The sequence below is a fragment of the Simochromis diagramma genome, unplaced genomic scaffold, assembly GCF_900408965.1.
Source record: "Simochromis diagramma unplaced genomic scaffold, fSimDia1.1 OVJJ01000487.1, whole genome shotgun sequence".
Classification (NCBI taxonomy): domain Eukaryota; kingdom Metazoa; phylum Chordata; class Actinopteri; order Cichliformes; family Cichlidae; genus Simochromis; species Simochromis diagramma.
In genome coordinates, this window is record NW_024387305.1 from 6,375,631 (window position 1) to 6,447,719 (window position 72,089).

A 72,089-nucleotide genomic window follows, 5' to 3' on the forward strand; every position below is an offset into this window, starting at 1 on the left:
GAGAATCTGTGAGCAGGGCTTTGTGCATTCCAGTTTTGGTGTATTTAAAGCCTGCTTCAACACTGTCCTAAATCCAGGGGGGCAAATGCTGATGATCACAAGGATGTATAAATGGCTGCAGGTCTGTTTAGCTGTGGTTTCACAGTACAATAAATCCATCAGCACTGTAGAAGACCCAATCGTTGTGTCTTTAATACTGTCTGTCTTTCAGAGCTATATTTATAAAATGATAGTTTTAGAGTTGCAGAGAGCCTTAGCCAGTGAGTTTCAGTTTTGTAAATGTTTCATCATATAAGCTTCCCTTACCCAACCCCACTGAAAAACATCTATGAATTTCTGTAGATAAAGAAGCGTCTTATCCGAGTAGAAGCCCTTATAACTCACATTCAGACCCAATTTATTGTCTGGTAATGACAATAAGAGCACAGAAGCCAGGAAGGCAACAGGGTGCAGGTCCCAAATGGCGAAGCCTTGCCAGAGATAATAACAGCAGCAGAAGTAATATATTCATGCATGCATAGAGTGTCACCCCCAGCCAAAAGCACATTGGCAGAGCTCTTCAGCTGAATCACCACTCACTGCAACAGTCTCCCTGAGAGCCAGTCAACCAGAGCAGAAAGGGGTGGGGGGTTAAATACCCTGTTAAACATCAATCACTTTTTTATATTGGTAAGGTAAACACCCATTTTGTGACTCTCAATTTAACAAGAATGCAGAAGTTATTCAGGACACATCAAAAGCTTTTATGTTATGATCTAAAAAAGCAGATGTGTTGGCCTGATTAGGAAAGCTTTCGTTCAACTAAAATATAAAGTGTAAACATAATGTGTCTACACTTTTTAAGAAGGTTAATATTTAAAGGAATAAACATTTAGGCTCACATATATTCAGACTCTTTTTTTCTGTTGTCAATCACATATATATTAAATATATGCTTAGGAAAGAAAATCCTCTTCACAAAAGGTATTAAAGTTAAGAACATCATCAATTAAGTTTTAATGTAAGCAATCAAAAGGCCCTCTGATGAATGTAAACAGAGGGTTTACAATGAGGGGCAAACCACGGGTTGAACCCCAAAAAACTGGAACTTTGCTGGAAAATCTAAAAAAAGCACGGCCAGTTATGTAAAAAGGTTTTGGATAGACAAAACCAAGATTCACCTGTACCGAAATGATAAGAAGACACTGAAAGGAACAACTCATGAAGCATCATCTGTCACAGTGGAGGAAAAGTGCCACATGACACTGGTATGCCAGTGGAACTGGCAACCACACTTCTTATACTCAATAAGTATAAGAAGTACTTATTGACGATGTGACTGTTAATAGAAGTAGCTGGATGAATTCTTAAGTGTACTGGGCTATATTTCAAACAAATGGAAATGCGAAACCTATCGGATGGCAGCTCACAGCATTTCAAGTGAATCTTGATTCTTTGTCATATAATTAGCTGTAGTTGTGTGTGAGATGTTTGAAACAATTAACTAAATGCACTTGGAGGAAAACATCTTTGACTTTTCGAGATATTCTATTCATATCTTTGATCATTAGACAAGGACAGTATTTTTTAATATGAACACTTTATATTTAATATTTCAGATGTTTTGAGTTAGAAAAGTACTGAATTTATAATATATTTTAAATACTTTTGAAATTAAACTTAATGATATGGATGAAACCTTATTCCTATGATATATGTATGCATGCTTCCTCATTGGTGACTTTTAACTGAAGCTGAAGCTTTTCCATATTCAAAAAGTAAATGTTGTTTATCTGTATTGACAGCGATAGAGGTAACTAATCTAGCATGGATGTCTCCACATAATTTGCTTTCTTTGAAATTCACAATACTTTGCCTAGGTACAGTAGTCTACCAGTTTGATCTCATTCCCAGGCTGTCAAATACTGTTGTTTGTCAAAGCCACCCTGCTTCTCACAATTATGCACAAATGTCCTTTTGCTTCAGTGCTGCAATGCAAAAGTGAGAGTGGTCTTACCTTTAACTTGAAATTCTGGAGATTTGCAACAAACCACTTGACATCACATTTAAGGAAATAAATAATTATTGTAGACTTGACGTTTAAATAAAGTAGAAATCACGTGAAACTGCAAATATCTGTTTCAGCTTTTAAAGAAGAAAAGCATTCAATGACTGGAGAAAATTACTTTAATTACCATTCACACTGACATAAAGTTAATATTTCTTTTCATTAGGTACTGATAATGCTTCATTGTATATCTCCCCCGAACAGATTTAGCTTCTTTAATTACAAACACATAGTGAAACTTGTACCTTACAAAACTACTGCATTCCTCTCTGGCCTTCTTTAGAAAACTATGGGGAATCTGCAGTTAGAGTTTTAACAGGGGCTAAAAGAGGAAAGTGCATCCCACCTGCCCTCGCGTCTACCTCCCGTACACACCAGCATTGATTTTAAGCTTTTCTTGCTTGTCTATACAGCAGTCAGTGTCCTTGCTCCACAATACATATTAGACCTGCTTAAAAGCGATAAGCCATCCCGACCTCTCGGGTTATCTAGCATTGGTCTTCTGGCTGTACCTAAGGCCTTTTGAAAATCTTGTGGACCTACCTCATATTTCTTATGCTCTTGATAGAAAAGCCTTGAGAAGTTAACTTATTTTAAAGGAGAATTCATGTTTTTTTTTTCCCCACCAGTGAAGATGAATATTAGGAAGGAGATAAAGAAAGGGCCATTTGGAAATTGATATCAGAAATGATATCTGTAGAAAAAAAAACTGTTGAAATAACTGTAGGAAAAAATCTGTAGAAGAAGTGTAACTTGAATCCTACTCATTGATCTGTGATAATGGCACATGCTTCTAACACAGTGTCCTTTGTTCCCATCTTCAACTGAGCCATGCAACTGAAGTGTGTGCATGTGTGTGGATTAGCTCCATATGTACACTCTTGGAGCCTTAGAACCTTACAACATGCCCTATTTGATCTGTGCTTGTAGAGATACAGTATGTGTGTATATGGATGGTGAAATTCCCATTCCAAAAGAACTCCAAAGGCGGTCACGCTTTCGGAGGCTTGCATCAGTGTTGCGTTGCAACATCAAGCCCTCTGCGCTTTCCCTGGGAAAACAATAGCTTATCTACTCCCCCTCTTGTCCGCATCTGACAACATCAGCATTCAAGGCCTCTTTAGCACCCAGACAGCGAAGAGCTACTTAGCAGCACAAGCCCATAGGATTAACTGCTGATCTACTCATTCACTTTAAGCACTGCAAACAGCAGACTTGATGATAGCAGGGGTTTAAAAGTTGGAGGTGAGGCACTTATCACCAGATGAGCCACTTGATATCTCATCTTTCACTTTGTAAACTTTCACTGCAGTGAAGGTGATAAAACCGGGACACAATGGCTGCTGGATGGCTCTAGTGGCCTCTCCATAGGAAGGAAAGATATCCTCAGAGTGTACGGACACCACAGAATGGCATGCAAATTAATTCAAGCATCTTTTGTCTTTTGGAGGCCCTAAAGGCACAATGTCTGGTAGCCGTATGGGGTGGTGCTGTGAGGGCATTGAGGTGCACTGGAGCATTTTATTCACCAGAATAGGAGGAGGAGGACTTTATTTTGATTTATTTTGGCTTAAATGAGAGGAAATTATTCAGAGGTGTATGAACTTATAAACACCATTGGAGGCTATTGAATTTTATTGCACAGTTTACTATTATTGTTTAAGATTCATTGGGCTTTAGGCGTGAGCAGTAGCCTCGATTTACGGCCCAAGTATTGACTAGAGTGAGAGTTCTTTGTCATGAGAATTCAGATGATTCTTATTTGAATGGTTGCTTTTCAAAACCCTGATAACATAGAGAGATAAAACCGCAACTTATTTGTGGGGTGGTCAAGCAAAAGACTTTCCATGGTCTTTATTAAACAAACTGACCTTTTTCAACAGCATTTTGCAAGTTACATCTTGAAAGATGAATTCAGTTTATTTCAGCTTGGGGTATATCTCATTAATGTGGTTATTGCAACTCTAAGTGTCATGCTAACTTTCCACTCTTCACCCCCACTGTGGATTTTTGTGGAAACATGGAGTTGCATAATGGCTGCACAGTATTCTTCAGAGTTAAGCAGCTTGAGCCTTGTGTGTGTGTGTTGTTTTTTTTTTTTTTTTTTAGACTATTGTGTGTTTACCTCTGATTGAGAATAAGAGACACATTTAAAATGATTTTTGTAAAATTAATATTTTTGGTAGCCTCATTGTAACAATGACAATCCAATGAAAAGCCAGAAGTGTCACCATTGAGCAGTAAACATTTGCCGTTTTGCACTCAAGTGTTACTGGTGTTCTACTCTGGTTAACTGGAGTGAGGTTTGTTGTGGGATTCTGGACAATTCTTATATGGGTAACAAAGAAAGATAAAACTTGTAAATTGATTTGTGGGATGGTCAAGAGAAAGACAACTTTGCTTCAATGGTTTTTATTAAATAAACTACATTTTATTCTTTCAATGCAGCACTGGGTAAAAAAAAAAAAACATCTCAGAAGCTCAGCCTTCACTCAGAGAAACTTAAATCTAAACACCTCTCTTTCATTTCATGTCACAAAAGTATTTATTTTCTGTTCTTTCTTGTTGGCATGTGAGAAAAAAAAAGAGATTTTTTTTTTGAAGGAGATCTTTTCAAATAAAACTCTATCAAATCATCCAGCTGGTTTCAACTGCGCTGTGGAATTCAGTGTTACTGGAAAACAATGACTATCTGCAACATATTCAGTGTTACAGTGTTCATGTCTCTGTGATGCATTCCATGCAGGAAGTCTCATGACCCTTCTACTATAACACACTCTCGCTCTCTCAGCCACCCTCTTAACTATTCTTACAGACTCACAAAAGCACCAAATCATCGTCAACGCCACCTCTCCACAATATGTCCTGGGGAGAAATAAACACATAGTTTAGAGTTTTTTCATCTGCCAAAAAGATGCATGGCTGCTGTTTTTAGAAACTGGCCATTTTCTCAAAGCATAACTAGGGAAAAGAAAAGAAAGAATAATAACTGCAGAAGACAATCACTTCCTACCCAGAAGTGGGAAGAAAAACTCCACTCATTTTTCTTGTATTATTGAATCATTTCTTGCCCCCGAGAAGTAACTATGATACAGAGAGGAGGGAAAAGAATTAACCAGTGTTGTGGAAGCATTTTAGATTACCAAATGTTAATTCCGAGAGCTTAGTCTCAAACTTTCTGTCTGCCCGAGTGTATTTTTTGAACAAATTAGGTTCAATATTTCATGTGGCATGAATACATTTAGATTTCATCTAAAGATACTGTAGATTTACAGTATGTGTCATGTAGACGATTAATCTGAAATATTTTAAAAAGTGCTCCCAGTGAAGGTAGTGCTAATTAGCACCAACACTACCCATACAGCTCTCTCTACGAGTTCAGAAACCTGTCTAGTATTCTTTTTGCTGAGTGGTTCATTGCATTAATCGAACCACTCCTGCAGCGCTGTGTTTGTGGATAAGGAACACTTCCCTCAGTGGAACAAATTAGCTCTATTAGCTGTATGATAAAAGGGAGAATCTCCATTTCCCCATGTGAAGTCAAGCAGCTAAATACAGTTCCTCGTGATGCTTGATGGGGTTGGGAAGATTCTGTTGACCACTGTGCTAGGACTGATTTATTTCGCAACAGTTAATGCTTTCGTAAAATGTATTTATTTGTTTATTTACTGTTCAGCAGTGTGGGATTTTGCATCTATTTAAAGATCTGCAGGAAGTAGAATACCCTACAGTTCACCCTCATGCGGAGGTCTCATGGGACTTAGAGTTCATGGGAACCAGAAAGGAGTTTTCTGACTCCAGTGACTTTTTGTATGTCTTCACATCCGCCACTGCACTCACTCTCAAAACTAATCATCCCCCATTCCCCATCTTCCCAAACTATAACCACTTCCCTCCATTTTTTGTTTTTATCCTTATCCACAATCTTGCTTCTGCCACCTCACTTCCTTCACCCTGTTCCAGCTCTCTTTATGAACTTCTCAGCTACATTGCACGGACTTAACAACCTTTGCGATGCTCTTTCTAGCCCGTTGTCTTTTCATTCTCTTGCTTCCATTCTCCTGAATCAGCTTAATTGCTGTGCTCCTCTCCATCTGCATGTCTGACGCTTTATCTCCCGTTTGTATCATGTTCTCAAACGATCGGCTATTATCATTCTCCACCTGAATCAGCTACACCACATTCATATACATTTAAAATGGCACTCATGCACACACACACACACACACACACACACACACACACACACACACACACACACACACACACACCTAACTCAGCACATGTGAGACCCCTCGATCCCTGAAAACCTTTGACCCTCTCTTCCTGTTCATCTGGGCCCTATTAAAATAAGCACTGATTAGAAAGCTAACAGGAGCCAAGATTACCCTGTAATGAAGGGGTTCTGCTTCTCATTGCTTCTCTCGTCTTTTGTCTCAGCTCTGTTCTCTCTCACTGAATCAAATGAAATAACTAGGACAATCAAGATGGCTGATTGGAGTGAAGGATATTGGAAATGTGTCTGTGGTTTCACAAATTGCTGACCTAATACACGGGAGTGGATCCGCACTTGTTTTGTAGGTCAGTACTGCAGCAAAAGTCGATAAGAGTGCGTGTGCCTCTAAATTAGCTATGCATTACATTAAGCTTGACCTTAAAACAAAGTGAGTGTACTTTCTGTGCTGTTTGAGCTTGAAGAGCACTGATTGGATTTTTTTTCTTGCAAATTGATATAATCAGTTGAAAATTGCTGTCAGGGTGCTGTTGCGGTGAGAAGATTGCTACTTGGATTTTATGTTATTGTTGTACCATTCCCTGCACCTTTCTCACAGAGCATTCTGCCAACACAGCTGCTACCCAGTTGTTCACTGCTGTTCTAACTGGCAAGAATGTCTTCATTCATGTATAACCCCTACCAGTCAGGAGAGCCTCAGTGTGTAACTATATGTGTGTTTGGGTTGTGTATGTGACTCCAAGTGTCTTGTTCTTAACTTCCATGAGCATGCATGCACATAAAGCACAGATGCCCTGTTCTTGTTCTGTTTCCCATGTAAGCATGTCTTGGCTATCCATGCTATAACACTGGACCTTACCCAAACACAAAGCTCTGTGCAGAAAAACCCGACAGCTGCACTCAATTACATTAACTACCATGGGCTGAAAACACACACTCGCTCCAGCCACTGGCTCCAGCCATAATCAACGACTTATTTAATAAGCCCAAAAAATGCAGCTCTCTTCTTTCTCTGTTGTACTCAACCATCCAGCTACCCTCACTGTATATACACAGTAATCTTTAATGCTCACATATATGCTTTATTTTTACTAAGCACATTTGTTTCTGGTTCAGCTTCCTGCTGGGGTCAAAGCTCAACTCTTCGGAGGTAACTGAGTGTTGTTGTAGGACATGGGGGGGAGGGTTCCTGGGAAATCTCAAGCATTCTCATGAATAGCTCCACAGAGGAAGTGTCACAAATTTCTCACACAGATATTCAGGGGAGTTAACATCTAATCTGCTGGGAGATGAGAAACCAAGAGTTTGCAGAGAGGGAGGTCTGGCGAGCTTATTCATCACAGCTTTGCGAATGAATTGAAGCACTGATATCTGATGTTTTAACAAGTATCCCCTCTAAGGTATACATAGGAAATTTCAGCCAGGATAATCTTGAGGCATTAACTTGCTAAAGGGGAATGTTAAATTAAAAAAAAAAAAAAAGTACTTGATGCAAAAAGCTGGATAAAGTCTGTATGACTGCTTGGGTTTGGTTGTGTATCTTAACCATAACTACCATGACTACCCTGAAATTGTTGTTGTAAATTCATTACTCAGGACAATATTGCATTTTGTTATTCTTAGGTTGTTTTCTTGTTTTAATGGGTCAAAGTACCTAACATAGGTAAGATTAAATTACACTTTACACATACAAAGTTGCTTGAATGCTAAGTCTTGAAGACTGCCTCCTCTATTTTGTCTTTTATTTGGGGCTCTCATCTTCAGGCATTTATTGATGGCAACACATCTTTAATCAAGAATTAAAAATAATAGTAATTTTTAAAAAGATTTTAGTATTTCTAATTATGTTTTAGTTTCTGAAAAGGAGAAACTACATATAAAATTGTGTCTAATTCCTAATGCAGTATTTTTGTTAAATCCTTTGAATTAAAGCTGAAAATCTGCACCTCAGTCACACCTTGATCATCTGATTGATTTTTTTTTTATCTGCTCCGATTGACTGTTGCCTAGATGTGGTGGGTTCACCACTCCTAGGAGTGTGTGGTGGGTCACATCTCCCATGTGTGAAGCTGAGCCAGGTTCAGTTTTTTCCAGTTGCAGTTTCTCATGTGGTATCTTGGGAAAATCAATTGTCCACCGTGATATAGTTTCTGGCGTCCCTCTGGCATGCACCTGCTGCATACTTGTTTCCAGCATGTTCAACTGAGAGGAAAGCCAGAGGCAGACCTAAGAAGACGAGATACAACATATCTCAGCTCACTTGGGGATGCCTAGGTCTCCTCCCAGAATAGCTGAAGGAGGTGGCTTGGGAGGGTGAGATCTGAGCATATTTGCTTGAGACAGCTGCCCCAGCAACACAGACATGACATAAATGCGGATAATGGGACGGCGAATGGGTGGTTGGATGGATTATTTTCTCAGATTCTTCCTAAAAGTCAAACAATAAATGAAAATGAAAATGAATTCCAGTCCATGAGCTTTTAACATGTATTATATTTGTTTGTATTCACTCTGTGTTTAGACCTCTTCTTTTATGATTCCTTATGCACTCCAAGCTGTATCCACTATCCTCCGAGATGGAAATCATGTGTGCTGAACAAGAACTGCACAGATGAACTAGGTTCATGCATGTAGGTAGAGCTATGAAAAACCAGGAAACAGCAGAAGGCAACGGCCATCAATTCATTATCTCATAATTATTCTAAACCTGGTGTGCGAAAAAATATAAAAATGCAAACATGAAACTCTATATGTGATCTTAACATAATAACATCTAAAAGATTGATTGGCCAGTAGCTGGTCATGTTCGATGTTTATAGTTTATAGCTCTTAGAACACTTTTTTTTCATGTACGGGTCTCAAGTGAAGTTATCCTCAGCTGTTTTTGCCAATATTAGCAGGTAACATGGCTGGTAGAAAGGGGCCACCCTCACAGTGCATAGCTCAGTATTGTTTGCAAGACTAATGTTCTGGCATTTTGCTGTCATGAATAGTTCACGGTACATTGATCAGGTAATGAAAGACAAGACTCAGGAGTGTTATCCTCAATATAAGTCCCTTGGTACGATCACATGAGGACTTTGCAGCACATTTTTGTATATAAAATGAAAATATTATCAAATTGGCTCAACGTTCTGAAGCAAAAATAAGATCTAAAAGGTTATCTTTTATTATATGTAAAGAAGAAGTTCTGTAGTTGCTATAAGTGAACAGGAAAGAAAAGTAAATGCTTTCAACACAAAGAATGTGAAACATTATTAAAAACTTCATGTAAAATCATAAATAGCAAAAATGATATAATGATGAATTCAGTCTAGTACAAGGAAGTATACTTAAGTTATCATTTCATTCCAAAAATCCTTTCATTCTAGTAAGAACAAATCAATGTCAAAGAGCATAATTATCTTGTCTTATCAGACAAATAACGTGGCTTGCTGTGGTGTAATTATACTGTCAAATTTGTGCTCAGTTGTTGTGAGAGAAATGTTAGTATTTTATTTTTTATAATTTAGCACTAATAGGAGGGTATCTGTGTCGGTGCCATGTGCGCATTCAGCTTGTGGATACACCTTGCCAACAAATCTTGCAAGTGTTAGATCATAACTTTCCGAACTGTCATCCAAATCACTTCTGGCTGAAAAAATCAGGAACAACAACAATCTGGCAACTGCCATATCAGGACCCAAATCAAAGCCTCGATTCACAAAAAATTCACAAACTAATCAGTGACGCTGCTGTGGGTCTACATTTCATATGAAGTACAAGATTATGCATAGGTGGCAATCAGTCTACATTGCTTGTTTACAGTTTATTAGTTAAAATTAAGGTTTCTCAAAACATTTTTAATACTGTACAGGAATATCTATCAGATGATAACAAAGACATTGGCCTAATCCCAGACTGTTCCCCACACTCTCCCATCCCTGACGAGCATAACTCCATGTGGAGACATGCTGAAGGGTTTTTTAATTAAGAGGTAGCACAAATACACACATCTAAGCATTAGAATGCTCTGACTTTTTTCTAACTGAAATAGAAACTGCAGGTGACTATATTAACACCTTGTACGTCACTTTTGTTGCTTTAGTTATAGATAGATTATGTTGCTTTGGAAATCGTTATTGTTGTCAGTTCTTGAATTGAATCTCTCTTGATCTCTTGATCAATGGTGTTTCTGAAAAGCACTCGGAAATGACATTTTATTCAAAAAATACTGTTTTATTTTCTTTAAGACAGAGTTTATTAAATCCTTTAAGAAATCATCATTCACATTTTGGACTATACGTATGTTCTGTAACCTTGACTTGCCTTAAATTAAAAGTGAGGGAATTAAAACTTAAGTTTGACTTAAGATCTGCCACTCCTCTCACTTACCCACATGGGAGCCAATTACTAATCACCATTCCCTTTAACAATCCAATTAGCTGCACTTGTAGTGTGCTGCTTCCAGCTCCGGATTATGGATGCCAAAATTCACCAACCACTATCATACCAGCAGCAGCATTAAGACTCTATCTAGACTCATTATGTTCAGAGTGATGATAGTTATTGTGCTGTCAGTGAAACCAGCTCGAATCTGCAACATCTTTAAACTAATAATGTTTTTGTTCTTTTGTTTTTTACTTCTAGCTTTAAAGCAGTCTCTACGGTTTGAATGATGTTTTGCTGCGTCCCTTATAAATCTATAATAGGTAATTTACACATTTCTCCTTCACAATCCAAGTTAGATTATTCATATAGTTTGTATATTTATGTTATACTACTTGACTTTAATTAAGCAGCTGCATGGTATGGTCACTAATGTTAAGTTCATTGATAATTTATCATCAGATGACTGCTACTGTGAATAAGTGCTAAAAAGTTAAACTGTATTAAAAATAACTTGATCACATTGTGTATCATCATAATGTTCTAGCTAGGGATGTGCTAATGCAATATTTGGATCGACTGTTATTCTGATACCAACTCAAAAAGCTTGCACATGACATCATGCGCACCTCATTCAAGAACTGTCCGCCATATTCACTATAATTCAGGATTATTACATGTCCAAAATAGCTAACAAGTGAATGTCACGTGGTAATTGGTCATGTGTCTGCAAAACCTCTTTATCAGATGGCAATGACAGTGAGCCAGTTTATAGTCCAATCCATGCGACAGCAGCACCTAGTGCCAAAGCTAAGATAGCATGGAGGAAGCTAACAGCAAAAGGACAGCAGCTTGGGGATATTTTTACGCTACTATACTACATGTTTGCAAAAGGTTTTACTTAACTGCAGACTGTGGTCAAAGCGAACTTTCTCTCGTTCTGCTCTAGTTCACTTCCTAGCTTTTTTACTTTTATGCTTATCATAGTTAGTCAGAGACCTTATCTTATGAAGTTAGGGTGCTTTTATCATACTAATGGTAACATATTGTGCGATTGTCAGTCAGAGTAAATATTAAGTTTAATTTCAACTGTCTCTTATTAGTAGCACACCTGGTGTGTGTGTGTGTGTGTGTGTGTGTGTGTGTGTGTGTGTGTGTGCGTGTATACCGGTTTTTCATATGTTGGTGGGGACCAAAATCTGAAATTTACTGTACTTGTGGGGACCAACAGCTGTCATGGGGACCAAAATCCAGGTCCCCACGAGTTTGAAGACATTTTTCAGACTCAAAATGTGGTTAGGGTAAAGGTTAGGGTTAGGCATTCATTTTTGATGGTTAGGGTAAGTGGCTAGGGAAAGCATGTCAATGAGATGTCCCCACTAGGATAGCAACACCCATCGTGTGTGTGTGTGTGTGTGTGAGTGGGGTTGGGAGGCAGGTTCCATACATGACAACTATTTGCTGCCTAGCGACTCTCACTTAATAAGACCAGTGCAAATAAATTACATGAATAAACCAATTCATTGTATTTTTTCTTGGCCTATTTTCACTTATTATTTATCTAATAAATGCCAAAAAAATCAGCAAATGTGCTCTGATTAATTTCACAAATTTAGGAAAGCTGGGCTTAAGCTTAGCTTGTTGTTTTGTCATATATAAAAGAATGTTTTTTTCCTCACAGTGAGAGATACAGTTTTTGAACTTAACATTCGTATTATTTCTTGTTATCGGCACTTACCCACATCCAAGGCATCAGATCAGAACTGGAAAAAGCTTGACTGAGGAATTCCTAGTCATAACATTGCTTTACTCTACATGATAGTATTCAATATTTTCCCTTTCCTGTTGAGTTATACGAACCGGAAGAGCAAAAATGTAATGACACCAAGGAAAGCTACCCTTTGATTGACTGTAATCATGGATTACTCTGAATTGTTGAAAACATTTGGAATTATGTAAGTACACAAGTCAACAAAATATATAACAATGTTGTCCATAACATCTTATAACAGCAGCAATAATAATAAGTGAAAAAAAATGTTTTCTATTGTTACCTTCTCTCTCTGCTATACATAAAGTTAATTTCCCTGAACATCACTTCAAAGCATTTATTACTGCAGGTTCCTTGGAGAGCATGTCAGTGTATTCAAGTTAAACAGCCACATGCTTATTATGAAAGCAAATCCCAGTGTTTGCTTAAAAAGACAGAGGGAAGAGAGAGACATTGTTAACGATGTGGAAGACGATAAATAAGTGCTGGCTATGGCTCCTTGTCTGACACTTTAACTGGAGACATCAATTATTTATCCAAGTAAAGAGGGTCAGGGTGTGTGTGTGAATGAGAAGAGAAGAGTGTGTTAATGAAAGCGAGACTGTATGGTGCTCAACTGTACTTTTGAGCATAATAAGAATATGTGTGCTTGTCCAGTGTCCATGAATGTCCTCTAACCTAGCTGTATGACAAATCTATGAAGGAGTTCACCCTCATTCAAATCTAGATATCCATGTGCTTTAAAAAGTTTCACTGCCCCTTTTTCCAGGACGTCTCAGGGAATTCTTTAATGTAAAGGGAAATGGAAATACGCTCTGACTGCTCAAGATAAGACTTTTAATTTGCTACTGTAAATTGAAGCTATTTGTCTTCAAACCCCAACTTCTGTTTCAGCCTGCCCATATCTCAGACAGAAATATATCGTTCAAATTAAGCCAAATGTAGAAGCATGTGGTGGCATGTCTTTTGCTGCTTCACAAGGCATGAAAGTGAATTTGGCTGAGGTCAGTACAGTCACAGAGCAAGGTTAAAGAATCGAATAAAAATATTTTCTTTTCCATTGCATGTTTTGATTTTTGTTTTTGTTTGGACATCATCATGTTGGTCCCTGAAAAGAAGCAGAAAAACAGTTCATCGTTCTGCACTCGTCTTCACCATGTCTGATTCTCTCCTCTCCTTCCCTGCATTTCCGTACAGCTCACTCTCATCCATCAGCTTTGTCACCTCTTTCCGTTTCACTAATTTCATCTCATTACATTTCTTTCTCCCTTTTTTGTTCTCCCATTATCCCTCCCACACATTCCCACAACTGCAGTACAACCTCTAAGTGCCGGTCACAGTCACACAAACCACAAACTGTTGATTCCTGGAATATTTTTGTCCAGAGGCCAGACCATTACTGACCAGTGACCATACATAGCATACTATAATTCAGAGTTTATTTCTATTTTATAAGCTCATGCAGTTGGATGATAGTTGTGCTCATTGCATCTCAAATGGTGGGAAAGTACCTAAGATTAAATCTGATGGCTAAGTCAAAGGAGCTTGCAAAGAAAAGCGTCTGGACTTCTTTAAGTTGCTTGCTGATGGCTAAGACACACAGACATAATGCACACAGTTCTTATTGAGCAAAAATTGGTGGTCTATAGTATCCGGGCATCTTAATGGTCTCCATATGTGCCTTGGCTACCACACGCAGTCAAAGCAGCACACAGACTCATGTTTGAGGAATCAGTGAAGTCTAGAATCTCCTCACAAAGAATCAAAAATAAACTCAACTTCAACATGGCCTCTTTATATCCTGCCATAGTTCTCATGTTTGTTTCCTTTACATAAAGAACAAGTGCCCTGCTTCGCAGAAGAATGAGGGAAAATTGTTTAAACAAAGGCAAATTTATGGCGCCATGCAGGCTGCTGTGCCATTTCATCGAGGGGGAGTGGTCAGAATGTAATACCGGTGTATGAATGTCCCATTGATCAGGGCGTTGCTGCTCATTTCTCACTTGGAGAAGACAGAGCGACAGAGTGTAGCAAGGCAGTGAGTATGAATAGCCAAATAAATGTCAAACTGAGGGAGTGTTAATCGTTTATGAGTGTGTGTGTGTGTGTGTGTGTGTGTGTGTGTGTTTGTAGCCAAGTACATGCCAGCGTTTAGGATGTTAATTGATTTTCACGAAGTTTTATTATGCACTGGTAGTCAAAGTCAGCGAGTGGTATAAATTTTTGTTTAGTTTACTTTTTTCTTACCATGTATCCATAATTTAACTGTTCAGTAATAGAAGCTGTTCACTCAGCTCATTGGAGGCTCAGTGGAAGACAACATGCAGTGTAAACCAAGGATGCTGTGAGTTGACAGTGCTAACCACTTCACTACAGTGCTGCCATTATGAACAGAATAGTTGTGACAGATTAATGTTGTTGGTGCCCTTCCTGTCAGTGCCCTGTCAAAGATCTTGCCCTTAGGTGCCACAGTTGACAGGAAGGTGCCCTTTCCCCTGTTGTCTATGAATGCAATAAGTCCCTAAAATCTGAAAAACAAAAACACAATTAGTTTGTTACTGCCTTTTAAAATGGCCTGAATGAAAGTTTGAAAAATATACCTACTTTCTGGCAAAATACCGTGAAAGATTTGTATGATTTTGGTGAGTTGTTCATGTTTAATGCCAAAACAGAGGCTGCATATCTCTGTCGAAGCAGAAAAATCCTTTAGCACCAAGAGCCAATAGATATGGGCAGACTGAGACAAAATGTTACATTACTTGGTGTTTCTAAATGCTTGGCTGTGTCTGTGTGTTAGCCCTATGACAGACTGGTAACCAGGATGTAGCCTGCCTCTCATTCTATGACACCTGGCATAGGCTACAGCATCCACTGGATCCAGTTGGAAAAATTAAGGATTTCTAACTAGCCCTACCTGAGGTAAAATTTTCATGCAAGTCTATCAATACATTTTTCAACAATCCTGCAAACAATTTGACAATTTGAGACAATCAAATAAACAATCACATGGATATTTATATTATTTAATGGATATCAGTGAGTTCATCAGGCTATTAAAACTTTGGAGTTTCCAGAGATTCTGGGGTCCCTAAGCAGGTCATATTAGTATCAACATAAGTAGTGCATTGGTTAAGTATATGTACTAATGCAGAGGGTGTTTCTTTAAAAAAAAATCTGGCCTTGGTATTTGGCACGCAGCAGGCCACCGTGTTGCCCATTCAAATATATACAGCAATGTGTAAAACATGAACAGATTAATTCTGCTGTCTTCTTTGTTTCCAAAATCTCATATTTGAATCATTAAGTGTTAAGCCCTTATCATTAACACTTATCATTTCATCTATTACCTGAATGTCCCACAATATAATTTGCTGTATTAGAAATTCACTGGTCTATGGAAAAATTTAAATTTTGGTCAGGTTTTCGTAACAGCATACTGTTTTGTTTTGTTTGTTTTTTTTCATGAAGAAAGTAAGAGAGTTCAGAATGTAACTCTGCATGCCTCCATTATAATGTAAAAAGGTAGCAGGTTTTTGGTGTCCCAATACACTGTGCTGTATTCATATTTCTCTTTCACTCAGAGTTGGGAATATGATTTTATTTCTCCTGAACTTGCGTGACGTCTGTCAAACATGCTGATAAATAAGTGACTGTTAAGGTAGCCTTTGTAAAAGCCTGCTTTTTAGCTGATGAAATTGCTAGACAAGCACTGCATTTGCAGAATAACACTTCTGTAACCGTACTGAATTCTCCTCAGTTATGCAAGAAAAAAGTGTAATGACAAAAAAAAAAAATGATTGGGAGAAAATGCTGAACAAAGCTGAAACGTCTCAAGAAAAGGAGGAGAGCTTGGGAATAGATGAAAGGAATATTTTTTTTCAGAAGCTTTATAACACACCAGATGATGAACCTTGAATGCACTCTCCAGAGTTGACATCAGCTCTCCACCCATTGTCTGGTCCAACAGAGCTCAGTCCTACCTCTCACACAAAGCCCATCTCCACCCTTCACTGACAAGCCATTCAGTGGGGAAAACGCAACGTTGATGGGCTCTGACTAGAAGCATTTTGTAGTCTGTCCGCTGTTCAATGGGCCCTCGCTCTCCCAGACTCATGGCAAGACTTTGTAATGGAAATGTGTGATGGGCAAAACAGCACAAAAACACTGTTCCCTGCCCTCATGTGTCGCAATGATTTTATGGTCTGAGTGAAGACAAGAGATTGAGTGTGTGTGTTAGGGGATAGCCGTGTCACTGTGTGTGTGAGATATTTTATGACTGGGGCTGCACCATGGGCCCATGGGTCAGAGTTCCATTTGACTGAGCAGCCCACGAATTGTTCCTGCTGCAGGCTGGTTAGCTGAGCCCTGGCCATAGGGAGCTAAGACCATTCAGCACTGTGTGTGCCTGGTTTGGATGTGTGTGTGTGTGTGTGTGCGCATTTCAGGTCCAAGTGTGTAAAAATGAAGCACATTTAAGCAGTCCACAGATAGGGCAATTGGGAGTTACTGCCATTGATTTGAATGGGAGTAGTTGCATTTGTGCCTCCCTTTAGAAGCTTAAAGGATTAATAAAGCAGCAAAGACTAGTCCAGTGTCATTTCTTATATGCCTCTGAGATGAACATGGAGGAGGGAGGGCGGAAAACAGAGTGAGATGGATGATGGAGAAAGGAAATTGTTATGAGAAAGTCTGTGGAATGGGCAAAAGATGAGGAGCAGAGCATGCATAGAGGAAGAGCTTTAGAGAATCTGGATATAATTAAGAGATGAAAGTTGTTGTTTTTGTTTTTTTTTTCAAATTGACATAGCTTCCATTAACAACGTCACTTCTGCTTCAGTTGAAATATTTATTTTTCTGACCTGAGAATCTTGGCATTAAATGAAATTAATATTACACGTGCAGGTATTAGTTGATACAATCTCTCTTGAAAGCGAACAAGAATGAATAGCTACCCAAATGAAGAATCTTGCAATGAAACCCTTTAGATTAACTCCATGTGGCAAATGTAATTCACTATAATTTCCCTCATGCAAGCACATGCCCCTGAGGCCAATACAGTACAAGCAATAGAAAACATTAAGGAAAATGCAGTTGGGGTATGTGACGGGAGAAAAAAAGGAAAGAATGAGACAGACATTTAAAAGAAAAGACAGTAGCTGAGAGAGAACAGATGAGGAATATCACTGTGAAATGCACTACTCCAAGACTATGCTCCATAAAAGAAAATGCATACAGCATCATTCTTCTGCTATACAGGAAACAGAAAATGAAAAGGGCAAATCTGAGTTCGTGCACCTTGGTAAGACTAGCCACTGGCGACAGTCTATCTCCAAGTCAGTGCTGCTGAAAAGGGCATGGTGAAAATACTCCAGCTCTCAGCATAAAAGAAGCTGACACACATTCCGATCCATTGGTTTTAGTAAGTGTGCGGGCAAATGTCTTGTGAAAAGGATTTGCTTAAAATTTTGAAATTTTGAGAGATGAAGATGCTGAGGAGCACTGTGATATCTTGCAATAAGTATAAAGAAGTGTAGTATTTTTTTATTAACTCAGACAGATTAGTCAGCCACCTCACATATCTGGCTGTTCTTTATTCATTTCAGGTGACATGCTCTTTAGAAAAGTATGATTTAACCACCGCTAATCCTATTCACTTCTTATTTGCCTAATTCCACACCCCTATATTTAGTTTTAAGTCAAAACACCCACGTGATGAATGATGAATAAGATTGTCTGCTAACAAAAGCCTTAATAGTTAGGCAATGACGCACATAAAGAACTTCTGAAATTCTTGAGAGAAATATAGTTGAAATATAATTGGAAAGCAACTTTAAGTCTTTATGTTTATTTAATGTACTTTGTTAGAACCAACTATTCAAAAGTTCATTTAACTCGGAATTTTAATGAAGCCTGGCCACTTAATGTCTGGGGATTTTTCTTATTCTCCCATAAAATGGTACATTTTTTCCATTAAAAATTGTTCATTGTTACTGAAATGTATTTGGTTCTCAGTGCTTCACTAGCCTCATAATCAGACTGAATTGCCATTTCATTTTATGTCATGCATTTAGCCTAATGCTGTGGTGATGTTATTTGTCTTCTTGAAAGAGAGCGGTATAGATTGGTTTCTGAGAAACACAATTGTTGAGAAGAACATATACTGCAGAAGAACAAAAAAAGCTAAGAGGACTGGGAGCCTTTCTTTGTTTCATAGTCTATACCTAAGTTTCAAAGAAGTGGAAGGTGAAGGTCTGTACTCAAACAGGTTTCAGTCAAAATGCTCACCCTGGTAATGCATGTTTATGGCTGTTAAAGAAACTGTGCAGACATTTTTCAGGGTGTGATTAATGCTGATGTGATCAGCCTGACAAGCGCTGGACTTGCTGACAGCTGATAGAGGTGCAGAGTGATGGTTTTGGATGGAAAATGCATCATTTTATTACATGTTTCATTTTTCAGAGAAAAAAAAAATCAAACAGGTGCACATAGCCTATTTCTTGTTATTTAACATATGCCTCTGTGCCTTTGTAACACATCTGGCATATATCATTGCATCTGTTGTTGGTGTATCTCGTGAACATTTGACACTCTTTTTACACTCTGTCTTAATCCAAGAAAGGTATTTTAATGGTTATATAACAACTGAATCAGGGCAAACCTCAGCATATATGATAAGAGATGTCGGGTCAGGAGAGTTCTGTGTCCATGCCTGCCTCCAGCACTCCTTGTGCTTGTCCCAAACTCAGATAAATGGGGACCATTGTGTCAGAATGACCACCCAGCATAAGATTTTATATGCTTATTTTAGTTTGAACAAAGAATGTTAAAGATGGTGTGGCAAGGCAGGAGGAAAAGAAAAAAAGACCACAAAAAAGGTTTATGAATGTAGAGGGGGGTCGTTGTGACAGAGTTTTATTTTTGCTTGTTTAGCTTTCACACTCATTTGGTGTTTGATTAGGTTTAAGCACTAAAAGTTATTGGTTAGGTTTGGTGAAGAGATAATGGTATGAGTTACACCTCTACACAACACTAACCCTGCACAATGATAAATACTATCAAGTGCAGTAACATGCAGAATAGAATGGGTAACCAGGTTTCATGTGATAAGCTGGAGAGAGACAGTTTAAGTATCACCATATCCAATTCCACCTACAAAGATGTGATTGATTAGTCATTTAATCTGGGATCTGACAAGTGCAATACATCCACTTTGAATTGTAGCATTATTCAAAAAGTGGCAGTGTGACATAACCTAATCTTGTTCAGGTTTTTTTTTTTCTTCTCACAGTAGAAAATAATTTCTTTTGAATCTCAGACATAAGAAAGGTACATGGAAGAACAATAGCTTCATCTTTTAACAAACCATTGCTGATATCTATCATGCGTAATCTTTCCCAGTCTAGAAAACTTCATGTACTTTTTGTTTATTTTATGCCCCCTTTAGACCAGAATACATTTGTGTCTTTAAATTATATTGCCTCTACTACAAACAGTTTGAAGTCATCACATCCTACATTGATAAGAAAGAAAAAAATATATATATTTAAAAGATCTCAGCATAGCAGCATGGTACAAAACAAAGCACCACCATTATAAATATTAAAGCTTCACTCTTCATATATAATATCGCTTCTTTTCCCCAGAAGAGCCATTTTGTGAGCAGTACAAGGCTGCACTCCCACTGAACCATATTTAGGAGTATTGAGAAACATAATACCTTGGATGAATGGGTTTAATACATTATTGATGGCTGGTTGGTTTGTTGGTTTTTATGTGTCAGTCCTTGGAGAGTTTAAGCATAACACTGTTTCAAAGAGACCACTGGCCTGCTTTTCATCTCCTGTTGCTTTAGCCCAAATACAGCTGTGCTACAGTAGCCTGATTTGGGTAAACATGCACAAGTGTACAAGCTCACACACAGGCACACTCATGCAAGTGTTAAGGTGTCAAGCTAGTTTTATTCTTCATGCTCTCTGGAGCATATGCATACTCAGTAGCTGTGGTAAAGTCACTTAATATGGGTAACCGCACATATAAACACTTTCAACCACTGTGAGATGTTAGTATGGTTTCTGATCCTCAGTATTCTCTGGGGCACACTGTTTGTTTGGTTACCTCAAGGTTTTGCCACGCTCTGTATTCACCAATATTCATGAAGGGCTACTTTCCCTGTGCAAAAATGGTATGGCCAGGAGCTCGACAGGGCTTTAAACAGTACAATCACCAACGCACACAAAAAGAAAAAAGGGTATTGTTTAAATAGATTGCCTGCATATAAAGTACACATACACACTATTTATACCCAACAGCAATTTTTCATCAAACAAACTTTAAAAAAACGTGTTTATTTCTAAAATGTGTGTGTGTGTGTGTGTGTGTGTGTGTGTGTGTGTGTGTGTGTGTGTGTGTGTGTATCTTCTAAAGGCATGTTTGAAAAGACACTCTTTACAGTGGTAACACATTAATCTTAATTTCTCCTTTCAGCAGTGAAATTAAAGAGCCCTAACATTGTTTATGACACTTAAAACAATGTTTAAAGTTGCTTGGCCTATGAAAAGAAATCTCCAGAAGTCCAGATTAAATCAGCAGAGCTCCTGTTTTTCAACTGGGGCTTCCAGCTTCCCAACAGGGATGTTGTTTGTCTCCATAATGAGACTGACTGCAAGTTTTAGTTGTCTGAAAAGTCTGTTAAAATGTTTTGATCATTGTTAAATTTCTTATTTGTGTTGCCTACAGCTCGAACCAAAAGGAGGCCAATGCTTAATGTTTCCTCACATGAATTCCCATGTACTGACAAAGAGAACTGCAGATGGTGTATGGCTATGCCGCTGCTGTCGCTGCAGTGATTATTATTCTGATTAGCATAAACTTAAAAGCAGATCACATGCATCTTGATTACAAATCATCAGTGAACATGTTTAAATCAGTAATATAAACAATAGCTTGATACACAGTGTGTAATCTAATACTGAGGGGTTTTTAATTCCTTTACAATTGAGCATTACTGAAATGAGCAGTAAACCCTAATAAGTAATAAAGAAAAAACAACTCTAATTGCTGTGCAGTACTCTTTATGATGCTCTGTAGGTTTTTGACAGTATTCATAATTCAGAGAAAAAATGCAGCACTGAAGGTTGATGCAGTTAGAAGGTTCACACTGTATCTGTGTTTTACTATTGCTGTGAGGCCTCTCAATATAGTAAACACTTAATATCTATATCACTCTAAGCATTTGCTTTCCACTTTCCACTTTTTTAGAGCATGTACAAAATGCAGGAGATCCAACTTTTTCAACAGCAGGAGTAAACATAGCAGCTTGTGCAGGACCCTTGAACTATTGCAGTTGAGGTTTGAGTGTAGGTATGTCAATCTCTTGCACCAAGTAAGGAGCATGGTCTGCTAATGCCAGCTGAAGAGGGAGGGACATATAGTTCAATTTGTAACCCAGGAGTGTACAAAATACATATCTAATATATAGAAAATGACTTACAATTTTATGTAGCTGAACTTTCGTCTAAAAGGGCCATTTGTTACTTTGCTCCTATACATACATACATACATACATACATACATACATACATACATACATAGATGGATAGATAGTCAGTTTTAAATGGAAACACAGGTAATGTTTTGTTTGCTGTGAAATGAACTGTGACCACTGTGGATTTAATCTTTTCATACATTAAAAAGAAATACATGTATGCAAACACTGAGCCACAGAGAGAAGATGAGCTTGTAAAATAACAAAACAGGACAGGAAATGTTTCTGCAAGCCTGTCCAGGTTTGACTACTGCAGCCTAACACTGAGACTAAATGTGTTTTGTGGAAATTGATGATTTCCTTGTATCAGTGCTGACAAAGCAACAAGGTGGGTGCAAAGATGCTAGGTTAGTCACAAGCTTTATTTACAGGGAATCTTAGCTTGTAAGAGTTCTGCACAATGAACAGCTGTGGTGAAATCAGCAGAGGCAAAAACTGGGGCTTTTATCTGCAAAAAATAAAGCTGGGCTGTCTCATCATACTCCCTAAAGACTTCACTCTGGTTGGCTGGTTGTCTTGACTGGCATACATTTGTAAATTTTAGAGTGCTTAGCTGCAGAGGAGAGCTGTAACCCATTAGAATGTTTATCTTTACCTAACATGGGATTTATGGTTTAACTCTGAGACAAAAATGCATGTATGTTAATTCAAACATGCTAAACAAGTGTAAGTTCCTGTGAGCACTAATGAAGGGTCTTAGAGAAATAATGCTAGTTATCCAGGAAATAACTGACTAACTAATAACTATTCAAGGCGTTTTCCCTTAGCTGTTTTTGTAGAAATATGTACTTGCTCATAATATTGCTGAAAAAGACTTCAAAGATAATGTGGTGCTCTATTTTAATGTCTGACTTTAACATTTAAATATTAAAAATAAATATTAATCTTTAAAATGTTTTTATTACATTAACAAGAACTAAGGCCTTAATACAAGGTTCACCATTACTTAATGGCATTGGTCGTGTGCTCTAAATACAGTCTACAGAACAGAAAGATGTTTCTGTCATCTTCTGCCATAGTCTATTCTAAAGCCAATCATTCTTCTCCACTCTTATATATGTTATACTGTAAGGCAGATCCACACCCTCACATAGATAAATTAAATATTGCCGGGACCATGGTGTGTGACAATGAAGTAGATTAGTAAATCTATTTGGCAGGTTTCCTTAAGAGAGAACAGCGTAGGATGATAAAGTGATGAAGAGTTTTCCCACTGGAAAATGTGACAGATACGCTCCACTGGTAGATTAGCCTATTCCCTGAAGAGTTGAGTTGATTCACAGACTTTATTGCCCAAGGAGAGAGAGTTAGGTAATGTTCAGGAGAGATGATAATCCTTCCTCCTTAAATCACATGAAAATCGTTAGTGTTGGTGCTATAATTAAGTTCATGCATTAATTGCTTATAGCAGCTAAACAAGTCCCTTAAACCTGGCAAGGAAATTTAGAAAAGAAGAATTGCTCAGTGTAGTTTAATTTAGGTTTGTATTGTTAAACTCCAACTTGAAGAATATGTTTCTTATTTACAAATTCCCCAGCGTATTTAAATAAAAAACAACCATGAATATACACAATGAATAGAGGTCGAGCCAAGGCTCTTGGTTAACATCTGGAGATCAGGGAAAGTTTATGGATTCCAGTTTGGTTTATTGGATTATTGTTGATGAAGATTTAATAATTTCAAGGTCATTTTTAATACAGAAAAAACATCGGAGGAGTTTGGAGGCTCAAGATCAAGGTTAGACTATTGTAACAAGCCACTTCTGCCAGTAGCAAACTTATTAAACTCTGTCTAACTGAAGTGCTCCTGTTTAAGAAGCACAAATGGTAATCTATCACATGGATCAGGCGACTCCCACTTATATATATATATCATATTGCATAATGGTATTAGAACTATGAATCTGTCCCATGCCACTCTCCCTTAATTTATAGATGCTTTGGGAGTAGGAACTGATTTCACATTCATACGATTTTTTTTTTTTTGAGATTATGTATCGGAATTTCAGGAGCAGGACCACGCCTCCAAACACGCTCCTTCCAGCTGTCATCTATATAGGTTCCAAGCTGATCATTCTCGTTTACATGCCCCACCCTCCCTCTCTCCTTGTTCTCCATTCTTCAAATTCTTCACTTCTATTTAGTACATGGGGATCTGCCAGGCCGCGGAGCCGTCGCCAGTCCCCTTCAAGGCCTTCCCCAAACCGCAGCCTAATTCATGTCAAAGCATTCACTTTTACCTACTAAAATGCTGTCAAACCTAAAATGAGGACGTGGGCCCAGCTAGTGAAAAGTCAACAAAACAACAACAATGCAGAAAAAAAATTCATTACATAAACGTTAGACCTTGGTTTGCATTTCACTGACTGAAATAAGTATTTGATTCCCAAGCAAAACATGGAGAAATCCTTGTTGGCAAGCACAGTGGTAAAATAATTACTGATATCTGGAGACTCATTAGGCCACTCCATGAGCTTAATGTGGGTCTTCTTTAGCAACCCTTGTGTTGACTTGGCAATATGTTTGGGAAAACCCATCCATGACCCATGTTCAGTGTGATTATGGTTTCATCTGATCACAACACATTTATTTATTTATTATTATTATTAGTAGTAGTAGTATTAGTATTTCATAATACTAATAATAATAACTTATTAATGTGAAAAATTACATCCACCACATAATGATTTACACAAAAAAGAGAGATGGGGACACAGAGAGATAGTGAGAGATAGCAAGAGAAAACAAACTTGTAAGTAATTTGTAAGTATTAAGCTGTGGAAATACAGAATTAATATTTCTTGTCACCATAATGAAACTGCTGGGGTGAGTAATGGATACACCATTTCCTGCCTGGGTACACAATATCTTGTCTTTAGTCACAATTTATTTTGAGCCTAAATTAGCCTGTAAATCTTTCGTCATGAAGAAGAGGGCCTATAAATTACTGATAGGATAAACAAACCTTATGTACTTTACATGTGGTTTGTATTGTTGTAAAGTACAATTCATCTCAACAATGCCTTTTTGTAACAGCTATCCTCTCAAGACTCCCTCTATTGTAAGCTACAATACCCTGCAACATTTTTTCTGTCATAGTACAGCAGTACTAGTCACTATGCTTGAATCAGCTTCAGGTATCATCTGACAGTTCAGTGCTATACAAACTGCATAGCAATTTTGCATTGGAGGATCCAAGAGTGCAAGTTTGAACATAAAATGATAGAATGCCAGCGATGTTTCTTGACCACTTGTGGTTTAATGTAAAAGTAAAAGTGTTTTAAAATCCATTTGAAAGATGCTAGAAGTCAGTGTTGCTCTGCTGTAATCGGCACTCTTTCTTATCACTTTTAATAATCAATTATTAATCTGAATAAGATACTGTCTTATCAAAGGAGAATTGATGTAATCCAGGCTATGAGAGGTGATTATGTGGACACAGTTTTTAGAATAATGAAAAATTACCTTTACATTTGGCTGTTCTGTGAAGAAGTTATTTTGTTAATTTAATTCATGTAAGGCATGAAGATCAAGTCAAAATAATTCATGAATGTGTTTGATTTAAAGAGAAGATAAATATCACAGTAACACACACACACACACACACACCCAAACACCTACACAAACACACACATTTGGGTTTGAATCCTTTGGCTGGGCATACATCCAGGAAGGGTCCCCAGGCTAGATAAATGCTAGTCAAGCCCACCTCAGAACATGAGTAAGAGAGACACAACTGAAGTCACACCAACTCGGACATCACCCAGCTTTAAAGGGTCCATGTCAGATGTTGGGGAACCAGGACATGGACAAGAACTGAAAACATGGAATTGATGGAATGCTAGCAGGCAATCTGTCCCATTGCAAGAGGTTATATGCAATGCATGTGGGAACTATGAATGAGCAGATGACTAATATCCACGCTGACTAAGAAGCACCTGGTAGTTCAGTGCCATAGCATCAACAAAAGAAAGCTATTATTGAAGCTGAAGATTGAGAGACTACAGCACCATATGAACAATAGCAAGCAGTATAACTGAACTAGATGATGCCCACCCACGTGCAATAACAGGTGGATCTACTGAGCTGAGGATAAAGATTGTGGCCAGACTCAAGGTAACCACACAACCAAGAGCACGACTACCCCAACTCAATGACAGTCCTATGGGTGGAGATAAATGAGGAAGTAATGTAGTTCTATTTGCCAACCTCACTACCAGTATTACTGAAAACGATGAGCTCATGCATGTCACTGCCACAGAAATCCTAGAAACACTAAAGCATAAGATCAAGATGCATGATGCATTTGCATTGTCTTATGTCCATGGCGTTCACTCACCAATTATTACTTGGAGCTGAACACATAATGTCATTGCTGACTCCTTGTTTTGTCCCTCCCTCTAGACATTCAGAGCCTTGTCCCCACATGCAGAGAAAAACCTGATGCCAGTCTTTAAACACTATCTTCTACATTGTGCCTCTGCAGCCTGTGTCATGAAATCGGCACATTTATGACCTGCACACCTACACAGGACATACATTGCAAGTTTGGGAGAGTTTAGATCCCAACACAAAGTCACTTGTGCACTTCAATACATGCATAAAGAAAAGGACTTGTATAAAAGTTTAAAACATGGGCCTGTAGCTTGAGCTAAACAACAGCATTACAAAAATGGTTTTGACAGTTTTATTGATTTATTTAAAAATGAAAAAGACAGCTGCAATACCTCCTGGATAGCAGTTCTTTCCTCACAGGTAACTAAAGCATCAGAGAATTTTAAAGCTGACCACAGTTTCAGCCTAGAATAGCAAATAATCAAAATAAGATATGTTGAAAGATTAAGAGATCTCTTTGACTGGATTGATCATTTAAACGCCAAACGAGTTACAAATATGTGAAATGGCATTAGGAATACAAATCTTTATATGTAGTGGAAATAATTACCCATGATGCTATATATTTGCTATATATTTATTGTCTTTTTGTTCTCTCGCTCCCCTTGTGTAGTATTATTGGTGTTACCTTGAGTGACTTGAGTTAGTGCCAAATTTGATATGTGTAGATCATCTGTCTTTTTAAAAAATGTTCTCACATACTAGAAGTGCTTATTCTACATTCAAACACAAGCTTAACTGCAAGTGACTCACGATTCCTTAATCATAGCAGACAGGAAAAAGTCTTGATCACTGATAGACTCAGCAGTGGGAGGACGGGTGTAATAACAAAGTGTGAGAAGATAATTACCAAATAGTAAGTGTTTCTCTTAAAGAAAGGTCAACCTTGCAAGAAATGAAGACAATAGAATAAAGAAGATTTTTAGTTCTTCGTTGTAACTTAAAAAGGAATTAGATTTCCAATCTCAAGGAATTGTTTTTGTCTTTAAATCATTTTGAAAATCTCATGTCACAAAGTGTACTTTTTAAAGCATGCTCCAAATTCTTGTCTTTTTGTGCAAATTGTGACTCCAATGTTTGTTTTAAATCCCCCGAAATAATGAACTTTTGCAGCATACCTGGTGTGTGTTCTCCCACACTTTGCCTGTTGAACAGCTATGAGTCATGCAATTTAAAGCTGAAAGTAAGAAAGGTCTAGTCATTACCGTGTTGAGGGGTAAAGGGCACCATTATTACTGTATATAGCATGCAGTTTGCAAGGCAATGGAGGTAGAGCTTGAAAGCTTAACTGTGTACTTCATATTCATTTTCAGTTTATCATTTGCACACATTATTGGTTATTTTATCTACTGTGTATCTACTACCTATTATTTTCTATGTCTGTTAGAAGAATCTTTTAAAACTTTAAGTAAATACATATTAAATAGTTTGTGATGAGTTTACTGTAAAATATAGCTTTAGCAGTTAGCAATTTAGCACTGAGAGTAGAAACGAAGGGAAACATTTCACCTGGAACTAAAAAAAATACGATTTTCCTAAAAATCTTTCTGTATGTCAGATTTGTAAAACTTCTGTAAAATCTCATCACACGTTTACTTCTTCATGTCGGACATTATGTACACTAATTCAATTTCCTTGGCGTTTGATCCCCATTTTTCCCAAACCAATTATGAAATACCCATCCTTGTACCCAAATCTACACTGATGCATAACTGTGCCAACATACTCATACGGAGCCAAACACATGTGACCATAGGCTGTTTCAAATATTCCTGCAGTGTTGCACATCTGAACAATACATTACAAGAACTTGACATCAGCATTAATCTTGTCTATGGCACCGATTAGCCCTTTTGTGGTGCTCAAAGGATAGAACATTTTTCAACCAAGAAACTGATGTTTAATATCACAATGCCAGACTAATCAGTCAAGTCAGTGTGATTCAAAAGGGACAGGACACAGAGAATCAACCTGTAACCAGGTTTTTATTAGTAAGTGTTTTGGTGATAGCTGTTAATACATCCAAATGTAGAAAGCACAAATAAACAATTTTTCTGACATTTTATTTTCCAAAACACTCTTGATATAGAGGCTCACATTATTACAACACGTCAGGTAGTAGTACTGCCCCATTCTCTCAAGTATACTAGTGATGATTGAGAACCTTGTAATGATGACACACTTTTAATTAACTAGGAGATCTTTTATTATAATTATTATAAAAGATTTTGCTGTGACATTGTAAAATGTAATTGCTCAATATAGTCTTTTTTAATGTAATTCCCTTCAGCATCCCATCAAATTTAAAAAGAAATATTATTTTTACAAATCACTTTGTGTAGCGTTTTATTCACTAATCTGTTTGTCAACATGACATGCTATGACTTTTTTCCCTCAAAACAAAACATATTATCGTATACTAATTTAATAATAATTAATTTTTGATCTATATAATAAAAGCTTTGTACCCAGCTGGGCAAACTGTTTACATCTGTTTTCATCAATTAAACTGAGATACCCAGCTATACAAATAAGATGCTAGTGCTTCTTTTCCCATGTATATCATTGTGAAAAAAAATGTGTTAGCATTGTCTTTCCATTAAGTGTCTGTCTGTCCAGCTACCTGAATTAATGATGGGCAAATTGATCTACTTTTTTGCATTTTATTTTGTTTCCACTCGTGAATCAATCATGCAGTCCCCCCAGCCATATGTGTTAGCAAAAACATCTCTAGCCCAGTAACAAATAAGACGCATAAATAAATCATAAATGGTTCAGATGTTACAGTCATGATGCAACTGTTGTGTCTGTCTTCTCTCATCTTCTTGTCATCTTAACACACACACGTTCTCCCAAGCCCGCACCCCCCTCTCACACTCACACACTCACACACAGAATGCTACAGTACTTATTATGTACAAGACATTTCAGTGGGAGTATAGTGTCAAGTGCTTACAAGCGCACTGCACTGATTTCTCTTTCACACCATGATAAGTTCATTTCATCATTGATGCTTTTCATTTTACTGATTGCTACAAATAAATACAGGAAGGCTAAATTAAATGATTAGTGAAAGACATGAGGGGGGGGGGTGTTAGAGTGGAAAAAAAGTACAAAGCAAAGTAGCTAAAGACTTTTCTCAGACACACACATACTTAAACACAGAGAATCCCAGGAGAACTGAGATGGCCTTGAACTATATAGTCTGTTTATAGCATTGCTTCCTTTCACACGGGGCTCATCCCCTGTACATTGCAATTGTTGCAGTCAACTATGGCGTTGTTGCATATAAACAGCGCTAGGGTTGTAAAACAGAGTCAATTAAAAGCTCAAGCATAAAGGTTTGATTTTATTTGACATATGTTGTATACATCCCAATACATCCCAATACGTCCCATGTGGGACATAAATTACAGCATTGTGTTGTAAACTTATTTGTATTGAGACACTACACTGACCACCACCAACATTTTCTTAATGTTGTGTACTCAGTTATATACTTGAAGCTGTATCCATACAGCTTCAAGTATATAACTGAGTACACAACATTAAGAAAATAAAGAGAACCTCTGCATGAGAATCAAATCTATATGGCAGAAAGTCATAATATTGTATATGTGGTAGTAATAGTATGTGCATTACAGTGTATTACTGCACAAATTACAGGAATAAAGAAATTTGTCTGGATCTAATGACACAGAAATGCCACACAATTCCAGAATCCAGCCTGAATCTCAGTGGCTGCTCTACTTTAGAAGTAGGTTAGTCGAGCTCTGTCTCTACTATATCTGTTGCTCCTTTGTAACAACTCTCTGTTCTGATCTGCTGTCACGGCCTCAGGGCCAACCACAGCCATGATGGACACAAATCCATCTGACAGCTTTGCACATACATCCCCTTAAGCTTTCCCAAACCCATTCCCAAAGGGTTTCCTGGAGATGGCTCAAAGTTCTTCCTGGGGAAACATGATGCATATGTGCATAGGAACACACAGATCCAGCTCAGATCCACATACATGGGAGGATAACGTAAGTTTACACATACCGGTACACTCTCTTCTGGACAAGCAGCTGACTGGCCGCAGGAATGATGCCCAGATCAGAACCCTGAACATGCAAGCCCCTCTGTGTGGGCACACATGGAGCTTGTACAGTTGGTGACAGATGGGGGGGTTGGGTATGTGAATCCCCAGGGTGTGTCTGCTCAGTACCTGCAGCATGTGGAGGGACCTGAGGCAAAGAGAAAACGGACAGAGGGCTCCTGTAGGCATGGCAGAGGGGGCTACACACAAACATCAAAACCAAGAAACGAACAGACAGCGCTGAAAAACAAGATTTTCTGACTGATATCATGCAGAGAGAGGTCTGCTAGATAACCCATCTCCCTAGAATCCAATGAAATTAAAAAGAGCACTGCATGACAGTATAATCACAGTCAGATCATGTGAATCTGGGCTCAAACTGTTGCACTCACACCCACTGCAACATATAGACAGAATCTCCTCTTTGTTTTCAGTATTCAGATGAAAGGTTATTGGGATGTGAAAACCTACCTTTTGATGGTAAGAAATCAATCATCAGACCACATTCCTCTGAGCAGCCAGACACTGCAGCCTGTGCCACAGCATGAAGGCAGCAGGGGAGGTAAGGGGTGGGATACAAAGCTGAGGTGGACATGAAAAGGGAATGTATGCTAAGCGAATAACAAAATGCTTTTCTCAGCAGGAGCTGTGCAAAGTGGTGTCATAAGGGTGGAAGGGGACTGTCAACGTGCGTGTCTGTATGGACTCTCAAATCCTTTCATCAAAGGCTCAGTGAAATCATTTGAAGCTCAGAACCATGTTATTTGCAGTCAAATCAGCACAAGTACAGAGACATCACTATAATTTCTCTAAAGTCCTAATGAGTCAAACTGGGGACACAGAGAGAATGATGGACAGTGAGCAGATCGATTTTGATATATAAGTGTCTGATGTTTTTATTCATAAAACATGTGCAACAAACAATCCTTCAAGCCTTTCTGTCATCACTCTTGTTTATAAGATGTTCGAATGTGTCCTGTTTAAATTAAAACGAATGTTCCCATCCATGACCACACTTTGAATATTTTTTTACATATGGATTCTGTCACTGTCCTCCTGTCATTAATTCCACCTCTGCAGGAAAATTAGGAGCTAACTACGAACTGATTTTCCATAACAGTTTACCAGTGTCCATTTCTTTTATATTGTTAAACATTAAGACCATGTACTCATCTTATTCATGATCCTTGTCACATCAGATGGAAATACCCAAACACAATGTAATTGCCACTTACCAACCTTACATGCCTGTTTGCATTTTGCCAGTCTTGGTTTCCCTCCTACTTTTAAACTAAATCTGATAGAAATAGTACTGAACATAATCAACTCGCCTAACACCCAGTCCCACTATTTTCTGATCATGTCTGTACTGATCATAAGTTTACCCTCAAGTAATGCCAATGAGTTGCTGGATAGTGAGGTAAAATATGCTTAAATAAAGCAGGTTCACATTGAAATAAATTTAAATGTTCTGATACCACTAATGCAGTGAATTGTTACAGTTTCTTTCATTTCATTCCCTGTGATAAGACGGCAATGATAAATAAAGCAAAATGGCAAATGAGGTAGCTTCTGCAGTTCAGGTAGCCAGCAGCTAGACTGTTCATCTTCAGTTGCTGGGGTAACTCAGTCAGTTGAGAAATGACTGAAGAAGAAAACTTTTTAAAATTGGAATCTTGTAAAAAGTGAAATGAATGACCGGTTTTCGTGCTCTCTTAAAATGACAGTTCTCAAAATAATCTATGCTTAAACCTGAGATTGTAGGATTGATGTATTTAGTGTGAACAGCTTTCTGTCTTTTATTTATTGTTAGCAAAATTATACTATTCCCATTAGCACACTCTGTCCTGCAATAATAAGTCCACTAAAAGCTGGAGACATTTTGAAAAGGTAAATATTAGTTTGTACATCATACTTTAAATTACTTTCAAATTCAAGTACCAAAGGATTTCAGAGAAGTGTTAGAACACTAAAAAGGGATTCACTAATGCCAAATCCAACCTTCTTATGATTCAGCCTTTGAAAAAAAAATCCTCCATACAAGTGTGTTAAAGTTAAAAGTTTGAATTTTTGATAAACTGAAGTGTGCGAGTGATTGCATGTCCATGTGCCCCTTTGTGTGTTTTTATGTGTTTGTATCTCAGTCTGTAACAAGTGTGCATGTGGGTGAACACTAGACAAACAAAAGGTCCTCTGAATGTTTGTACTTTCACTGAGCATTTGGGCAAACAAATGGGTTTGACACATAAAGCACAGTACTCTCATGCAGAATGCATAAGCCCTGCAGGCAGGCTTAAAACAAACAGTCAACGTGTCCATAGACAGGCCTAATACATCTCAGAACATCTCTCACACACACTTAGACACACACAAGCAAAATCTTTGACAGGTTTAATTCATCCCTGTGGACAGGTAAGGCCAAATCTGTCCGATGGAGAAAACAAACACACATGCACTTATTTGCACACACACACACACAGAACTGCAGCAAAATTGTAAACACTGCATCCATAAAACAATGTTTCTGCTGACAACACAAAGCAGTCTCCACCCCACCTCCCTCTGTTTGCACCCCATGCCCCCTTCACTCCCTTTATCTCTCTAACTTGGCGAGGAGAGTAAAAGCTATTAGCTGTGCAGCAGGTGATCCAGGGACACATTTTTACATGCAGTGTTTGTCCTCTTTTCAAAAAGAAAGCAATCATAACTGATTTTCAACCAGTTAGATGTAATAAGTGCATGTGTTTTACTTGAATGTGTCTGAGTTGTGATTGTGTGGGTGGTCTTACAGAAGCAGAGTGGTAAGTGAAGCTGACAGAAAACATCCCACTGAAGGAGAGGGTCACAGCAATAAAGCCTGGCTCACTTGATCTTTTTGACCCTTTCTTTCACTCGTTCCCTAAATTCCATCAGTACCAGTGAGCAAAAAAGGAACTCATGAACAGCGTGAGTCCTGCTAGATAGACAAAGTGATAAAGATATAGATAGACAGATAAAGTGAAGACAGATAGAAATGCACATCTCCCTTGCCCGATTCATCCATCTCTGTCCAATCTTTTCGATGCTCCTGCAGTCCAACATCTTTCTTACATCACACACTCTTCATCTGCTGTCGCTCTCCTTTTACCTGATATCTTCTGTGACAAAGTCTATTTCACGCTTTTGGGAAGTACATGCACATTTTCACATTCATTTAAATGTATAAAGTATACTTCTTTTAGAGAGTCAGTGATCATGCAGTCTGAATGTAATGCCTGAGGAAATTTACCCTGTAGCATCTGCTCCCTGGGTACTCACAGGTGTTAGGTAAATCCAGGTAAGTGAGGCAGCGCAAGGTTGGCTGAAATCTAGCAGAATAACATTAGCAGAACAAACTCAGGAAATCATATTTGATGTTTGATTCATGTATAAAGCTGTTGTCATTCGGAATTTTGTTCCCTAAAAAACAACAGTGGAAAGATAATGCTTTTGAAACTAAGACGTATAAAACTGAAATTTTAAATACGCTGAAAAGGATTTGAATTATTTAAAACACATCAGCGTTTTATGCCTTGTTTGAAAAATTCAAGGTCTTCAATAGGGAAATAGTGTCTAGTTCATTCTAATTGTATATGTGCTAGAAGTTAAAACCACGCATATAGTTCTTCTTTATCTTGTTTTGTGAAACTAGGAATGAGAGATAAGAGAGAACGATATGATCAGTGTGCCTTTCATGTATTTCAGTTATAGCTAGCAGCTTTTTAGATTAGATTAACACTGTTAGACTCTAAACAGATGAAACATCCCACTATACTCTCTCCTGACAGAATTTCACCATCTCCTAGTGACAAGTTAGTGTCTTTATTTATTCTTCATTATTTCTCCTATTTACACCTCAGAAAGTTAGCATATACAACATTGTGCCACCCCTTATTTCTTTGTAGTTTGCTTTCAAGCTGCCAGACTTTATTCTTATAAATAAATAAATAAAGTACCCCACTTGCCCTGTGGACAGTCTTTATCCTTTAAGCTCCAGTCCCTTACCCGAGGCGTAGGAGCTTGAGGGCCCTGCACAGTATCTTTGGTATTTGTAGGGCTGCACTCTTCTGGACAGAGATCTCAGATGTAAGTCCTGGGATCTGTTGGAGCGACTCACCCAGTTTGGGTGTTACTGCCCTGAGTCCTCCGATTACCATGGGGACCACTGTTGCCTTCACCTTTTTCATCTTCCTGATATTACTATCATTCGGTATAGCTACATCTATTGCTCTCACCCTCTTCCTCTCCTTGTGCACCACTGCTTTGTTTGGTTGGTTAGCCATCACCTGTTTATTATTCTGAATCACCCTAGGGGGAGTATCCCATTTTGACCTTGTTTACTTCCGGGCCATACTCGGCACAGATGTTCCTGTACACTATGCCACTTGGTTATGATGTTCCGTTTATGCCCTGCCTGCAACCACATTGCACCCCGATGTTATGTGAATCATCTCAGGGGCATCTTTGCACAGCCTGCAACTTCAGTCTTGCCTGGTGTGGTAGACCCAGCCTCTATGGATCTTGTGATTAGAGCTTGTTCTTGTGCTGCCATGATTAGTGCCTCTGCGATATTCTTTTAGTCCAGCTTTGTCCAGGCATTAGTAGCATTTTTTTGATATCAGCCATTTCTATCTGCTGGTGGTACATGCCATACATGGTCCTGTCCTTCCATGATGGATCTTCTTCTTGCTCATCTTCTTTCTCTGGCTCCTGCTGCCTGCCCATTCATCTTAGCTGCTACAGGAGCTTCTGTGTGGTGCTTAGGCAGGCTATTGGCTCTCTAGACTTTCAAAGGGTACTTCAAATAGTCTTGATAATCAGCCATGAAGCATCCAAGTTTCCAGCTTAGCCATGATCCTCTCTTTCAGGTCAACTGCTCTCCCACTCAATGCTTTCATCACACCAGTTTTTCTTGGGGCTCGGTACCCAATCTCAGATGGTAGGAATGACGATATATCCATCCTTACCTTACGTCCTGGCTTCCCTTTGCCGTAGCATTTGTGTTCTACATTAGTCTCTAGCTATGATAGCAGTTGCTTCTTCCGGATATTGGAACACTGACCAGTTGTCACAATGTTAGCCTAGATATTGGTGTCAAAGACTTCATAGGCCTCACATTGTCTTCGGTATTTGTTGTTTGCTAAATCACTTTGAACTGACCTATGAAGTGTTCAAGCATAAAAAATTTACCAATATCAAGGGATGAACCAGTGTTCTGTCTACAAATAAGAACCAGGATTAAATTATGTCTTTAAGCACTTTGTTACTATAAATTTTTCAAAAAAACAAAAACAAAGCCACATAATTTGTTCCCCTTTCTTTAGTTGAATCTATAAAAATGCCTAATGTTTGACAGGCATAAAATAGTATTTTTTTCACCATTAAGGTGATTCTCAAAGAGCTATTAGCTAAAACTTGGCATATCTACTTTGTTTTCTCACGTTTTGTGCAGCATATCCTTATATTTCTTAATTTGAGAACTGGACAAGTGTCGGAAAAACAATGAAGTGGCATACCTAAAAAGCAAAGACCTGAGACAGCACCTAAGAGATTCATCAGGCCCTTCATTTGATCTATGTTCTTCAGTGATGATCTCAGTGGATTTGTTACATTTGCTCTCCGGAAGAATGGCGAGAAAAGGCTGAAGTATGCCAGATTACACAAGTACTGGGCTGAACATTAGTGGTAACAGGTCTTGTGGAGTGATGAATCCAAATTCTTAATTTTTAATTCAAGTCATTGTCAGCAGCGCTGCCACGATTAGTCGACTAGTCACAATTACGTCGGCTATCAAAATCGTCGACAACTAATTTAATAGTCGACGCGTCGTTTGAAGATCCCAAAAGATCCCAAAAGACGCAGGAATAAGTAGTAGGATTTAAGAGTGTAATAACGGACTGAAACAGAATATGGCAGCACTGCATGTACAAGGATGCCAGCTGCCGTTAAACCCCGAAGAAGAAGAAGCAGTAGTGTCCAGTATCGTAGCTGTGACCCAATTAAGAAACCGCATCCTCCTGTGCTCCCATTTGTTGGCCGATTATGTTACAGCGACACGACGAAAACTGTACAAATTCGAAGACTCCGACAAAAACCCACCGCCGTCTTTTGCTACTCAGGTTAAACATGATATATAAGTCACTTACATAACTTAAAAATGTTATTGTTTGGCTTTTTTTTCAGTATTTTATTTGTTCCTGAGTAAATCAGTCTGGCTGAGATTGAAGTTATAGTTTTTACACAGCTGAATAAACATCAAGCAGACAACTCAGAAGTGTGAGATGCTCGAGAATATACTCCGGTGTCCTGTTATATTTTAGATAGCAAGGAGTTTATTAAACTCCACCGAAACAATCTGCAAATTTCATTAAAATTTAATAAACAATCATCTTGTCTTTATTTTTAGTTAGCACATACCTTTTAAACACTTAAAGCTGTAAGCTAATGATAGTTATATAAGAGCAGATGCTGATGCAATAAGCTGTATGTTTTACATCCAATGGACGCATGATCTGATTAGTCGACTAATCGCAAAAATAATCGGTGACTAGTCAACTATCAAAATAATCATTTGTGGCAGCCCTAATTGTCAGTATGTACAGAGGGCAGGAGAGGTACAACAGTGAGTCTGCAGCCATGTGTAAAATACAGTAGAGTCTCTGTCATGGTTTGGGGCTGTTTTATCCAGTGATGCTGGTCAGAAATGACACATTGAATGCCTTTTTGCAGAAAAGTACCATCAGGTTTTGATCCACCAAGCAATACCCGCTAGCTTGAATAGTAAATCTTTTCTTTCCTTTATACGGTGTATTTCTGTCTATCTTTGCACATGTTTTAATGCTTTCCCAAAATGTTAAATTATTCTCTTACGGTTAAGAAGTGTAGCAAAGAGCAAAGAGGCTATAAGAGTATTGTATAGATACAATATATGTTAGAGTGATATATAGAGTATTAGTTTTGGTCTTTTAATGGAATTTGTTGATAGAAATAAAAGGTCAGTATTATCAGCTTTTTTCCTTTAAGTGCAAATAAACACACCTGATTAGGACATTCTTCATAGTATCAATTCGGTGAGTTCAGGTTTTATGATCATCTAATTTTAGCAGTGGTAAGATATTGCTGGGAGATGTCTTGGCTATTGATAGCAAAGTAAACTTGGCTCTTGCTTTGGGTAGCTGGCACAGATTTCACCCTGCTCCAAGTTTCTCCTATAAGAGCTTAAGGCAACATATTACGCCCTGCATTCACCCCAACTGACCTTCCACTGAATAATTTACACTTTTTACTCTGACTTTGCACTGTTGGACTCTTATGAATTTGTTTTGTTGATATTTTTGGTTAAAAAAAAAAAGGCAGATATGGTAGCCAGATTTTCTAATCTTTACAGTATATGTCACTCCACTCTGAAGACTCAATTACATATTGACTCGTTTTAAGCCTAAATTGTGCATGGGCTTGGTACAGTCCATGCCAGTGGAGTTAATTGTCTTTCAAAGTCTGCTTCAGTCACAACTATCTTTGTCTGCTAAAATGAACACAGACAGAAACAAAATCAAAAAGCAAGAAAAAGCAGTAGGGGAGCAGTAGGGGACAGGGACAGGAAAAAAGGGAGAACAGCTTGAAAAGGTGGTAAACAATTTCATGCAAATAAAGGGTGAACAATAGGTGAGCTTTCAGTTTCTCCCCCTCCCTCTGTCGCTCTGCCTCTCTCACTCACAGAGCCAGGGCAGAGCTTTTTGACAGGGATAAAGCAGGGAGAGGGCTCTGTCTCTGTCTCTCTCTCTTTTTTTTTCTTTTTTACAGACTATTGAATGCTCTTTGAAGCATTCCCAAAAGGTTGATCCTATTCAGAGAAAGGTTTCCTATTTCTCTGATGCTCTTCAATAATTCATCGTCCTTTTTATGGTTTGGTCTAAGCATTGGGAGGATTACCTAAACCTGGCTTCATATGAATAATATCATTGTGATATTCTCCATCCAGAGCACTGCATCCACAGTGCAGTGGGTATTGGAGATAGATTAAAAAACAGAGTTTAGGCATCAAGCCTACAACAGAAAGAGTTCATGCATTCTCCCCGATGGCCAGGAAACAGAGAGAAAGGGAAATGTTAGGCATCAAATGCGCAGTGAATTGAATTCTGTGTTTTTCATTGATCTTCTCCATAGGTCAAAAGGCATTTGTTTGTGAAAGAACACAAAGAAAAAAAGGAATGTGAGAGTGCATTTACATGCCAGATTTGGGAATATTTTACATATACATTTCATCCATATAAAAGAGCCAGCTCAGCTTAATGTCATAAGTCAGACATTGGGATTTATTTACAGTTATACAGTCCAGATAATTCATGGCAGTTCTGCTGCAGTGTACTTAAGGAAACCTTTAGTTTAGCTTACAACTTGAAAACACGAATGGCACGACAGATGTATACTGCTGCAGTTTAAAATTCTACTGACAGAACAAAACCTGATAGCGTTGTGAAATGGTCATAACAGAGAAGCTAACCATCTGGGATTCTGGATTAAACCCCAGGCAAGAGGAAAGACAAAGGGCAAAAATAAAGAAATGAAAGGTTATTCCCTCTGTTCAAAATAGGACCACTACCCACACATACGCGCAAACTGTTCGCCTACGCTTATAAGTAAGTTCAAGGGGCAATGGTAAGATCCTTCCAAACAAATACAAAAAAAATCCTCACACATTTTATTCAAAACACATGTTCAAATTATGAACACGAACTATATAAATGTTAAACCATACATAACCATATATGCATTAACCATTCATCACATGCAAAGACAGACTGGGATCATACCATTATGTGAAAGAAGGAAGGGGGAGCAGATGTTCCCAAGACAGCAAGTGTAGTGGTACAGGCCAGGTACACAGGGAGATGAGGGAACCAGATTTAAATGCAAGTGTGTTGGAAAAAAGTGAAGAAATGTGGGAAACGTAAAATGAGCTGCATCTAGCTGCATTTCAATGATACGGAATTACTTTCTGGAGCTCAGTGAATTCTAGCATCGTACTGCGATAGGATGTCACCGGTGCATCAAGTCCGGTCATGAAATTTCTTCGTCATTGAACATTCCACAGTCAACTGTTGATGGCATTATTGCAAAGTGTAAACAATTAGGAACAATAAGCCATGTGGTAGGCCACATAAAATCACAGAGCGATCAGTGGATGCTGGAGTACATAGTGTGCAGAGATCAACTTTTTGCAGAGTCGCAAGCTACAGACTTCCAAACTTCATGCGACCCACAGTTTACCTCAAGAACAGCGCATATAAAGCTTCATGGTATGGGTTTCCATCATCAACATAATGCAAAGCGTTTGATGCAGTGGTGTAAAACACATGATCACTGGAGTCTAGAGCAGTGGAGACAAATCACTGTAAAGTTTAGCGAAGAAGGGATTATGGTGTGTGTTTGTTTTTTTAGGAGTTGGGTTTGGAAAAAAATGAAAGTAAAGGTGATCACATAGCAGACATTCTAATATCTGGTGCTCTCAGGACATTAAAGAATATTGCTGTTCCAGAAACACTTACAGTAGTAAGTAGTACTAAGTCAGCAGCTTCATGTCATTTTCCCACCCAATAACCAGCAGAATTCTACAACTATAGTAGCAGTCAGTTTAAAGATACCCGGCTCCTGCCTCATGTGTTCTATGTTGGTCAATAATTACAGATTTAATCAATCAACATTAATGCAACCAAAACAGAACAAGACCATCTCCATTTTGAAATGTGACAACAAAAAATCATTACCTTTAAACTGATTCCCATCGTCTGAAATAAAACAGAAACCAGTTGCTTTTACTACAGACCTTCCCCACCCCTTCATGTGAAGCTGTTGAAATTTTTGTTTCCACATTTTATCTTCATTTGCATAAAAATATGACTTGATATTAATTTCTACTATGGTCCTCTCTGTATTGCTGTACAACGCCCGGATGTGTGCGTTTGTGTGTGTGTGTGTGTGTGCGTGTGTGTGTGTGTGTGCCTAGCATTGGCTGGCTGTGTGATGGTCTATACAATCCTGCTCCAGTGTCAGCTTTAGTGACTGTGTGATAAACTGCACTGCAGCAAGACTTGTCATCCCATGCAGACAAAGTGTGACAAGGCAGTTTGCTGTCAGGAAGAGCCACACTGTATACGTGTGTGTGTGTGTGTGTGTGTGTGTGTGTGTGTGTGTGTGTGTGTGTGTGTGTGTGTGTGTGTGTGTGTGTGTGTGTGTGTGTGTCTATGAACCTCAGCATCTGTGTGTGTTCTTTTTAATGAGTCCTTATGAGAAAGTTGTGGAAGAAAGACTTTGGAGGAAGGAAAAAAAAGGGGACATTGCTCCCTGATGTTTCACATTATAATTTTAGGGTTAATGGACTATTTCAACATTGGACTGCCTGTTATATTGCAGCTTCAGTTGTTTTGTTGTTTCCTCACACAGTGAGCTCTTGTAAAATGTCATTTAATGAGCATGATATCATAAATAAATTGATGAACTGAAGGAAATCTATGTTCTCCCCTTGGAATAGCGTAAATTACTATAAATCATTAGTTTGCTGAAAAAGTAATCTTGTACTGTTAATACAGCTATGGAGGTCACAGTGTGAGGGTATGGAGTTCTTTTCTCCTATTATATGTTTTATTTCTAATAATGTTTAAGTCCCATCACTCACCTAAGCTGACCAGTAGGCAGGCCTTCCAGAAATGTGACTAGGAATTAGTATAGGGTTCGGGGTGTTTATGTATGAGTGTGAGTGTGAGTCTGTCAGTCATTGTTCAACAGGAATATAAAGCTGATGAGCTCAGCTGGGACAGCATTGTCACTTTGCTCGGGTCTGCAGTGGAGAATCTATGGGAGCAGTGGGTCACATTAGAATCAGAGCTGGACTGACTTTGCCTTATCCAATAAATGACATGGCTGATGCAGAAAGATAATTACAGCTCAGAAGTCAGTGCCAATAGGCATGGCAGGAGGACAATGGTACCTCGGAATAAAGGTTTTTAAACAATGAGGTATATTCATAACACTTCTGCATTGTGCCACTTTTTTTGCAAATACAAAATATCTAAAATAAACATGGGCATAAATGTTGGCTTGTTTTTATAAACATAATGTTGTAGCTTTATGCCAAAACCTGTACATATATCCTAAGAATATGTTAACATTCGAGATGAAACTCTCATCAAATTTGAGAGCAACAAAGCTGCAGCTCTACTGAGTCATTTGTTGGTAGAGTTCACTTCTCACTTTTTTCCCTCTGCCTTAGAAAGAACATTACGTTCTAGATTAATGTGACAAGGTGACTTTGTAAGTTAACTCTGTTTGACTCTAGCTTGTTTCATCACTTTGGGACCACAACTGAAGCGAACAACCAAAGGGTCCCAGAAGCAACATATAGAGCAGTCAATACTCCAGCAGTGGAGGACCACAGAATACAACATACATACAAACTGAACTAAGTGCATGACCAAGGGTTGGAGATTTTAAGAAGCAGTATTCTTCACTGTCCTGTATACTAATAGAGATTTGACCTATATGCTTGTCCGGTGTTACAGGGCCAGTGTTTGAACACCAAACAGACTGAAGACTTTAGATCTAGTTGTAGGGGTCTAGTGGTAGAACTGGTAAGAGGTTGTGGAAATCCCAACTTACTGAATATATGTGTGTGCCTGGGAGGCAACCCTAGCAAGGAGGGAGAAACCTTTTATCTATGGCTAATTTTTCTAACAAAGCCTGCTCTGTAAGAAACAACATTTTTGCCCTATTACATTTCTGACTTGAGTGAAGAGTAGAATAGAAAAAACGCGATCTGATTTAGGGCAGTCTAAAGGCTAAGCTTTTTGTTATCAGGAATAGCTTGAAGATAAGCTGGCTCATTATAGTAATATATACGTGACAGATGGGCAGCACAGTGGTTAACTCTGTTGCTTCACAGCAAGAAGTTTGAAGAAGTTGTGTTTTTGAAAGAACTACTAAAAATTATATTGTTCCAGCTGATTCTGTAGTTAGCTGTTAAGTATGCAACATAAGTATGCAACATACTTAACTCTCAGGCTCAAATTAAACTTTTTGTTGCTAATGCACAACCAAGTCCTGCAGTGGTACTTCTGAGTAAAAAAAACTCATAAAATATGTATGTGGGGTAATCAGGTTGTTAGTGTTTAACTGTTGCAAATCTGCCTGGAGAGGGTTAACCACTATCCTTTGGTATGGAGGGTGACTTCAACAATTTTACTCATCATTGTCAGTTACATATTTTGGGGAATTCTTTATTATATGTAGCCAACAAAATGTTAATCTATTTTTAAGTAAGATTGTAAATTCTTTATTATAAGTTATTTGAATCAATACGGGAAGAAACTGCAGACTAGAACGATTGTTTTAGAGTCAAGTGAGTTTAAAAGAGCTCTGCACCCCACTCCTCATCTCTGTTTGAAGCTAATGGCTGATGTTGACATTCACCAGTGTGAGCATAGCGCACACACAAATCCTCAAATGACTTGTAGCGTCATGGATGATGTAGTTAATCTAGATCTAAGTTGGCATAGCGATACAGAATACATGGAATTTAAAATGAATTCCTATCTCTGATTCTGCTGTATTAGATTCTTTTTAAAAATTAAATGACCATTGTATACAGAAGGATTATAATACTGCAAAAAGCTTTTTTAAAGACTTACATGGTGTACTATTACGCTCAGTTCCAACTCCTTATTTTTATTCTAGCACTCCACTAGAGGAGCCTTGCGCGAGTGACAGTTCAGAATGTTCTTTATTTACCGTTTAACCCCCTCCTCTCTACCGTCAGGCCAGTTTTCTTCTGATTGGCTGACTCTCATAAACAGTAAGTTTTAACAGCAGGTAGCTGGGTTTCTGCTCCTCAGAGCCTGAGCTCTGTGCCCGGCATGATCTTGTTATGGATGTCCACTCACACTGACACAGCCAGACAGAGCCAAGAGGAGAAAAACTGTCTGAAACTGAGCATTTAAAACAGTCTAAAGAACAAGCTGTTAGCTCACAGAGAAAACTTGCACATTAACCATGAGAATCAACAACTATAACAGCATATATGATAGAAAATAATAATAATTAAATAATAATAATAATACGATTAAACCACAAGTTTAAAGAAGAAGAAAAGAAGGGTTGTTTTTACTCTTTAAAGAAAATTATGCATTTGGAGTAACTAAATTACATTTACACTTTGGAAGAAAATGAAAATTCACCTCGACTTCATTTGCCATTAATATTGCACATTTCCAGCTAACCAAATAGATTGGGTGGCACTTGTTACAGAAGTAATCTCTAAACACTTATGGAGGCACTAACATGGTTGGTCTTAGAGCCTAAGTGAAACTTTGCATACTGTTGTCTACATGTTATATTTGTGAATTGCGTATTCACCAGGGAGCAGTGTGCCAAACAGCAGCTCTTATTGGCCCCACAGCTTTAATGCTGCTGTGGAGAACATAAAAGTCATAACAGACAAAGAACTTTTTCATAGCAAAGTGTGTTAAAAACATTGAAAACTGTCAACCATCTGTGTATTTTTTTTTCACTCTTCTACCTTATTGTGGAAAACTTTGCTATTTCAAATGTAACAACTTTTTTTCTGATGGGTGACCATCTAACTATATACCTAATAAAAACTAAACAGTAAACTGAAAACTACACAAAATTGAATCCAGTGATACCATCTCCCACACTAGGCTCTTTGTCTTGTAGATTATTTGGATTGTGGGGTACTCTATTTTAATCACTTAGCCTGTTTTTAGAGCTTACGCTTGTGAATACCTTTTACTAGTTTCCTTTACCTCATTGCATGCTAACATGTAATCTTAGCCAAAATAAAGACTAGAGTTCACCATATCTTGGTGTCTTTCATTTTGATTTTCTGAAAGTGTTACAGAGTGGACATGTTTTACAGTTGACCTCCTTCCCCCTGCAGGAGCTGAAGCTCAGTCTTGTCCGTATCGCCTATGAAAGATATGTTGTACATTTCTTTTAGTTATCTGGTTCTTCTGTTTATATAAGCAGCGAAATAAGTTCTGACTGGAGTCTCAGCTCAGATATTAAGTAAAACTTTATATGCTCTGGGCTGGAATACCACGCATACTGCAGTTTCATTAGAATCACATGAAACTTTAATAGCTACCATCCAAAGGCTGAACAAAAGCAGCCTCACTTTCAGAGGATGTAAGTTCTTTTATGTTACTTGCCACTCCAGAGTTGTGTTGATCAAGGTAAAATACTTCATTAATGCAAGACAACATAGAACGCATGATTATAAAAAAAACAAAACCCTAACCCCTGCAATACTAGAAGAAGAAATGAAGAAAATTTCTAAAGAGACTAACCTAACAAACAACAACACTCGGCCTCAAACAAGCTTTTATGGTTTCCACTCTTAAATAAGCCACTAAAATAAATTCTTAACAATTTGTTTGGATACAAAGTGTCCTTCCTGATCATGTGGAAATGTTGCATTTTTATGGTACTTCTACAAAGGACTTAAAGAGAATCATAGTATATGTTTAGGTTTATGACAGAGAGGACAAAGAACACACCAGGTCAGGCTTGTCACAATAAACAGTATTGCCAGCATTTATTTGCATCAGCTTATAAAGGCCCACTAACAAAATAAAACACATTAAAGTAAGTGACTGGCAATGATGCCATTGCTGCAGACCAGGCTACTTCACTCAATACTGCACATTATTAGAACAAACTGTCATTTGGTGACAGTAGGTTAGCTGGTATTGGATTGTAACTGCTGAAACTATTGGATTACCAGTCAAAATTTGCCCTTGTTTTAATCTTTAATCATCTTTTTTTTGTTTTTTCCAGTGAGATGCATCACTGTTTTTTTTGTGTGTGTGTGTGTGTGTGTGTGCAAATTTCTACATGCACAGAACCTCACACTTATATTAGCTCTGAATAATTTAAAATTTTTATTTTAACTCCTCTGGCGATAACGACCTAGCCAGTGGAGAATCCAACGAATGGCACTGAAGAGAACATGGCTCAAACAGGTCGAAGATGACATCAGAAATCACAGAATAAATCTCGACGAGGCCAGGACAATCGCCAACGATCGTCATGCATGGAAACGAGTTGTGAAGGAAATTCGACCATTGGCACTCACAGCAGCGTATGGGCTTAGGAGTCAATCCAGGCCTAACGCCAGCCAGGGATCAAAGAAGAAGAAGCTCTGACTATATTACATATTTTACCCAGGCTAAGGGTATCACATAAGTGACATAAGAAAATAAACTAAAACATAAACTGAAGTTTAATAGGTCTTTCGTTTGTCCATGCTCCATCTTAAGCACCCTGTTTCAAGACATTCAACTTTTTTAATCTTGCTGACAAACAGAAAACCAGACAAATACTGATCACATACCTCAATCTTGCTTCTTTTTTCCCCATCTTGCTTCTAACCTGCTAGACAACAGTTCAAAAATAACCTTGAACACAAGTGATATTATAGCTTTCTTAGTTGGCTGTGAAATAACATCAACAAACTTTGTTGTTTGGACTTGAACCAGGGCTTTCTCCAGAAACTCTTTTCTCTCCATCCTAATAAAAGGAACAAGTTGTGCGGCAAGAATTGTACTTGATTGTTTGTCTTTCAAACAGCCAGTGTGGAAAGAAAAATATTTTCTTTTGCTGTAGTGACAAACTCATCGTTTGTAATACAGGTGATTGTATTTTCTGTCAGTTTTGACTATTTCTGAGGAAAATCAGTTTTGTTTAATGGTAATTTCTCTTTTTGTATCAAAGAAAATCAGCTTCAAGTTGGGTTTAATTATTGCTTAAGCACTGTAAGTGTACAATGTCTTGTCTTCTGTTTCCATGATAGTTAAACCAGATTGAACTGTGTGAGCAGTTTCTTCTAACAGAATTAGCCAGTGATGCACCTGGAGTGTACTAATCTCTCCATCACAACTACCAGTGGTTACTACTTTGGTGCACTCATTTATTTAATACTAAGCAAACAATGCAGAAAAGAGCCTCTGCTCGAGGCGGCTAGTATGGAAATGTGTGTGTGTGGATGGAGCGGGATTAAATCCAAATTTACTATTTACAACAACAGCTTTTTTCATTTCTCTCTCTTTCTCGCTCTCTCTGTGGTGTAGCAACTGCAGCTTAATGGCACAGCAGCTATCAGCATTTCACTATGTTTTCTCATCAAAGCACAGCAGAATAGACTACTCAAATCACTGATTACCAGATTCGCAGGTGGCAAATCTGCTGCATATTGAAGAATTAAGGACTTACATTTTTCTACAAAAATAAAAAAGATTTCCTGAGCATTAATAATACTTGAAGAAGTTAAAGATTCATTAACACTAATAAAGAATAACTTTATTGCTTGACCAGCAGTCACTGACCTTCCCAGCTCACTCAATGTATAAATTAATTAATTATGATAATTCTAATGGCTGGTGAAACTGCAAAGGACATAAGTCATAGAAAGTTAACAGTGGAGTGGATGAATAAATATACCTCATTATCTGGAGTTAAAGAATGCATAGGAATCTATAAGTTCCTGTTATATTTAGATTAAATTAATTTCCAGATCCCTATAGAAGTTCCACTGTTTGCGTAGATCTAGAGAAAACAATATAATAGGGTGCATGAGAGAAAGTGTCACACAAGACAACATCTCTACAAAAATGTCATAGTTCACCTCTGGGTTTAATAGCCTGCTATTGAAAATTCAAAACTTTTTTTTAAATCAAGTTATGGTATGATATTATATATGCAATTATAATTACTATATACATTATCTGTGACACAGTTCATTTTCTTGAACTGTCAGATAATTCATCACTAATAATCATGGGATGGAATTATTTCTCTTTTATGGACTGTCCAGTGTCTTCACTGCTAAAGGAGGTAATTAAGGAAACAACAAGGGATCCTTCTTTAGTGTTTAGAGAATTCAAGAAGCTGAATATCATGAATATATCAAAAACTATTAAGTTTAACATCCCTTCCTAGTATCAAAATGAATCAGGATCTGTAATTTGGTATAGATACATTAAAAAATTTCAGAGTGCTAGCTAGCTGAATATGAAAAAAAAAAAAGTCCAGTACTTAAGGAAAATCCTGTATTTGAGCAGACACTAAAATAAAAATTTAACATTGCAGAAAACAAATAGTCACAATTTCTGAATGATATATATTGGAGTTTGACAACATGCAAAACAAAGCATTTAGAAAACTTTTAAATATGAAATTTAAGTCACAAAAATGAATAAAATACTATTTTCAACTATGGTGTTGGATTGCAGAAAGAGTTTCCAGATACTTCTCTAATTATAAACATGCATATTTTTTTAGTTTTCAAGACCTTGGTTGTGCTATCTTCTCTTATCAACTTTTGAGAATATTTTTTGCTTGACTACCATTGATTTGTCTAAAAAAGAGGCAATGATGATTGTTATGAAATTTTAGCTTCATAAATGACTGGTCTGTCCTCATTTTCTTGCTATATTTACTCAATTCAGCATGAAAATTGAGTGAGAATAGCATTTTCTTCATTTTTGTGACTACTTTAAAAAGTATTCTAAATGTCTTATTTCTACAGTACTATCAAATGTAAAGTAAATATAATATATACATAGAAAGTACATACTCTATAAATTATATACCAATTAAAAAATTGTCATTAGTTGTGTTTTGCAATAAAGAGGGGTTTTTTTAGCTTCTTTTCCAATATCTGACTTAGTAAGACCGCTTATTTATTTCTTTTCATATTTTAACTGGCCAACACGCAGAGTTTTTAATGCATCGTTAATCATTTTTGAGATATTTATGTTCAAACATATTTCAGTGTGCAAGGAAAAAAGGTCTGAAAGCAGGTGAATGAAATTTAAAATATATAGGGAAAAGAATTTGATATATAAAACTCAAATTTCACAGCAATCATTACATGTGTTCAAGCTCAGTACCATAACATTTTAAGGCATATCAAATATGGTCCAGCAGAAAATCTTCTAAAAACATTGCTGATTTATGATAGAATGACTCATAGTTTTGTTCTTAATGTCTTCACAGATTTAATGAGCTTGAACAATAAATGTTAATTTCCTGTGAAATTACAGGCTTGCATCAATAAAAATTACAGTCGATTCAATTTAATACAATTTTTCAGAGATGAATACAGAAATTTTCCATAATTAAAATATTGCACCATTCATTCATCCATCCATCTTCTTCTGCAGGTCATGGGAGAGCAGGAGCCAGTCCCAGCTGCCACAGGGTGGTAAGACGAATACACCCTGGACAGGTTGCCAGTTGGTCACAGGGCTAACACAACATAACATAAAAAATATCAAAATGTTTTCTAATTATTTTGTTATTTAGTAATAAAAAAAAATATCACACAACAGCCAAACTGGTTTCAAACCTGAGGAGCAGAGGTGATGAGGGTGAAGGGCTGCAGGAGAGATTGCTGCACTTAAGCAGAGTATTAAGTATTAAGTATTAAGCCACTGTCTCTGCTTTTCACACTGTTTCTGTTGTTTTCGCGATTTATTCTGTTTCCAGTGACCTCTGCTGTCCCTTCTCTAATCCAGCGCACTTTCAGCCAGTCAACATTCGGCAGAATGTACCATCACTATATATTTAGGTGTATTAGATGTGTCCAGCAACCTCCCCTATCCAACTCACCACCAGGTGCTCATCTGTTGACAGCTCAGCCCTTTTCTTCACCCGAGTGCCCAGCACATATGGCAGCAAATCTGACAATGGTTGTCCTGGTGCCACATGCACTTATGAACACCGCTATGTTCGGACATGGTGTTCATTATGAAGTCGAGTAACAGATCATGGCTGAGGTTTAGCTCAGGCAAGTTGTCATTGTAAAACCAGTGTTGGGGAGATTCATTTTAAAATGTATTCCACTACAAATTACAGAATTGTGTAGTTTGTAAAATATTTTGTTAAGTTACACAATGTGAGCAACGTATTCTGAATACTTTGGATTACTTAATATATTGTCATGCTTCTTGCAACTACATAAATGTACTGTTGGTGTGTGAGTTATTACTATTACTGAAGGCCACTCTATTAGCTCGTGTTAGCTGAGGTCAGTTCATAGACCGCAGACTGTTAGACTTGATGGATAGCATTAAAACCTACTAGCTGCAAATAATCATGTGCAGTTCTGAAAGCAATACCAACTAGATTTTTAAATCTTAATATAAAATGAGTAACAGTAGGGTGGACATTAGGTAAGGCTGCACTTTTTGCAGTGATCTCGTATAGAAAACTATTTCTGTATCAGTAAAATGTTTTCTTTCTGTCTGATTTCAGAGCTGCACATGATTATTTGCAGCTAGCTGGTTGTAATGCAGCCTTCATTAATAGCAATAACTCACGCAGCAATATTACATCAAAGATACTGAAGTGGCACATAACCCAGGTAGCTACCTAAAACAAGGTAGTTGCAGCAGGCTAATGTTAGTTTTTTAAAAAAAGAACTTACTTCCAGATGTTTCTTTAGGTTGGAGGTGGAGTCTTTTGATGCTGAGAGCAGCTTGGTTGCTGGCAAACAGTTTGCATTGCAAGGTCAGATTTCGCCCATCCCTTTCTTCTTTAAGTGTGAAGTGGTGTCAGAATTTCCAAGTAAGAAATGCATTCCTGCCCATGCACTGCTGGCTTTGTTGTGCTGGCTCCGGGTCCATTGTGTAACTGACGCCACCAACATTAACAGGATGCTAACATTAGAGCCTCTTATTGCACGTTTTGTTTGGGTTTCCGGCAATGCGTGGAATTACCAAAATTCGAGAGGGGATAGCCTAACATATGAAACAGAAAAAGACCGCCATGGAATTAAATTTTTAAAACCATACAGATAAAATATAGAAGAAAACTGGGAACCACTTTAAAACTCAAATCTGATCTGACTTCACCCTCTTAACCTCCTCCTTAGCTGAACTCAGCCACTTATATGCCTTTACAAAAATAGGATGTTTTGCATGAAAGTGTCTTGATATGTTGTTTCTTTTAACTGAGCTTTTCTGTTTGAGGATGCTTGAATAGTATGCTTCACTGAGATATATTTTAATACAGTCAAAACGAAAAAACCCCAAACAATTCTCTGCAGTCCTGTGAAAGACTAAGTGGTTCAGTAGCTTGCAGAACCATCACTTTCGACGATCACAATGACTTCATAATTCTCTCACAAGTAATGAATTTTGGCATTCATTTACATCTTAGTCTAAGATGTAGTTCTGGGGTTAAATGACCTCGGAAGAATCTGAGGTTGTAACACTTGCTGATGATCATCTAATCAAGTAAATTTGATTAGGAGTACCTGGCTGCTACTTACCCTGTTAATTCCTGTGGAAGCAGTAAGCATGGACTTTGTTCTTCGAATGTTTCCTGTAGAGTTGTATCATTTTTTTTCAGTAATTTTTAAATTATTACCTTAATGTTCTGAATTTTGGGGTGAATGTAGTAAATAGATGTCTGTACATTGTGTACTTTGCAGGTATACATTTCTGCATTTAATATCAATGTATTTTATGCATATAAAAGGCATTCTCCTTGATAATTTATTTTTTTTATTTGTGCAAGACTTCTTATTTACTTTTATAATGTCCAGGGTTATTACAAATTCTTTTTAGTCTGATGAATTCACTTCTTTTCATGAGAGAGACTGAATGAAAGCTTTCAGCATATGATTTCTGATCTGTAGGCTTAGTATAAAGAGAGCATGAGAGAGCCCTTTATGTTTTTGTATAGAGAGTATATAGAGTTTTATATTAACCCTTTAAGACCTACCATAGAACCAAGTCCCCCAGAGCTTATATTATATTTTTACATGCTGTAGTGCCATTTTTGGGAGCATTTCAAGTTGATATACATCAATACAACCATTATAGCAAAATTTAATAATATGTCTGCATTAAGTGCATAGTAATTACATAAATTGTGAAAAAAGTGCAATAAACTACAAAAAAATTTAAAATCATTTTTGTTTTTTTTAACATATATTTCTAGTTACAGAAATTTAAGAGGCTTATCCCTCAAAACTATAAATACATAAAAGTTGCACAAAATAGTTTCCCACCACAGGAAATTTAGTTTATTTTGTCTTCGTAGTTTTATTTTTCAAATACACCAATTTTTATATACTGCAGGAAAAACGAAAAATAAATATTATAATGCAAATTTGCAAAAGAAAAACAGCATATGCATCAAAATAAACTATTTCCAGCAGTGCAATATGAGTCCTAAGCATCCCAGAAACGACACAGAAAGTCATAAAGTCAAACATAACTATTATGTTTTTGTTGCTGCAAGTGCTTTTTATGCAGTTTTTGCAAAGCTATATGTGGAAAGAAACTGTGACCTAGGACAAGCTGATGGCATAATATGTAAGTACATCTCCTCTGGTTTCATATGCAAAAAAAATTATTGCGCTAGCTTACGTGGTTGCAGTGCTACCGGGATTTAAAAATAGTTACAAAACGGAGCGTGTCGCTCGACCGGCTTTAAAGGGTTAAACAATTGCATCTCTTCAAGGTTATAGTCAAGGTTAAATCTTGGCCTGCAACACTCCAATTTTAATACAGATCCATACAGTAAAAATACATTATCAGTATAATGTTTCCAAGAAAGTGCCAGCTATTTAGAGGTGTGTTATTTCACAAAAAAATGTTTTTAAAAAGAACATGTAGATGGATTTCTTACACAGGATTGTTGGCAACAATACTGGCTATCATGGCATAGCTACAATAATTAAGGAACAATCTTACAAAGATGTTGACTTTCAGTTTGTAAGAGTCGAAGAAGCCCCAGGTCATGTTAAAGTCCACTGTTTTGTAAACCAATTCAGCCACCCAGATCTCCTCTCTAATGGAACTTTGTGGTTCCATAGCTACATAACCTAATTCCCTTGTGTAATAAGCAGCGTGCACAAATGGCCCGTGGGATTTTCTTTATATAGGAGGACTGTCTCAGTTTATGATGTAAGAATTACCAAAGAGTTACTTTAATTATCAGAGCAACTGAAAATTGTACAAAACAATAACAAATGCATCCCCACATGGATATGCACATCTGTACAACAGCTAAGATGCAAATTAAAGTATACACAGTATGTAAAATGACAAGGAAAAAAAAAGTTTGTGAGCCAAATAGCAAGAATTTAAACCAGAGTCCTATCTTCATTTTTCTTAAAACATGATGGATGAAAAGAAAAAAAATATCACTGAAATAAATTTTTAAAAAGTACATATCATTCTCAATTACATCTATTTACCAATAACTATAAAATGCGAAATGCCCAGCTGTAGGGTTCTCATATACTGTGTGGCGCCAAGCATTGTAAATTTCCAAAGCTATGCACTGAAATGAGAGAAACTGAATGGTTGGGAAGTGATGTCGGACAACAAGCTCCCCCTGAAGGAGCACATTGTGGTACATCTGGAGCCTCTCACACATTCATCAAATGCCATTCTAAGTACCTAGCAGGAAGGGAAAAAAGACACAAAGTATCCTATTTAACTACTCAATCACCCAAATGGAGACTGTTATTACCTAGAAGCTGAGTGGCTTCAAGTATGATCTTCTCTCAGATGGTGGAAAGTTAGAGATAATTGGCAGCAGGTGCCGATGTGTTCAAGTCACATAAATACATATGCACATGGGTGTTTTGTGCACTCTTGGATGAGTTGTGCATCGTTCAGCTACATGTTACAACAAGACCAGATGCCTACATCATACCCAGATTCAACAACATCTGCTCTGCGTGCGATGCACTGTCATCGGTCTCAGCATGGAACCATGTTTTTCCAATCTCAACAGCATTTAAACTGAGTATTCATTCTTTTGTTCCCCATTCTGTGTTCAGTTCTGTTCTTGTTTTACATCAGTTGTTATTTCTGTGACTTACACACATCCTTGTCTCTAATAATTCATTATGCTTCAGTACATCCATGTAACCACCAATGCTTAGTGTGCAGCATCGCTGTTACATACTACCACAGAGCTGACGAGAGCGTTGTGATTCATTGTTTTTCTCTTTCAAAGTCTACAGTAACGACATCCTCACATTATTATTCACAATTTACCAATTATCCCTGTGCCCCATCTTCTGATCCACACTCACAGCAATGCACAAGCCTATTTGTTCTGAGGTTGGATTAAACTGTGTTGGTCACTGCCTTCTTAATAAATGGTACTGCTAAAAATATTTCCCCTTTATCCCTTTTATTTTCTTTGTTTTTTTTCCGGTTTGGGTGCCCTCTTCTGTTTTCTGCTCTATTTTCTGCCCTTCCTCTGCAGCTCTCACATCACATGTAAGTTTTCTAAATTGGGAAAGAAAAAACAAAACAACAACAACTAAACAAATAAAAAACACCCAGTATATCTCCTGTACATATTTTACATTTTTGCAGTTACAAACAACCTGGCACAAAGATATCCAAACTGACACATTAAAAGTTCCCAAGTAAAAGTCAATATTCAAATAATGCCTGTGTTTTAAATAACACCTGCGTCCACAAAAACTAGTACAGGCTGTCAGACTTGGACTTGGAAACAGACACTGATGAAGCAGAAATTACCCAAAATATCATGGCTCACACATTAGATTAATTCTATGCTAAATTTGTCTTCAAATTAGAATAATAATTCTTAATCACAAATTATTTCCAGTATTTTTTACCTAAAAAAATATTGTTTCGGATAACCCAGCATTTATTAATAAAACAATAATTATTTTTTCTGAGTAAAATGCAAAATTAAAACATTACAAAAAAGAAACAAACTGAATTCTGAGTTGGAAAAGATGTATAGACATTTACCTTTCAAATGTTCCCACAGATCTTCAGTCCAAAGGGAGTCAGTTCCAAAGTTCATGCACCACAAATTGTAAAGCATATTCTCCTTTACCTTTGTGCCTGGAGTGAGGAAATGCCAATAAGCTCTGACTGGAATACATTAGGGGCCTTACTGCTGACCTTTGGGCTGCATCTATAATCTGCAATTGACAACAATAATTCTGTTAAAAAGAGAAGATGATTATTGGAACAGAGTATTATCTATCAAGACATTGGGCAAACATAGAACATGCTGAGTTTGCAATAACACAGATCAGGCAGTAGATGATACCTACAAAATCAAGGGACAAGTAGCAACGAATGCCTGTCTCTCTTGCATTAACAAGTTTGTTTCAGATGAAGGCCTCCTTGTAGCTGTGAACTGATTTTATTTTTTTGGCAGCTTTGGATCTTCTAAAAAAAGAGAGATGTGTGATCTACCTTTAGAGTTGTTATGACAAACATTAGAAAACGACAGCCAATTAAGTCAACATTAGCATTTATTCAATCAATCTTACAGACTGTTCGCTGAGTCTCCCATTAGCTATGTTCCCATTTTTAGCATAGTTCCTGAAGAAGATGTCCTCTAAATTTAGCTGCCAAATCTCCCAACATGAATTGGCCATTCTCTAACACTCTTTTGTTGCTGAGTACATAATAGTTGGTTTTCAGTCTGTGCTGTGGATTAGTCTGGCATTAAACAAGAGCAGTGAGAATGACTTACTGTAAACCATTTAAGTAGAGAGCAACAAAGCCAAAACTCTGAGCTAAAAGATGCAAAAACAGAAAAGATTATGGTAGATGTACAGGCAAATAAATCCTTACTTTTGTTCAGATGAGTGAAAAAAATTCATATTTACTCATAAGACAAGATGATGATATGATATGATATATACTTCATTTATCTCTGGAATTTATATCTTAAGAATTCTTTTGTTGCGGCAACTAAAATTAAGTTCAAGAGAACTTAGAGATAGTGGATAAGCAGTGGTGCACAAAACCTTACTGATGTATGTAAACACAAGAACATCTGTTTATGGTGTATATTATTTGTCATCAGTCAGTGGTGGTATTAATGTATATATCTGAAGTATACATGTTTATGAATGCTTACATTTTGTAATGTCCATTTTAATACAAGGTGAACGTCAGTCTTACCCCACCCCGCACACTGTATGAAATGTAGAAAAATGTCCTCACTGCAAATCGATTGTTTATGCTGAACAAACAAAAAAAAGACTTTACTGAATTTATCGAGCACTGTAATGAGTTTATGTCTCCCCTGACAAACCCTGTCACACTGAAATAAAGAAAAAGCTGTATCTGCTGTTTTTCTGATAGAGATTAGAAAAAATTAATGCCACATACTACATGTATCCTGTATACACACAAGCACACACGCGTGGCCACAGAAAGACACAACTTATCCGTTCAAGACACATAGGCCACTTGGGTCACTTCCTTTTACCCATAAGCCTTCAGGAAAGGTCACGCAGTCAAATACTAATACCTTTAGTTTGGTCTCAGAGGAGCGCTCAGTTTTGAGAAATGGCTAAGTCAGAGTCTCCAAAGGTCAACTACTCTAGATGGGAAGTAACAGAGCATGAGGTCAGAACAACAAATATGCCAACTATCTGCGAGAGAAGCGTCTGTGCCTTTCATGAAGGATGAATCTCAAAGCTGTTCACTTTTTCCCCCCATATTTTCTCCAGTGTATGGGTGCTTTAACAGAAACAAGAATATATTCCGTTTTGCAAATTTGTTTTCTTGATTCTTTGGACTGTCTTTCTTTGCCTCGAGCTCATGCGACACATTGGCGAAAACGAGGAGAGTAAGAGATATCTCAACTAGCTTGTTGGGATAAATGAAACAGGGATAGAGATGACATGGAAACAGATCACAAAGGCACTCGGGAGATTCAACTCAAGTCTATTTTCTTTTTCTGTTTTTTTTTCCTGCCACAGAAAGAGCGCTGGGGCTGATTTGGTTAGGATTTAGCATGAATTACCACGGCTTAGATCCTGTTAGTGGTGATAAAGCCCCAAAATGTCCCACTTGTATCCTTATCCTCCCTATGAATATTCAGCAACTTGCTCTCATCTCCCCATTGTTTTCTCATTTGTACTGGTATCTGACAGTACTGGTGATAATGTGTTGGAAGAAGATGTGGCAAAGGGAAGTGGCATTGATATATGATACGATAGGGGCCTTGATGACACGCTTCAATGGACTCAAAGGAGTCTCATCTCTGAGCTCAATCGGAACGTGTTTGAAATTCATTAAAGTTAAAACGACTTTGATTTATTATCTTGGAAATGATTAGGTTGGAGAGATTTGTTGTCTCGAGCAATATCCGGCTGGAAACATTTAAAGTGGCAGTTTTTAATATGGAAGTCACTCAAGTGGCCCCTTTCTGTTACAGTGCTTGTTTTGTTTAGGAGGAAAAAAAAATGTCAGCAATCTCAACTTCTGAAAATTCCCCACATTCCAGTGTCACATTAAAACAAGCTGGGTGGTAAGAGTTGCAGCTAGTGAAGAAGCATTGGAATTGTAAGGCTCTGTGTGCGCGTGTGTGTGGTCACGCAGTGACTAAAGTGACTGAGCTTGAGTGCATATGTGAATGTGTATGGGAAAGATCAGTGAAGCGGGAGGTGGGAGAATAACCATGTTAGAGTGAAAGAGCAGAAAGGCTACATCTGTCACTCTGTATTTTCTCACACGCATTTTGACAAGACCCATGAGCCTGCCACTAAACCAAGCTAGCTCTGTTGCCTGTCGAATGCAGATACGCACATGTGTACACACACATCTCATGCCTCATGTAGCATGATGGAATGAATAAAGTTCATTGAGTGTTCAAGGGTAAAAGTGCAACTGTAGGTAGAGCCCATAAAATGTGTGGCACAGTAGAATTTTTGCAAACAAGTATAGCGGTAAGGAGTGGATTTTGTACACCGTCTCTGTGCGTATACATCACATGTGTGTTCCTGCTGCTCAAGCTGGCACATAAAATGACAGTGAAGCATTTCCTCTGCCAGCTTTGGTGCTATCACTTTTTCTCTCACCCCTCATTCCTCTTTCTCCCCCAATAGCCACTGGCCATATGCTCAGTCCTAAAGCCAGGCCCTTTGCCATAGTGGGATGTGTGCTTGTAGCTGTATAATATATTTGGATGGAAGAAAGCAAGCAGATACCACATTATATAAGTCAGACTCTAGTCCTACTTACATTTTTATATTTTGCAACCATCACAAGGGTTATGTTTGCATCATGTAATAAATATTTGTATATTTCGTTTTGTGCTTTGTTAGTTTCCTTTTCCTATCCTGACAATAGCTGAGACTTGTTGGAGTGTTGACGTACTGCTGGCCTTTCAGTGTATTTTATAATTGTTTAGTATGTTATAGATGGTCTTCACTTTAGATGAAGTCACAAAAAATACTTAAGTACGTATAAACTAATAAAGTTACAAATTAGCTCATTTTATAATTTGTGTATATATAAATGTGAATCCAAATAAATATTTGTTAATCATTTTAAATCATTACTTAGATTTACCGAATGACACTATAAATGTCTGACAGCTCCTAAATAGCTTGTTTAATGTAATAATTTATTTAGAAATAGTTAATCCTATCATGTATAAAGTATGAAATGCCATCAATAAACATGATATAGAAGAGCAAGACAAAATATATTAAACAATGCCACATCATTTAATTTCACGAGGAGTAAAGCTTTGAATGATGAATTAAATATACTAGTATATTACTAATGCTTAATAGTGTGTAGTTGTTTTAAAGTGTTACCACTTATGAATGTTTGTTAGAGAGATGGAAGAATCTGAAAGTGGATGATTCTTTTGACAGTGATCCAGGGAATTTCTAAGGCAAATTTTTGGTTTTCATTAAAGAAAGCTCTATGCGGGCTCTATGTGTGTGTGTGTGTGTGTGTGTGCGCGTGTGTGTGTTCTGAAACTAGGAACTAAATAAGTAATATTCAAGTCTGGCAATTTAATCGCCAGTTACTAAAAGATGGAGTCTGTAGTTTGACATTTATAAAGACCAAAACTAAAAGCTTGTCAAACGTTCTGCTATTGAATTTGCAATTCTTTGATTTTATATCATTATAGCTACTCTGGTTAAATGTGCCAGTAAATGCCATTAAATTTATTTATTTATTTATTATTTATCAAGCCTTTCTTTTTTATTTTAAGTGGTTTTATTCTTGTCTAAGTGGAGGAAGTGTTTGAATTATGTTTTTTCATCCAAGTGCACATGCAGTATACAACTTCGCCAAGCGCTTTTATTCAGCCTGAGCTGAAGTTAGTCAAACATTTAAATATCAATGGCGCTGTGCTTGTTGCACTCTGTAACTAGGGCTCGGGAAAGATTGTGATCTATACAAGAAGTGCTACACAGGCACTTTTCTTAACCAGTTCTTGTGCTTTATCAGCAAGATGGAAACAGAAAGCATATGATGTTTCATCATGTCCTCATAGTTCCCAACCTAGGCTTCTAATCCAAATCATCACACACTCTGACACCTTCCTCTTCGAAGCTCTGAGGAAGAACACTGCTTTCTAGGGGAACGACTTGTTCTGCACTGCTCATTTGCTGAGGAATCTTCAATGGCAAATTACTCACAATAAGCCACAGTGACACAACGTGGAACACTACAAGGAGGAGAGAATGAAGACGAGGAGGTCGCCTCACTGGGGAAAAGCAGGCAACTTCTGATACTACTTCAAGTTGCCAATTAAAGTCAAAACTGCTGTGAGTGTAACCAAAAAGAGGATGACAATGAGGACAGTGACGGTGCTGATGAAGAAGATGTTGGCGAGGGTGATGGTGCGTGAGCGGTTCCTACTTTTTGAAGAAATGTGAGTGGGAGGTGAGCTTCGAAGATGAGCTGAAAAAGAATAGGTGAAGAGAATGAGTGTGGAAAAACAAAAAGGGGTTGAATTCAGAGTGACAGGCAAAGAGCAGCGAGACATATTAGATCTTTTTCACCCAGCACCCGCCTCAACAGATTCTTGCCTTTTAAGCGATTTCTATCTCAAACCCACTCCTGTCATGGGCAATAACATTTGACTCCATTCAGCCAAGGATAAAGTGACTAAAGTTAGAGCACAGCTACAGTACTTTTGATAGACTCCTCCTCATTTTGCTCTCTAGCTTCTGCTATCATCATCACTGATCCCAATGACACTTGGCTCATTAAAGGAAAAAGTGAGTGTGGGCAGTCTGATCAAATGAATACATTTTAAGTATGGCTTTTTAACAACTTAACAAAAAAATACTAATACGTGTTTGATGTGCACTCAGAAACAGACACCTTATCCTGACACTCTTTACTCACGATTATTGTTGTGCTGATTGGTTTACAGTTTTGCTAAAAATAATTGGTGGCACTAAAAGATTGTTACCATTCAAATTACAGTGTTACTGTCTTTGATGGCAAGCCACATATGGTAAGATCCACACCTCACCACTAGTTTGCTTCAATGAGTCTACTTTGCAGTCACTACTTTAAATATAGTTTACTCATTGTCCAATATATTGTTTCTTCACAACTTACAGTGTTTATATGGAGTGCACACATATCAACACTGCAAGGTCAACTTTCTGTTTTATGTTGTATTAAAACCCCCAGGTAACTTTGTTTAAGTTACCTGGGGGTTTGGCTTCTCCTTCCTGGTTGGCAAAAGGTATGGCAAAGGGCTGAGGGATATGAAGTACTGCTGACAGTCTCATTGGACTGATACAACAAACTTTATTGCCTGGGGGGTGCTTGGAGTTTGCTTAATCGTTTTGTGTTAGTTGGTTATAGCCAAGTGGCACCCATTTCATCTTCCCATTTTGTGTCATATGGTTCAGCTAAACCAGTATTTAAGTTCCCTGATGTGTTAGTTAAGCAGGTTAGTTTGTCTTATGTTTGTTTGAGGTTTTGTTTCTTGAGTTGACCTCTTTCACTGGTCTGCCTGTCTAAGTTTTGGATTTGTTAATTCTTTTTCATATTTTTGGGTAAATAAAACCCCACTCTTGAATTAAACACCTGTGTCCTCTATATTTTACTGCTTGGTCCCTGACACTGTCAAAGAAGGATTATTTTTGAATTATTAAAAGTATCAACTTGATTTTTCTGGCCTCTCATCCACAAGTTAACCAGCAACAATGTCAATAATTTTCTTTGGAATGACAGCTTTGGATGATATTGTGGAACTGCTGTACTTAGTTTTTAGGTGTCCTTGATTCAGTTTGAATACATTTTCTTGCAACTGAGAGTCACTTATTAAATTAACCCATGTGCTATTTCTACTTCTTTTTAATTATTTTTCATTTACTTTTCATTTACAAATATAAGGAAAAAGGACAACGTCTGTGAAGCAAAGGCTGTCCTATCTTTGCCATCTTGCCAGCTGTCCTGAATGGACTGATATGTCTTCTAAAAAAAGGAAGAGAGAAACATTAATAAATGTTTTTTTTTCTTCATCCTATTCTGTTTCTATTGTTTCTTTTTTATGAAGAAACTAATACAAAATTGAAACATTGTAACATATTTTACCCTTGAAAAAAATCCTAGAAAAAAAATCCTTGAAAAAAATAATGATAATATTTCTAAAAAAGAATTCACAGATTTGTAAAGCAAACATGTTTTTGTTTGTTTGTTTGTTTTGCAACAAACTAAGTAAGTAAAGCAATTAATTTAAATTTTGTATTTCAAAGTAATGTCTGTAATATGATGCTTTACCCCATTACTGATGATGGTATAGTAGGCCATATTTTGGGGCAGTTGTTATTTATTGTAATTTAACATTTTCTTTTCCAAACTAAAAACACAGTTGCATATTGACAAATGAACATTGGCAAGTATACTTTTTATTTATGTATTTACTTTAATTCCAATTGTATACACTAAACTGTGAATAACAAGGTCTTTTGTGCTTGTTTATTACAAATAACAACTGTGCTTCTTGGTTTGAACATTCACACCAAGAAAAAAAAATAGACTCATCTCATTTGTCAGCTGCTGTGCCAAATGTAAACACCAGCACAGATCCTCACTGTATAGCCCCATTTCACACATAGCTGCCAGCAATCTTCACATCAGCAAGCCTGAAAAACATTGGCAGAAAAAAAGAAATAAACAAAACACGATGGTGTAATTGTGATATTCAGAGCTTAACTCATTTACCTATATACCCAGTTTTTAATTTAAAAGAGGCTAACAGGCTTTTGTCATAATTGCAGTATGCAGCACATAGAGACTGAACCAGACTCGGTTGTGTAAGGACTTTAATTAAGTACAGTAGGTACATTCTTTCAAGTAGGCTAACTAACCTCTAAGGAAGCAGGTTCATCTCCTGGAAGATAGATAGAGACAGTAGAAGTTCAAGAAAAAAAGACTCTTTTTAAAGGGGTCAAAGAGAAAATGGGGAGCTCATACTAAAGTCTATGTGGAGACCCTGGAGACTTAAGGAGTAAGGAACAATAGAAGTGCATGTGTGTTCTAGAAACAGACCTCAAAGAGGAGATGGCCTGATGAGATGAAAGTTGCAGGAAGACAGTGCAGAAGCTGAAGGAGAGACTGTGCTCTTTGACTGTTCAGAAAGAGGGGTAGAAAAAACAAGTGAATTTGATGGAAATGGGAAAAGATACACAACCAGCTGCTTCAGCTAATGAATCCTGTAAGCTTATTTCAGATTTAGTGCATTTGTTATATTTCAGCTCAGTTTGACTGAGACAAACAAACTTTCCTATAGGTTAGTGTTTCTTATGTCGGATAAAACTTGTTTCTGATTCACATCTCAAAGTGGTTAGCCAGCCTGTGAATGTTGATGGGACTAGTTCCGTCTTTCATGTAATAAACTCCAGCTGCATGATTTTTATGATTTTATCTTTTTTTCAGCACATCTATAAATAAAAACACAATATGAGCATGATACAAATGTTAAAACCAGATTTTAATTGGTGGGGGTAGTTAAACTGGGATTCTGATGAGCTGAGCATCTACTTTTGGGAAACAAACGTTGCAAACATGACCACTTTTTAATTAATACAGGCATGTTAATAGCACGGCCACTGTTGATTGAACTTTTATATATCATCACTATATGTTTTTCAGCCTTAACAAAATGGTACACACCGTTTTAAGAAAATAAGAATATTAGCATGCCTTCCTTCTTACACCATGTGCCCTTTTATTGGCTGGTGTCTACAGACCCACTGCCTATAATGTGCATCTCAGAAACTTTCCAAACATGGCAAAAAAGGAACAAAATAAGAAAATAATAAGGAACTTTTTCCTCAGGCTTAGGCAGGATCCCTGCAGATTAATACAATTCCACACTTGTAGTGGTTCAAAAGTGATGATTGAGAAGGATTACTTTTGTATGAGTCTATACATTGTTGTTTAGAAAAATCCTGCACATTATACCTTTATCACAAAAGAGCAGCAGTAGCTGAAGCAGAATGCTGCATGGGAGCTCCAAAGGGAAGAAAAGGAAATAAATGAAAAAGCAAAGAAATTAAGAAATGAGAGGGGGTGGGGGTGATGGGTCATGGTGAAAACAATGGAACAAACATGGAGACAAGAAGATGACGAGAAAAGAGGAAAGGCTGAATAAAAACAGATGAATAAAATGGTTTAAGAAAGGGAAAAGAACATGTTAAGAAAGATAATCAGTAACAATTTTTTTTATTTTCATTTTATTTTAGTACCAAAACAAAAATTCAAGATATATTAAATGTACATAATGTATGTCATCACTTTACACTGAGATTCTTATTAAAAGCAATAAAATGAAAAATAAATAAAATGAAACAACCGAAAAAGAATTTTCTGACACACCTGACATTTTAGCACAACTTGCAGTTGCTGTTGTTGAAGAAAGCATGTTGCACCATCAGTTCTATATGGTGTTGATCAGTACACATCACACACAGACACATGCAAAGTGTTGAGTCCAACACTGACCCTATTTCTATCCAAACATTCAAGAAAATAAAATGATATTTATAATAGTGCTGCTGTTTCAGTGGAGCTTTATTTTAAGCAATGTCCTTTATGGTGACATCTATATATGCTTGGTCCATATCGTCCAATTTTTGTGAAATATCTCAAAAAATGTGTGTGGTTGGTTTTTTTTCCAAATCTGAAGAAAAATAAGTTACATTTCTGCCAGTATGCATTGTGCATTGCATTATTGTATTTCAGTCTGATGATCAGCCTAATTATCGCTAACATCTGATGATCACTAAAATAAGTTAGTAATCGTTGTTTTGATGAAAAATCAGAGGAAACACAGTAAGTTAGCATTTAGCTCAAAGCAGCATCATGTCTATAAATAACTGGAGCTCTGTGCATGTTTCAGAACAATTTAAACACTCCTTACACAACCAGGGAAATTGTCTATGTTATTTTAATGAATTCCCACCAGAGTTAAACAACCCCACTCTTTTTTCTTTTTCATTTAAGAATATTCTTTACATATTTTGTGTAGTAAATATTAGGGTTCTATGGGGAAATGAAGTGTAAGTGTATCTTCTGCATTTTACAGCATTTTCATGATGAGTAACCATTTAAGGAAGACATAGGAGAAGCCTGACGGAGAATGACAAGTGACTGGGGGTGGGTGCCGAAGGTGTGCAATTACTGCGCTATGTGAAGTCGGCCAGGAAAGAAGTTATTTCACACCCAGAGAGACAGGTTTTTAAAGTGTATGACTGAAAGAGAGGGTGTTGGAAAGTGTGTGTGTGTGTGTGTGTGTGTGTGTGTGTGTGTGTGTGTGTGTGTGTGTGTGTGTGTGTGGTAGTGGCGTTAGGTGTGAGGGTGTCTTTTATCCACTGTAGTGTGTAGAAGAAAGTACCAGCTGAGTTGGCAGCACAACCAAGAGTGACATCCCGACTTCCTACATCACCATTCTCAGACACCCCCCCCCCCCCACACACACACACACACACACACACAAGCTTTGCTGACTCCACAGCTTCCCATAATGGCTCTCCAAGCGATTTTTTGCCATTATTAAAAGTGGCATGAAGATGACTACCTAAAACTGTTGGCTACAATCACACTAACACACAGAAACAATTTTAGGTGACAATTATAAGCCTGTGTTGCCTGTGCGCAGGTTTATTCAGCATTATCCTCACCAGTGAGCCCATAAAGACAGAGTACAATCATGTCAAACATACAAACAAACAAACAAACAAAAGAAAAGAACTACATGACATGGAATGTTTAACTTTTGAATAACCAAAGACTTATTTAACTTTAAGAGACATATGACTGTACTTATGGCACATAAAATCACATTCCAAAGAGCCATATTAAACGTCCCTTAAACAACTCAAAAAAAAAATCTTTATAATAAATAATTCAGCTGTGAGGGGATTCATTTCCAAAAGGTGTAAATCTTAAACAACTACCAGGCCATTTGGAAAAGAACTTTTGAAGAGGATTAGAAGTGTGGAGCATGGTGATGTAAATGTTATGATTTGGGGATGCTTTGCTGCATCAGGGACATGGCAGTGTGTGGTCACTGATGAATTGTGTGTTATATCAAAGATAGATTGATGATAATGTTGGGCTTCTGTAAAGGTGTTCATTTTTAACTAGAAGTGGATCTTTCAATGGGACATGAACGTAAATACACTAGTAAATCGACCAGAATTTGAAGCCAATTACAATGTTCAGGGATTCGAAGTTAACACTACATGAAGGAAAAAACCCGAACACACCTGAAGCAGTTTTGAATGGAAATCAAACAAAAAAAAATCACCAAACTGACGGCAGAGGTAATGATGTAAAACACCTCTACAAAGTTATTCTTGCTCAGTGGTCCCACGATCAAGGGTATGATCCACATAAATAATACGTATCACTTGATATTTATTTGAATCTTTGGTATAAAAAACACATTTATGATTGTTGTGTTATTCAGTTATAACACCTTCGTCTCACAGATTGGATCAGATGTTGGCTCGTAGATATATCTCAAAACAAACAAACAAATACACAAATCTACTTCTCACTCTCTTTTTCACACAAATGAATGTTCTGTATCCTTTAAAAAAGAAAACATTGTAACAAGGCGCTGGCACATTCTTTCATGGTTATTCCTGCTGCACTAAATTAATTAATATACAAAATTGTGTTACGTTATCGTTTTCAAAGGCAGATCCATAAATTGCCACGCTACATGCTAATCCTCATTTTATACTTATTTAACAGCACTTACTTGTTACTTGGTAATCAAGCATGAATAAATGAAAAATGTATTTTAAAGCTTTAGCAGTACCTGAATGGTATGATGCAGAGGGAAAAGAAAATTTAAATATTACTTCATAATGAAGACGCCCTATTCATGATCATACATTAATTATAAGGTAACATTTAAAATGTGACCTGCTGCTGATATAAGCCTGCTCAGTGTAAATTGAGAGACATTATTGGCCCAAAGCTTGTCTAACTGACTTCTTAGATGTAGCTGATTAAAAATGTATGAGTCAGACTGGGATTTTTAATATTGCAGGACAAGAAACTAATATCACTTGTTTCCTTTTCAAATAGATGTGATACAGCTACACTGGACTGACATTTGTGTTTCACCCTCGCGCTCTACATAAAGACTCTATAAAGATGAGCTTATTACACTAGACCAGGTTTAAATCAAATATTTTAAGTCAATAAATGGCAAGCATATTAATAATTTCTTTAGTTTTATAGTGAGACTTAAGACGGCTGGTCCATTTAAAATAAGAACCAGCAATCTCAGTCTGAAAAATATTCCAAAATAGAAGAGAACAGGAAAGGAGTGTACTAATATAAACAAAATGTGACAAAACACAGCAGAGACTCTGAATAAATCTTAAAGCACATGAAGCATGTGACTGAGCCTCCACTTAAAAAGTGGAAACAGTCAGGCAAAAAAATAGACTGTAACCTTCACTGAATGCTATAGTTCTGACATTTTAAATTGTTTTTCATAGAGACTTCACTGAGAAAATTAACCTGAAACTGTGAAAGTAAAGACAATTATAGAATTCTGAAAACTGAAGACAGCATATTTCCCTACAGCTGATCCCCAGTGGGTAATATCCGTACATCAAAAAGTAAACATAAAAACTAAGTAAACTCTGTTGGAATGTATCACCATAACAAGGTTCTTGTTTCTCACAGGTTCTGAAACAAAAAGGAATAAAAGGACTCACTGACAAGTCACCTATGGTGTCTTCTCTTTAGGATAATTATACTCATTCAGACATGCTATGTTCCTTCCTAAAGTCATGACTGAGATTAGCCTAATGGGGAACAATTAATGTCTATCAACGATTCAGGCTGTAGTTTAACAACACAGAAGATGTGTACTTTTTCAAAGAATGCAAATCTGACTGTGGAACCCACTAATCTATGAAACATTTCTGAACAATGCCACCATCTGCTAAATTATTTTTCCCCATGACTATAGCCACCACTTATCACAGGTGGCAGTTTTAACGGCCTTTGCAAATGACACATTTCAATCGATATCAGAAATCCTTGCACATAGAAAACAAAAGGGGGCCCAATATGAGGGAAACATCTATTAGCAACAGGAGTCCCTCAAAAAAGTTTAATAACAACTTTTACAGCTTTTTGAAGTTTACTCAACTTAGACATAGAATTTTACATTTAGTCATTTAGTTAACATAATATACACAGAGTTCATTACATTAAATTGACCAAACATTTTATGATTCATAGTTCTAAGTTAACCAATTTCGCTGTGCAAGAAACTGCACAATGACAATAAAAAGCTCTCTGAGTCTAATTACTCAGCCAAGAAGTGGTAGGCCACATAAAATCACACAGTGGGGTGAGCTGATGCTGCTTTATGTGGTCTCTAGATTAGCTGAAGAATAGTGAGCTTGATGGAATGGGTTTCTGTCGCCAAACAACTGCTTCCTTACATCACCAAGCACAATGCAAAGCATTCGATACAGTGCTGAAAAGCATGCTGCCACTCAACTGTAGAGCAGTGGAGAAATGTTCTCTGAAATGACGAATCACACTTCTTTGTCTGGCAATCCGATGGATGAATCTGGGTTTGGCGGTTGTCAAGAGAACAGTACTTCTCTGACTGCATTGTGCCAAGTCAAAAGTTTGGTGAAGGGGGGGGTTGTTTGTCAAGAGTTGTGGGCGATTGTGGCTCAAGAGTTGGGAGTTCGCCTTGTAATCGGAAGGTTGCCGGTTCGATCCCCGGCTTGGACAGTCTCGGTCGTTGTGTCCTTGGGCAAGACACTTCACCCGTTGCCTACTGGTGGTGGTCAGAGGGCCCAGTGGCGCCAGTGTCCGGCAGCCTCGCCTCTGTCAGTGCGCCCCAGGGTGGCTGTGGCTACAATGTAGCTTGCACACCAGTGTGTGAATGGGTGAATGACTGGATGTGTAAAGTGCTTTGGGGTCCTTAGGGACTAGTAAAGCACTATATAAATACAGGCCATTTGTGCTTAGCTTCGTAGTTCCAGTGAAAGGAACTCGGGAACTTGCAGCATGCTTTGGACAATTTTATGCACCCAACTTTGTGGGAACTGTTCGGGCAGGACCTCTTCATGTTTCAACACGACTGTTCACCAGTGCAAAAAGCAAGGTCCCTGAAAACACAGATGAGCAAGTTTGGCGCTGAAGAGCTTGACTTGCTTGCACAGTCCTGATTGTAACCCAATAGAACACATTTGGAATGAATTAGAGTGGAGACTGCAAGCCAGGCCTTCTCTAACATCAGTTTGTGACCTCAGAAATGTACTCTGGAAGGATGGGCAAAAATTCCCATAAACACACTCCTAAACCTTCTGGCAAAGCCTTACCAGAGGTGTTGAAGCTGTTAGCTGCACTGGGTGGAAGGAATGTCACTCAAGCTTGTATTCATGTGAAAGTAAACGAGCGAATAGTTTTGGCAATATAATATATATGGAATGATGGTGACAAGTACAGCAAAAAGGCCACAAAGACTGAATTGCGTCATGGCATTCCTTTGGATATTCCAAAGGAATGGGGGTACAGAAGTACAGAAGACCAAACATCACCTCCAAACATTCCTCATGACTAAATGACTAATATTATAAAAAAAAAAAACCACCCAGCACGCCCCTGCGGGCGGTTTATCCTTCAAGCTCGGGTCCTCTACCAGAGGCCTGGGAGCTTGAGGGTCCTGCGCCGTATCTTAGCTGTTCCCAGGGACTGCGCTCTTCTGGACAGGAATCTCGATGTTATTCCCGGGATCTGCTGGAGCCACTCGCCTAGCTTGGGAGTCACCGCACCTAGTGCTCCGATTACCACGGGGACCACCATTACCTTCACCCTCCACATCCTCTCGAGCTCTTCTCTGAGCCCTTGGTATTTCTCCAGCTTCTCGTGTTCCTTCTTCCTGATATTGCTGTCATTCGGAACCGCTACATCGATCACTACGGCCGTCTTCTCTGTTTGTCTACCACCCTATGTCCGGTTGGTTAGCCACCACCATTTTGTCCGTCTGTATCTGGAAGTCCCACAGGATCTTAGCTCGGTCATTCTCCACACCCCTTGGGGGCATCTCCCATTTTGCCCTCGGGACTTCCAGGTTATACTCGGCACAGATGTTCCTGTACACTATGCCGGCCACTTGGTTATGGCGTTCCATGTATGCCTTGCCTGCTAGCATCTTGCACCCTGCTGTTATGTGCTGGAGATATATATATATATATATATATATATATATATATATATATATATATATATATATAACACATATACATATGGAGTAAAAGCTGAACATAATAATACGTCAAAAGCCAAAAAAAATAAATAATTAAAACAACCAACCGAACAAAATGTTTCCCGGTGGATTTTCATGATCAGCAAAGTTCACTGAAGATGTCTGGGGTCTGCATGAACACAAAAACCATAGCATCTTAAAATAATTATTTGCGCACAGCAAATTACAGATTTTTTTTTGTTAAAATTTCTAATTTATTCTCTCGTAGTTATTATCATTGTTGCGGCAGAAACTAAATTTAATAAGGTGGCCAATATAAATAAATTTATTAACAAGTTGCACAGATTTTGTGAGTTTATTATTTTATTTAAAATAAAAAAAAATAAATAGCAGACAGAACTTTTTATAATCTTAACTTTTTTCTTACCAAACCTAATATCATGCTGCTGCTGTATACATGCTTCTTTGCCTTCTATAAAGGTTACTTCCATTTGTCTTAAACATTTTAGACTGAGGTTTGATTGGATCAGATCAGAGATGCTGCTGTGTTCTTGCTGGGCAAAGAGCAAAGGTCCAAATGAAAATATTTAAACATTTTTTTCTTACTATTTAATAACTATACAAAACATACAGGAAAGAGCATGATTATAAAATTATGGTATGATTGCATAGTCGGTTCATAGTAACAGCAGCAGTATCAAATGAAAGTGGATCTGTGGCAACTATTCATTATTTGTTATTTGGCATCCAGTGGCAAGAGCATTAGGATCTGTCTCCTCAGGCAGCTGTTTTTGCTCTGGCAGCATGTATTCTATATACAAATGAAGTTCAGTGCTGACAGCTGCGTCCTTGCTGCAAAAATGCTCTCAGTGTACTGTATTTTTGGTTTTTTTGCTTGTTTTCACAGCTTATTGTACTTTCATTTGAAAGAAAACTTCAGTTTTTTTTAATATCACCATGCTCATCAATGTAACACCTCTTTTGCTGGCCAGATAAATTAAAAGGTCTATTGTATTATCAACCCTGTTGGCAACATTGCTGCCACTGACAAGGTAGTTGATAGAGCCATCACTGGTCAAACATTCAGCTAAGCCTTCTGAAATTGACTATATAGACATTGGATTGGTATGAGAATGCTTACATGATAATAAATGTTTCTGTTGGCTGTCTGAGGAATTTGCAAAAATGTATCTTCTGCTTTTGCTGGTATGATATCCTGAGTTACTTTTTTTCTTTTTTAGTCCAACTAAATAATATGTGTAGTGGTTCATCATGTTCCCGACTGACTGAGCACGTACATCGTATATGCAAATATCAGTTCCCCAAAGATCTTTTTTCAGGTCATCAGAGCCCTATTAAACAGAAGAGCCTGTGTGAGATAGAGTTTAGGTTACAGTATATTATTGTTCATTAGCATAAGAACAGAAACATGAACCCTCATCAGATATTCTCTGTTCAAGCATCTTAATAGCAGAGTCAAAAATATTTGGTACCAGTACACTTACATATAAAATACCATTAACAATAATGTGTACACAAAAATAAAAGAGCTATAGTGTTACTATTCTTACAAGATGGTGTTTCACTTAAGTGGTGAGCAGAGCATTTTAGACACTCCTTGGTTTGAGTCATCGACCCCCAATACACCCTCTGACATACACAATCTAATCCTTTATCACTGGTTCATGCCCATCAGTAACTGCTGTCCACTTTCTTCAGACGACAGGTTAGTCATGAAATGCCGCTGACCAATGAGAGGAGGCGTAGGCGTGAGTCATGCTTGTCAAATGAGAGTGACTGACAGCTGAGACTGCGGCAAGGTTGAAATAAGAACACTGTGCATGTCTTATCAAGGCTCGGTTTTATGTCTGTGTAAGCTGATTTCTGCTGGTCTGAGAATGCAGGATTATAATGATGCATGCTTTTAGAATACAGTTATTTCACTATTTGTAGAAAATCAATTTAATGTCAAGCCAGGAGTATGGTGGCATTTGCCAATCCATTTGCATAATGTGCCATCATTAGTGAAATCGCTACAAACCTCACAAGTTCAGCGGATTAGACATGGCAACAATGTGCATCTTTTTATGAACCAACGTATTAAAATGAATAAAGCACTAACAAAAAGGATAAAGAATGCTACATGAAATGAAATGATGAAATTACTTCAATGAATGTTGTTCCAGGGAACCTCTACTGCAAGGTGGTTATGAAATCCTGTCTTTTTATTCATTACTTCTTTCAGCATATAAATAAATTGAAAGGCGAGCTGCTCGACAAATGACAAATGAGGTAACATGGTATGAGAGCTAATTGTTGTAAAGGAAATACCTCCTTAATGGCCATATTGGCATCCTGCCCTCTTATGAGATGAATAAAATGTCTGCAGGCCTCAGAGTGAAAGCCAATTTAGTTGAAATGTCTAAGCAGACCAGTCTCACTGGGTTTCCCAGGTTCGTGCTGCACTGAGCAAGACCTGCTCCTCTCACCTTTTCTGTTTTTCTTTCTGTCTTGTTCTTCCTCTGAGCACACATCATGTTTCCCTTCTTTCCTCCTTCCTCATTTCATGTATCTAAGCAGTGTCTATTGGAGAGTTATGAATTAGTGATGAGTTAATACTAAGATGAATTATTGTGATGGTTTATTCAGTAAGGGTGCTGCATGGCTGTCAGTGGGTGTGGGACAGAGTGTTCCAAGTGAATTGAAAGTTGACATCCATGAACACATGCACTCCAAAACACACATGCTCATCTCATCCAAAGTGGTACTAATAAATGGATTCTGATTAATGTACTCATTCAGTGTGTCCTTCTGAAGCATGCAGGTCTGGCAACAGGAAAGGAGAGACCGTGTGTCTACAATCAAGATAATATTTCATCTCATTCTTTGGAACCACGTTTCAGTATTTCTCATAAGTAATTTAGACCGAAGAGAAGCCACAAGGTGTAAAAGCACACTGGTACACCAGAACGAGAGCAATACAAACAAGACAAGACCAGAATAAGTGGCACAAACAACTGTTAACAATTTATTACAGTGACTAATTAAA